The 72,089-nt window shown below is 38.1% G+C and overlaps 2 protein-coding genes across 5 annotated transcripts; one reads left to right on the top strand and one right to left on the bottom strand.

Moving 5' to 3' along the window:
* Window positions 1-20,704: 20,704 nt before the first annotated feature.
* LACC1 (laccase domain containing 1) lies at window positions 20,705-34,768 on the bottom strand. Of its 3 annotated transcripts, none has more exons than XM_019971222.2 (7): window positions 34,633-34,768; window positions 32,242-32,846; window positions 31,413-31,591; window positions 28,039-28,204; window positions 25,517-25,742; window positions 24,934-25,094; window positions 20,705-24,022 (listed from the first exon to the last, which is right to left on the bottom strand). In XM_019971222.2, exons 2-6 carry the CDS (start codon window positions 32,789-32,791, stop codon window positions 24,935-24,937), a joined length of 1,281 nt encoding a protein of 426 aa, XP_019826781.2. In that variant the 5' UTR covers window positions 32,792-32,846; window positions 34,633-34,768; the 3' UTR covers window positions 20,705-24,022; window position 24,934. The 3 variants fall into 3 exon arrangements, with proteins under 3 accessions (XP_019826781.2, XP_019826783.2, XP_070656132.1); XM_019971224.2 differs by lacking the exon at window positions 34,633-34,768 and adding an exon at window positions 34,540-34,558; XM_070800031.1 differs by lacking the exon at window positions 34,633-34,768 and adding an exon at window positions 34,242-34,386.
* Window positions 34,769-35,077: 309 nt separating this feature from the next.
* Window positions 35,078-69,452, top strand: CCDC122 (coiled-coil domain containing 122). 2 transcript variants are annotated; one of them, XM_070800032.1, is made up of 6 exons: window positions 35,078-35,182; window positions 42,636-42,783; window positions 43,293-43,408; window positions 50,407-50,805; window positions 51,546-51,662; window positions 68,227-69,452. In XM_070800032.1, the coding sequence occupies exons 2-6, from the start codon at window positions 42,741-42,743 to the stop codon at window positions 68,374-68,376; spliced, it is 825 nt and encodes a 274-aa protein (XP_070656133.1). In that variant the 5' UTR covers window positions 35,078-35,182; window positions 42,636-42,740; the 3' UTR covers window positions 68,377-69,452. The 2 variants fall into 2 exon arrangements, with proteins under 2 accessions (XP_070656133.1, XP_019827427.1); XM_019971868.2 differs by lacking the exon at window positions 35,078-35,182 and having other exon boundaries at window positions 40,237-42,783.
* The last annotated feature ends 2,637 nt before the right edge of the window (window positions 69,453-72,089 follow it).

Below are 72,089 nucleotides of genomic sequence, written 5' to 3'. Positions count from 1 at the left end.
CTGAAAAAAATCTTATAATGTTCAAAGCTTGCACCACAGACCAGGGGTAGGAAAGTACACAATATTTAGATGGTGATAGGAGTTCTACTTGGTAAATGCTTTGTATGAAGGGCTGGTAAAAGACAAAAACTAAAGAGATGTCTGAAAATCAGATCACGCAGGGCCTTACATGCTAAGCAAAAAAAGAAAATGTTATTTTTGTCCTAAAAGTTAAAGGACTACATAACATGTGTTTAAGAAAGGGAGCATTTTTATTACTGAAATGTCACTCCACAGAGAGGTGTAAAAATCAAAAGGAGCAACGTAGAATCAGGATGAAATCAGTTAGGCTGTTGCAGAGAGAAGTGATGAAAACCAAAGTGGCAGCAGTGTTGGAAAGAAAGAGAAAAAAATATATATATAAGAGATTAAATCACTATTACTGGCGTTTGATTGAAATATAGTGGTGAAACTTCTGTTCAACATAGTATGGAAAGTCTTAAAGCAATTAGGCAAGGAAAAACAAAAGGCATCCAAATCAGAAAGGAAAAAGTAAAAGCATCTCTGTTTACAGATAATTGCTCCTGCTGCTGCTGCTGCTAAGTCGCCTCAGTCGTGTCCGACTCTGTGTGACCCCATAGACGGCAGCCCACCAGGCTCCCCTGTCCCTGGGATTCTCCAGGCAAGAACACTGGAGTGGGTTGCCATTTCCTTCTCCAATGCATGAAAGTGAAAAGTGAAAGTGAAGTTGCTTAGTTGTGCCCGACTCTTAGCGACCCCATGGACTGGAGCCTACCAGGCTCCTCCACCCATGGGATTTTCCAGGCAAGAGTAATGGAGTGGGGTGCCATTGCCTTCTCTGAATTTGCTCCTATACACAGCAAATTCTAAAGATTTCACACACACACAAAAGTCTTAGAACTAATTATGAATTCAGGAAACTTCAGGATAGAAAATCAACAGACAAAAACAAATTCCATATGGCCAAAATCACTACAATATTGTAAAGTAATTAGCCTCCAATTAAAATTAGTTAATTAATTTAAAAAACAAGGTCCATTTCTATATATTAACTATGAAATATCCAAAAAGAAAATCAAGAAAACAGTCCCGTTTTCAGTAACATCAAAAGCATAAAATACTTAGGAATAAACTTAACCAAATAGTTGGAAAAACTTGTACACTGAAAACGGAACTACATTGAAGAAAGAAAGAAGGAAATAAAAATACAAATAAATGGAAAACACCCCATGTTTAGACTCAATATTGTTAAGATATCCATATTATCCAAAGCAATCTACAGGTTCAATACTATTTCCATCAAAATCCCAATGGTATCTTATTATAGAAAAAAAATCCTAAAATTCATATGAAGTCACAAAAGATCTTGAATAACCAAAGCTATTTTGATCCTGAGATCTTGAGAAAGAAGAATAAAGTGGAGGTATCCTAGTTTCAAAATATATTACAAAGCTACAGTGATTAAAATAGTATGATACTAGAAGAGCAAAACTATCTGAATAATGAGTAGGAAAAAAGTACAGAAAGGGAAAAGTCACAGAATAGATGCTGGTCCAAAGGAAAGAAAAGTCTAACCATCATAAAATAATCAAATTATTGGGTTTGCCAAAAAGCTCATCAGGTTTTTCCATAAGTTTATGGAAAACTAGCCTTTTGGCCAACCCAATATATCTAAAGATGTCTAAGTAAATTAGGAACACTCACCATAAGAAGAAGTTTCCTTCATAGGAAATTAATTTTAATTGGACAATTGGCTAAGCAGTTTGGTTTTACCAAAAGAAAGAAAAAAAATAGAAATGATCTTGGAAACTTTGGCCATTTCAACATTTTTTATAATGAGCCAAACAAATTACCTTCTAGCTAGAAGCAAATATATGAAATTCAGATGGAGAAAAGTCAAGTTGGTGTCATGGAAATGCTTAAATTGATCAATTCCAGCCCTTAAAAACAGGCTGAGGAAAATTTCAAACATAGTCATGAGGTAATATCCATTATTGGCAAAGAAACAGGCTGAGTGTTCCCATCTCAAATTGTTCTAACTTTTTAATTTACTCTTTCCCAAATAATTTGCTCCATGATAAGAGAATGTTTACCTTCTGATCCAAAGGAAGAGGGCCATATGTTTTTCCATCTACTTCTCTTTTAAAAAATAAGACAAAAGAAAAAATAAAACCAATAAAAAGAGAATAGACCCTAGTTGCTAGATAGTAATAATAAATAGATCCTAATAGATCTAGTTCCTTATACCAGGGGCTTGCTCACACAGGTTCATAGACAAACCATTCTAACCTTGCCTTTCTTTTATGTAAATAAATATCCTCTCCAGAGAGAGAAACATCTGAGATTCTGTTTCTATATCAAACACACACGTGGGAAGGGCTCCTAAAACTGTAAGGATATTTGCCCACTGTAAATAAAATATTCTGAATATCTAGACCTGCATTGGGTGATTTTTTTTTTTTCCTTGTCATTATTTTTTAGATTCCACCAGAGGTCTATTGAAAGTGTGTTCCAGCAGATTCAAGAGTGAAGGCTACCTGAACAACAGGCTCAACTTGGTTCCAATGCTAAGTCATCAAGGTGGGGAAGGCACACCTGCAGATTTGCCAGGGCCTTTGTTAACGAAGGGACTTCCAAGGTGGTTCTAGTGGTAAACAACCTGACTGCTGTTGCAGGAGATACAAGAGACGTGGGTTCGATCCCTGGGTCGGGAAAATCCCCTGGAGGAGGGCATGGCAACCCACTCCTGAGACAGACTTTTAATACTGAGTTTCCATGGAAGGGCTTGGGAATTCGGAAAGGAGGGGAGAATTGAAGTAACAGAATCCTGGCATTCAGCATTATGCTAACTAGAACTGAAGTAAAACAAAATCCAGACCTCAAAGAGACAATACAAAACTCACTATAAGAAATGGACAAAATGCAAACATCTCCAGTGTAAAACAATGGCACAGAAACGTTGTCCTGATTGGTCAAGTTTTCCCGTCCTTCCTAGTTTTCATAATTATCCCAGTTCTTGCCGGAGCATTAAATGTGCTCATTAACTTTCTCTCGGATAGTCCACACAAAATTAAGTCTTAGTGGTCAGGTTTGTTTTTGTGCCCTTCATATTCCCCAAAAGTTTGTTTTAAAAACTAAAGTTCTATTAATCCAGGCTAGTAGTCACTAGAATTTTGTCCTACTTTGGACTTTTCCAATGATTTATTACTGTACCCAAGTGAAGTGCATATTTTGTTTTAAATTTACTATATATTTATTTTAAATAAACACTGATAATTGGTCTGTGCTTTTCATTCAGTTTATTTTTTTTTTTTGGATTTTTATTATTTTTATTTTTTATTTTTTAACTTTACAATATTGTACTGGTTTTGCCATATATCAACATGAATCCGCCACAGGTATACACGTGTTCCCCATCCTGAACCCTCCTCCCTCCTCCCTCCCCGTACCATCCCTCTGGGTCGTCCCAGTGCACCAGCCCCAAGCATCCAGTATCGTGCATCAAACCTGGACCGGCGACTCGTTTCATATATGATATTATACATGTTTCAATGCCATTCTCCCAAATCATCCCACCCTCTCCCTCTCCCTCTCCCACAGAGTCCAAAAGACTGTTCTATACATGAAGTGCATATTTTTATTTCCTCCTCTAGTTGGATTTCTCTTTCTTAACACAGGAACAATAGTATGGTACCTATAATTTACCTTAACAGAGTTATGGTAAATGTTCTGCAAACATTTAGCTCATGGACATTTTTCTGAATGAATATGAAGAGCCATTTCATATTAAACTGTTATGGCACACTTACTAAATACTGATATAGGACATTATAGTAATAGCTCCACAGTGGCTCACAGAGCTGAAAGTTGTAATTGTACATACACTCTAGCTCTCAGGATACCATATGACTGCCCACAAGACTTCTTACTTCTCAGGAATGGAAGACCTAATGATCCATTCAGTTTTCCCTTTATCATCAAAATACTATCATCATTATATTAACAAAAATCCAACTCACTAAAAGGCTATGACCTATGACTCAGATATTTTGAAAACTGACCAACGTACCCTCCAGGGGACACCTCATATTTCTACTAGCCCAGGATAGGTATGCAAATCTAGCTCTCTACTTAATATTACAAATGCTAGTTTGATGGACAACCTGTCAATGGGTAAAAAGAATAGACTTATAAACCAAGACAAAGCATATGTAATCCTCCGTTTTACTTTCATCATCTATGACCAAATTCACCAAGACGTTGACTTTGTGCTGAAGGATGCAAGGATTCCAGCATCCAGAGAGGCACTGGGCTGGATCCCCTCTGCTCTCGCTTTCTGAGAAAGGTTGTATGGAACGACAGGTAGGGTTTAGGTGTTAACTCCCTATCTCCATGCTGGATTTCAGTTTTGTCTGTTGTACAACACTGAACAAATCATTTAATCCTGAGTCTTGGTGTCTCATGTATAAAGTGGGAACGAGCAGCAAGCTTGGAGAGTTGTAAATGCTTTTGTTGCATTCATTCCCTGACATTTTGATTTGTTCACAGTTCTGTCCTGGGGCTTCTTGAAGTCAAGGCCCGTGTTTTATCCATCTCTAAATTTTGAATGCCCAACAAATACCCAACAAATGGAAGACACTCAATAAATGACCTGTGATCTCTCAGTAACATTTGTCACAATAATAATAGTGACTTCCTGTTCAGGGGCAATACCTCTCTCTTTTTTTCATTTTTAACTTTTTGAGAAACCTCCACACTGTTTTACAAAGTGCCTGCACCAATTTACAGTTTCATCTGCAGTACACAAGAGTTCCCTTTTCCCACACTGTCGCCGATACCTGTTGTATCTTGTCTTTTTGATAATAGCCCTTCTGACAGTGTGGGTGATACCTCACTGAGGTTTTGATTTGTGTTTCTCTGATGATTAGAGATGTTGATTAGTGACGTCATTTTCCATTCCCTTCTCCTGCTTCTTGTTTTTTCACAGCACTTAACTCTTAAGCAGTGACTTTATATTATATATCTGTTAATTTATTTGTTTGTGCCCTTCCTGCTAGAATGTAAACTCCAGGAGGGCAGAAACTTGATCTTGTTTTTGGTTGTGTCTCCAGCACCTGGAAAAGGATCTGGTATCGTATGTATCAGGCTGTTGTTGTTGTTGTTGCTAATTTCAGTGAAAGTCACTGAGTCGTGTCCGACTCTTTGTGAGCCCATGGACTATACAGTCCATGCAATTTTCCAGGCCAGAATACTGGAGTGGGTAGCCTTTCCCTTCTCCAGGGGTTCTTCCTAACCCAGGGATCGAACCCAGGTCTCCTGCACTGCAGGCAGATTCTTTACCATCTGAGCCACTGTTGTTGCTAAGTTGTGTCCAGCTCTTTGTGACCTCATGGACTGTCGCATGCCAGGCTCCTCTGTCCTCCACTATCTCCCAGAGTTTGCTCAAATTCATGTCCACTGAGTTGGTGATGCTATCTAACCACCTCATCCTCTGCTGCCCTCTTGTCCTTTAGCCTTCAATCTTTCCCTGCATCAGGGTCTTTTCCAGTAAGTCAGCTCTGCGCCTCAGGTAGCCAGAGTATTAGAGCTTTAGCAACAGTCCTTCCAATGAATATTTAGGGTTGATTTCCTTTAGGATTGACTGGTTTGATCTACTTGCAGTCCAAGGGACTCTCAAGAAGATCACCACAATTTGAAAACATCAATTCTTCAGTGCTCAGCCTTCTTTATGGTCCTCCACTCACATCTGTACATGACTACTGGAAAAACCATAGTTTTGACTGTATGGACCTTTGTCAGCAAAATGATGTCTCTGCTATTTGCTACACTGTATAATATATTAGGTACTCAATAAATACTAGTTGAGTGAATAATATCCACATTCACTCTTTCAAATTATTCAACACCCATTTATTTTATGTAACAGTGCCAGGCAAGCAATAGCTTTAGATCTCAGGGTGGGATTACACGGGCTGCTGTGTTATTTACTACTCAGGTTGCCTGAATGGATGAGATTGAGCTGAGGGGCACCATTAAAAGAGGGCTGGTGAGTGGCAACAATTCTAAATTGTATCCAAACCAGAGAAAGGCAAACCCAGTGCAGTGCCCTGCAATTGTTGGTGTTAGGGTGGGGAAACAATGGGATGGGATAGCCCTATCATAAGGGCAGAGCTTCCCACTATCAGGAGAAGAGTAAAGACCACAGCACTCCAAACAGCACACAAGGTTAACTGGGAAAGCTGTCAGGTGTACTGGAGCAGAAGATTTGCAAAGCTCCCAAGAAATCTATCAGCTGATTGTGTGTTTCCTTAATTTCAGTGCAGGATCATGGCTGCCTGTTGGCTTGACTGATGCTCGGTCCAGTACCAGACATGGGGAGGGACTGGGCAAAGATAAATGAAGATTGTAAAAAGATAAAATCTATCTTCAAAGTGGTTGGAGACTTACAGGAAGAGAAGACACAGCTAATAGGACTAAGAGCATTACATAACATGTATGTGCTCAGTGGAGCCATGGAATCATAGCAAATTACATCTGTAAAGGAGGCTATTTCTGGACTGTGTTTAAATATAGAGCTAGTCTCTTGGGTACAAGAAGTACAATTTACCAGGCACAGATCTCTTCATCTGCTAAACTGTAAGCTTTAAATAGAATTCATTTTTCTGTGTCCCTTCAGTTCTAAATTGCTATCCTTATTGATTTACATACATGTAACCCTATATACATACACATGCATATGTGGATAATAAAACCTCATTAATTGGACTTTGCCAATTTTGGATTTATGATCAACCATCAGAGTACGGCTAGCTGAATTTTAATTTTGGTCTATCACATATATTAGTAGCTTGTCCAACACAAAGTGTCAGCAAATTATAAAAGGAATGTTCATCAACCTTAAAGAATGGACTGTTTTCAGAGTGTTCAGAACTCCCATTAGAGCACTGTAGCTGAAGTGGAGCCAGCCGCTTGGACTAATGTTTTGATATACAGATCTTCTAACAGATCCCTGAGCTAGGGACCCTGGAAAGAAGGGGGTTGACACACAAGGCCTCTGACCCACACCTGCTCTCACAGCCTCGGGAGTCGGAGCTTGACTTAAGGAGAAGCCAGAGGAATCGTCTCAGAAGAAGTATGACCTCACCATGTATCTCTGGAGCCTCTACTGTATTTGTTGTTGTTCTGATGGTAAAAAGTGCTTTTGAAAAGTATATAACATGGGACTTCCCTGGTTCTCCAGTGGTTAAGAATCCACCTTCCAATGCAGAGGATGTGGGTTTGATCCCTGGTCAGGAAACAGATCCCACATGCCATGGGGCAACTATGCTGTATGTGGCATGCTGCAATGAAATAGGTAAATTTTTTTTAAGGTGTAGAACAGAAAAGACGTATTCTTTTTTTAAATAGGTTATTACATAAGATTAATTCATTTACAAAAACTTATCAGATGCCTCTGTGCAGGAGTCACTATTACGTGTCTTCCTTACATTATGGATTTTTCAGTACCACACATTTATCTATCCATTATGCTAGAAGAATACCTCATTGTTATACAGTTAACTCTAATGGGAATTCCAGTAACACTGCCTCAAAAGACTGTGTGTATACCTCACAGGAAAACAGGAATCTTACCCAAAATAGAGACTAAGGTGACTAGGGAATCCTACAATCTAGCAAAAGCTTTTAGCACTCAGGTCAGAAAAGCTAAAATTCAAAATGAGATGCAAATGGGAAAAAGCCAGAAAGGGGATGACAAAAAGAAATCCTGGAATCCACACAACTAGAAATTTTCATTCTATCATAGAAAAATGATCACATATGAATCCTGCTGAGGAGATGGATATAGGAAGGCAGAAATAGGCGTCACAGCACCCAGCAGCCTCTCCTTGTGGCTGAGCCAAAAGACAAATCAAGAAAGGTCATGGTCCTCCATCTCCCTCGGACACGGTGAGGTCATTTCCAGTTTGGCTCCTTTCCTAAGGCGACTGTCCTCACTCAGGGTCAGACTTTCAGATACTGCTCAGCCTTCAGAGTTTTGCTGCAGTTCCAGCTTCTCCTCGGTTCAGCCCTCTCTGCCCCAAAAAACAGATGCTTTCTGTACACTACAGTTGATCACTAAATGGTTTCCCACTGGGTGTTGAATTCTTCCTCTGGACTAGGCTACAGATTCCTAACTAACAGGACTCAGATCTTAAACCTTTTAATTATTTATGGACTTACTTATGAGAACAGAACTTTTATCTCTTTACAAGAGATAAAAAGTTAAATCATATTAATTATACATTTAATGACCTGTGTTTATTAAAAAGAATAAAACTGTAGGAAGTAAAACTGTCTTGGAAAGTTTGGGATGTACGGTCCACAATATCCATTCTACTTAACCCCTAAAATACTTTTGACAGCATATTGATTGATTGATGAATGGCAGCAGGAGATTTTTCTCTATGGAATCTTTCATTCTAACCTGTGTATTAATAATGTATGAAGCTGATTAGTGCAAATAATTGGATAATATGTCCTCAAGTAGACTCAAGACGTTCATCATCACTACCTCCTAAAAATTGCTCAGCCTCCTGTATCCCCTACCCTGATTAATAACATCATCACTCACCCAGTGACCTAAATCAGGAAACTGGTCACAAAACACTCTCTTTACTCTCAAGTCTGATTCCTCATCAAATTCTGTTGAATCTCTCAGATTCATCCCTGATCTCCTTCAGACAGCTTCTGGCTTCTACCCTGGCTCAGGCCTTCACTTCTCCACCCAGGCTCTATGCCCTTTTCCTAGCTGGTTGCCTCGTATCTGATCTCACCTCTCTCTAATATACGCCACACACAGTTGCAGATGACATTTCTAAAGTGAAAGTCTGTGTCATCCCCCCTTCTAAATATTTCAGTGACTCCAAGTGTCTAAAGCATAACATTCTCCCAACATAGGAGTGCCCAGTATGTAAGTCGTAACACTTCTTTGCGTGTAATTCAAAGGCCCTCAAAATCTCGTCCCTGTCTTTCTTCTTCACACCCAATTGGCCATTTGCCTATATACCTCCTACATTCTATCCATTGTCAGACTTTGAAATACCATGCCTTTTCATCTCACTGTGTAAAACTATATTTAACTCTGTATCCAGTCCTAACCCAAGGACCATCTCTACAAGGCCAGTAATTTGGCCACCATAGTTTCTGGCAAATGCTTTCAATCTATTTGTTTATAAAACCATTTTATCAACAAGATATTCTCTACCCTCAGAAGGGTAGGGAGGGACATAACAGTGTGAGGAGAGAGTATGTAGTTTAGGACTTTTTTATATTAGCATCACCTTAATGCCTACTTAAATGTTTGTTCAACATTGGTGAGTCAGTAATGAAAGAGTTTAGAGGGGGAATTTCAGGGAAAGAGAAAAGCAGAAGCAAGGTCCAGAAATGGCAGTGAAATGGCAGTAGGCTGAGACCAGCCCAGGTGTTTTTCCCCTGACACGGCCAAATTGGAGGCTTTTATGAACTACCTTGCCTGGAAAATCCCATGGACAGAGGAGCCTGGTAGGCTGCAATCCATGGGGTCACTGAGGGTCGGACACGACTGAGCGACTTCACTTTCACTTTTCACCTTCATTCATTGGAGAAGGAAATGGCAACCCATTCTAGTGTTCTTGCCTGGAGACTCCCAGGGATGGGGGAGCCTGGTGGGCTGCCGTCTATGGGGTCGCACAGAGTCGGACACGACTGAAGTGACTTAGCAGCAGCAGCAGCAGCGTGAACTACCTACAGGTGAGGGAAGGAGCCAATTTGAACAAGCAGTGACTCCATAAGTAAAATGTGAAGTGAAACAGAAAAGTAACTCAAAGATTTTGCTGGAAGGCTGGAAGATGCGTAGCACCTTCACAGAAAATGATGAACCTGGATAACACATTCAGACCAATTCTCACTGTCTGAATTTGAAAAAAAAAAAAAAAGTCTGAAAGAAAAAGCTGAACTGGTTACCTATAAAATACTTCCAAATGTTCTTGCCAGTCTGAGGGTTTGTGCCACCTGGTGGAAGTTTATCTACTTTTAGATTCAATTCTTTTAAAGTGGTATAAACTCTCCAAAAATTTAAATACCTGCAAATCCTAGCAGAGTGACAAGTAAGGAGCAGTTACGCAGGTTATTTTTTGTTGTCGTTGTAGAACAAATGAATGAGTTGAATGCATAAGTCAGTTATTAAATGAGGCAAAGCTCTGTGGTGAAAAGAGCTCTGATCCGAAGGTCAAGAGAGTAGGCATCCAGTTCCATACTGCTGACTAGGGGGTGACCTAAGGAAGTCGCCGGATCTCTGGGCCTCAGTGTTGGCGTGTGTAGAATCGCTAATAGGGCCAGAAGAGAAGCTACATATCAGTCCTGAAAATACAAAAAGATTCATTGGGATGACTGAATTTTCTTTTTAATCAAAGTATAATTGATTTATAATATGATATTTGTTTCAAGGGCACAACACAGTAATTCAAAATTTTTATAGTTTTTACTCCCATTTAAAGTTATTATAAAAGATTGGCTATATTCCCTGTGTTGTATGATATATCCTGTAGCCTATTTACTTTACACATAGTGGTTTATTTCTTAGTCCCCTACGTACATCTTGCCCCTCCTCCCTGCCCCTTCCCCACTGGTAACACTAGTTTGTTCTGTTTATCTGTGAGTCTGTTTCTGTTTTGTTATATTCATTCATACATTTTATTTTTTTAGTTTCACATGTGAGTAATATCATATATTTGTCTTTCTCTGCTTGACTTACTTCACTTAGTATGATAATCTCTGAGTCCATTCATGTTGCTGCAAATGGCAATTATTTCATTCTTGTTAATGGCTGAGTAGTATTCCATTGTATATATGTGCCATACCTTCTTCATCCATTCATCTGTCAATGGACATTTAGGTTGCTTCCATATTTCGGCTTGTAACTAGTGCTATGTGAACATTGGGCTGCATGTTTCTTTTCAAATTAGTGTTTCTCTTTTCTTTTAATATAAATAATTGAATAGATAATAAAAGGAGAAGAGTAGACAAATCTCCTCTGCATAAATCTTCAAATAATTTATGTAGATTCTCTGCCTTCACAGAGGTGGAACATAACTCCCTACTCAGTAAGCATCAGTTCAGTTCAGTTCAGTTGCTCAGTCGTGTCTGACTTTTTGCGACCCCATGAACCGCAGCACGCCAGGCCTCCCTATCCATCACCAACTCCTGGAGTTTACTCAAACTCATGTCCATCGAGTCAGTGATGCCATCCAGCCATCTCATCCTCTGTTGTCCCCTTCTTCTCCTGCCCCCAATCCCTCCCAGGATCAGGGTCTTTTCCAATGAGTCAACTCTTTGCATGAGGTGGCCAAAGTACTGGAGTTTCAGCTTCAACATAAGTCCTTCCAATGAACACCCAGGACTAATCTCCTTTAGGATGGACTGGTTGGATCTCCTTGCAGTCCAAGGGACTCTCAAGAGTCTTCTCCAACACCACATTTCAAAAGCATCAACTCTTCAGCGCTCAGCTTTCTTCACAGTCCAACTTTCACATCCATACAAGACCACTGGAAAAACCATAGCCTTGACTAGATGGATCTTTATTGGCAAAGTAATGTCTCTGCTTTTCAATATGCTATCTAGGTTGGTCATAACTTTCCTTCCAAGGAGTAAGCGTCTTTTAATTTCATGGCTGCAATCACCATCTGCAGTGATTTTGGAGCCCCCCAAAATAAAGCCTGACACTGTTGCCACTGTTTCCCCATCTATTTCCTATGAAGTGATGGGACCAGATGCCATGATCTTCGTTTTCTGAATGTTGAGCTTTAAGCCAACTTTTTCACTCTCCTCTTTCACTTTCATCAAGAGGCTTTTTAGTTCCTCTTTACTTTCTGCCATCAAGGTGTTATCATCTGCATATCTGAGGTTATTGATATTTCTCCCGGCAATCTTGATTCCAGCTTGTGCTTCTTCCAGCCCAGCGTTTCTCATGATGTACTCTGCATAGAAGTTAAATAAGCAGGGTGACAATATACAGCCTTGACGTACTCCTTTTCCTGTTTGGAACCAGCATAACTGTGCTCAGACCACCAAAGAGTAAAGCATGAACTGCAAAGAGTGACTTTACAATGGAGAAATCTAACAAACACTACCTCAGCCAGGTGACCAATGGTGCTAAGTCATGGGGATAGCACTTACCCATGAAATGACTTCACCTCTGTGGTCTTCTTCCCCCAAATCCATAATCTAAGTTTAATTAATAGAAAAACATCAGAGAAATACCAGTTGAGGGGCATTCTATAAAATACCTGACCAGTATTCCTCAAAGCTGCCAAAGTCATGAAAAATAAGGAAAGCCTAAGAAATTTTTGTAGCCAAGAGGAGCCTAAGGAGATATGACAACTAAATGCAATGGAGTGTCATAGATGAGATCCTGAAACAGAAAAAGGACATGAAAACAAAGGACATCTGAATAAGGTTTGAACTTCAGTTAAAAATACTGTATCAGTATTGGTTCAGTAATTGCAATAAGTGTACCAAACTAATGTAAGATGTTAGTAATAGGGAAAAGTGGTTATGTTTTGGTTTGTCTTGTTTTTTACAATTCTCTGTAAGTCTAAAAGCTATTCTAAAATAAATCTTTAACAGGAAAAAAAAAAAAAAAAAAAAAAAGCCTGAGCCAAGGTTTTCAATCCAGGGCAGAGAAATAAATATGTTTTAGACACAGTTACATATAATTTTTTTCTTTTGAAAAAAGTATGTGCTTAGTTGCTCAGTAGTGTCTGACTGTTTGCGAGCCCATGGACTGTAGCCCGCCAGGCTCCTCTTTCCATGGGGGTTCTCCAGGCAAGAACACTGGAGTGGGTTGCCACTTCCTCCTCCAGGAAAAAAGTATAGTTCGTTAAAATAAATAGAAAATATTAAAAAGATACAGAAAAACGGAAAGGAGAAATGAGTTTCCATAATTTCACCATCTAATGCAGCTACTATTACTATGATTTTATTTTCAATCATATATATACATATATATAAATTTTTGTGAGTTTTCTCATATTGCAATCAGACTTGACAAAAAATTTAATTTCTTGGAAGTTTTTCCCTTTCTTTTTTTTTTTTTTTTTTTGAAAGTTTTAGAAACAGTAGAGACAAGGATGGCTTTATTTCAAAAATAAAACACTTTATAACAAAGTTGTCCCTTGCGTATCAGGATGGTAGTAGTGGTTGCTAATACATTCTTGAATTGTTTTCTATGGTGAAGGCTCATATCTCGTCTCTTTCTCTCTTGAGAGAAGACATCACTGACAGTGTTTTCCACTATGAATGTCAGAGTCTCATATTTTGCAGAAGAGTTTCTCTCATTGTAAAACTGGCCCATATGAATCCATAAGCTATAAACCTGACCTTAGTTAGGCCTGATTTGTGGAACTAAATTACAGTAGTATATAAAAATTACATTCTAAATCATATTGAGAAAGCTGCTTATGAGGTTTCCCTTTCTTATATTGAAAATAAATCTTACACGTTGTTGTTTAGTCACTAAGTCATGTCTGACTCTCTTGCAGCCCCATGAACTATATAGCCCACCAGGTTCCTCTGTCCATGGGATTCTCCAGGCAAGAATACTGGAGAGGGTTGCCTTTTCCTTCTCCAGGGGATCTTTCTGACCCAGGGATCAAACTCAGGTCTCCTCCTTTGCAGGCGGATTCTTTTACGTCTGAGCACCAATATCTAAATCCATGAGGCAAATATTAACAGACATAAAGGGTGAAATTGACAGTAACTTACAGAAATTGACTTTAACAGCCCACTTACTTCAGTGGACAGGTCATCCAGACAGAAAGCCAATAAAGAAACACAGGCCTTAAATGACACATTAAACAAAATGGCTTAATATTAATAGAACACTCTATACAAAAGCAGCAGAATATACAATCTTTTCAAATATACATGGCACATTCTCCAGGATAGATCACATACTAGGCCAAGTGCTCGTCAATAGATGAATGGATAAGGAAGATGATATGTACATGTATAATGGAATATTGTTGTTTAGTCACTGATTTGTGTCCTACTCTTTTTGTGACCCCATGGGCTGTAGCCAGCCAGGCTCCTCTTTCCATGGGATTTCCCAGGCAAGAATACTGGACTTGGTTGCCATTTCCTTCTCCAGGGGATTTTCCTGACTCAGGAACTGAACCTGCATCTCCTACCTTGGCAGGCAAATTTTTTACTGCTGAGTCACCAGGGATGCCCGAAATCTTATATACAGCTAGTTAATTAGTCTCATTCTACATTTTGTACAGTTAAGTCAAGTGCAACTACATAACTTTCCAAGGCTGAATATCCTGAATCTGCTCTCCTTATCTAGGATGTAGTAAAGAACCAGAGTGGATATCTGTCAAGTTATATAGGAGCTTAATGATGTGTCTGTTGATTTCACTATGAAGGAGATGTGATATTTAAGAAACAAATTGGAAAAGAGGAAAATCCATTGTCAGGCACAAGCCACAGAAATGAGAGGTAGGGAACTAAGAGTGTTGGGGCTGGAAAACAGTTTAGGGGAATACAGAAAGGGCATATGTGTGTTTAAGGAGTGAGGTATGAATAATTATAGAATGGCATGGACTGAGAAGAGCATGAGGGATCATCTGTTTTGCAAATGTGTGGTCTGTGAATATATTGGGAGGAGCATGTGGTTGAGAACAAATGGTCAGGTCAGTTCAGTCGCTGGGAGGAAGTATTAAAATTATTAAAGTCTCTGTAGGTAGAAGCTTGAATTCAGGTAATATTGTTTCATAAGGTTTGATACAAGGCCAGTTTTCCAAATAAAAACATCTGATGTCAAATTCAGTTAGATTGAGGGAATGAGAAACAGTAAATATCCCTGAGTACACATCGCCACCCAGCGGATGAATGTGTGTGATGCACAAATCATATGCAAAGAAGAAGACAAAGAATGTGAGCTTACCACAGGAAGCTTGTGTTAAAACTTTGTGTTCAGGGATATCATATGTGATGCAAACCTGAATCACACCACTCATGCAAAAGCCAGACTAGATTTTAATACATATTTTTCAAAGTATTCTGATAAATGAGAGGCTTTTAGCAGTGAAAGAAAAATATTATGAGTGTGCTTACCACATTACATACTAGAGTTTCACTAAGGCTAATAAAACTGAAGTTCATGAATTTCCAATAAGACAAATAAGAGACATTTAGCTTCTTATATGGCAGAAAGAGGGCTGCCAAGGCAGAGATTCGAGATTCAAGTCTTGACTCCTCAGGGTACCAAAAGCTTTGACGAAAAGTCAGGGATGAATTAAATTTTGGCTCAATACTTTTTGAGTTTTCCTTCATCTGCTAGCAAATAAAGATTTATGAGATTAGGGATATGTAGGGACAGTGGGTGGAAGTTGGGTATTTAAAGATGCATTGAATCATGTTTATACAGGGATTTCCTAATGGTTCATCTTGGAGGGATACAGCAATATTCTCTTGGGATAACTCAATAAAAGTCTTCTGGTATTCTACAGAGAAGTCTAAACCTATATACTGTGTTCCCTAAAAAGAAAATTTACTCAAATGGAATGACATTAAAAGTCTAAGGAAAATTAGTGTGGGGCTTTAGTTTTTGCTATGTCTATGCAGTATTCTAACATAAAGGTTTGTGCATCCACTTTTGAACACCTTTCAACAGGGAACCCACTAACTAATGTGTTTTTCCTTTGTTGGGTCTGGTATTTATTTATCTAATCCTACTTATGAACTAATAAATTAGTCTATTACTGTTTCACCAGTGTTGGCAGAAGATGTGAGATGTCTGAGTCAGAGACAAAATTTTCCATTTTTCATAGTTAACAAGTAGGATAAACATCACATTTGAGTTAGTTTCCCTTATGGTCCAAGGTCAATGAGGGCACCAAAGAGGGGCCCAGGTATATTATATGCACACAGTAGGGTTTTGTCCTAGGTTAAGAACACTGAGCTTGGGGAATTCACTGCTTTTATAATAAGTAGTGAACAAGTCTGTCTTTTCTCCAAAGTGGGATCTCTAACTTATCCCTCAAAGGCTGCTTGCTTCAAACTACCCTGATAAATGGTCTGGCGGGGGGAGGGTGGCAGGGAGGAAACAGCAGATGGGGCCTTGCTGGGGTACTTAAGGATTATGGCAGGTTGCCTTTCTATAATTTCCACTAATTTGTTCTTTTTTCTTTCTATCCCTTCAGCATTTTGTACATCAGATACCTGTAGTGTGTTTGAATTCCATTTAGACTTCTTTTCTCCAAACTAATCATTTCTAGCCCTTTGACCATGCCTCCCATAATCTGGCTTTGAGTCCCCTCACCAGTCAGTTCACTTGCTCAGTTGTGTTCAACTCTTTGTGACCCCATGGACTGCAGCACACCAGCCTTCCCTGTCTGTCTCCAACTCCTGGAGCTTGCTCAAACTCATGTCCATTGAGTTGGTGATGCCATCCAACCATCTCATCCTCTGCTGTCCTCTTCTCTTGCCTTCAATCTTTTCCAACATCAGGGTCTTTTCTAATGAGTCAGTTCTTCACATCAGGTGGCCAAAGTATTGGAGCTTCAGCTTCAACATCAGTCCTTCCAATGAACATTCAGGACTGATTTCTTTTAGGATTGACCGGTTTGATCTCCTTGCAGTCCAAGGGACTCTCAAGAGTCTTCTCCAACACCACAGTTCAAAAGCATCAATTCTTTGGCACTCAGCTTTCTCTATGGTCCAACTCTCACATCCATACATGACTATTGGAAAAACCATAGCTTTGACTAGATGGACCTTTGTCAGCAAAGTAATGTCTCTGCTTTTTAATATGCTGGCTAGGTTGGTCATAGCTTTTCTTCCAAGGAGCAAGTGTCTTTTAATTTCATGGCCGAAGTCACCACCTGCAGTGATTTTGGAGCCAAGAAAACAGTCTCACTGTTTCCATTGTTTCCCCATCTATTTGTTATGAAGTGATGGAACAGGATGCCATGATCTTCATTTTTTGAATGTTGAGTTTTAAGACAGCGTTTTCACTCTCATCAAGAGGCTCTTTAGTTCCTCTTTGTTCTTTGCCATAAGGGTGGTGTCATCTGTATTATCTTGAGGTCCTGGCAATCATGGTTCCAGCTTGTGCTTCATCCAGCCCGGCATTTCTCATGATGTACTCTGCATATAAGTTAAATAAGCAGGATGACAATATACAGCCTTGACATACTCCTTTCCCAATTTGGAACCAGTCCATTGTTCCATGTCTGGTTCTAACTGTTGCTTCTTGACCTGCATACAGATTTCTCAGAAGGAAGGTAAGGTGTTATGGTATTCCCATCTCTTGAAGAATTTTCCACAGTTTGTTGTGATCCACACAAAGGCTTTGGCATAGTCAATAAAGCAGAAGCAGATGTTTCTCTGAACTTTCTTTCTTTTTACCCTCACCATTAGTATTGCTTTTCTTTGACCTTATACAAGGATTATTTCCCAAAATATAATGTTCCAAATATTGTCTAATCAATTTATTAGAAGAAAAAGACATTGCTTTGCATATTCTAGAAGTATACTTCTATATGGCAACCTGGGATCCCATGAGCTTTTTTGGCAGTCCCATTAATTCTCATTGGAAAACACTGACTTTTATCATAAACTCCTATTAAGCCATACATTTTTATTCTGTCCTAGTCTATTTTTATGCTAGAGGATAGACTCTTCATGTAGTTTTTCATTAAAGTAATCATTGTATCAACCAGATTCCATTTCATATAATAGAAAAGATGAAAGTAAGCTTATTATTTTAAGATAGATGTTATTTAGCAGAAAAGGCAGTTCCTTGTTGTCTGATAATTTTGTGAATTATTCCTCCTCTATATAAGAGAACAGTCATTTAATATAAATGACATACAACCCTCAAACTCTTCTTTTAAACAAGAGTTCAACCGATTTTTGCTATCTTCTTTCCACTCTCCACACCATGTATGTACAACGAGTTGACATTGTTCATCTTCTGCTTTAAAAAAAAGAAAACTGAAACATGTACATATTTTTTGAAACAGAAATGTTACTTTAAATATTACTAGCAGGGCAAGAAATTATGGCTCAATTGAAAACATTCAGGAAAGCAGAGTAAATAGTACAATGCACCCCCAGATAACCATCATTCAGGTTCAACAATTATCAAGATACTGCCACACTTGCATCATATCCGTTTTATTATTAAAATATTTCATAGTAACTGGCATGTAACATATCAGTTTACTCCTCCATAGTTCAATAAGGATTAACAGACACTTTTAACAAGACTGCAATATCATTAACCCCTAGAAAAATTAAATGGCACCCCACTCCAGTACTCTTGCCTGGAAAATCCCATGGGCAGAGGAGCCTGGTGGGCTGCAGTCCATGGGGTCGCAAAGAGTCGGACACGACTGAGGGACTTCACTTTCACTTTTCACTTTCATGCATTGGAGAAGGAAATGGCAACCCACTCCAGTGTTCTTGCCTGGAGAGTCCCAGGGACGGGGAACCTGGTGGGCTGCCGTCTCTGGGGTTGCACAGAGTCGGACACGACTGAAGCGACTTAGCAGCAGCAGCAGAAAAATTAATAATTCCTGTCATTTAATACCTCAACCATATTTAAATTTTTCCCAATTGCCTCAAAAATGTAGGAACCGCTCATTACATGGGATTGTTAGGTCTAATAAACATACTTTTATCTAGAACAGTCTGCCTCCTTTTTTTGGTAAAATAGCCAATTTAGTTTTTAAAAAGTTTTACTGAAGTGTAGTTGACATCTTGGTTTTGGCTGTATCTCCTATCCTTTTTACAGTTCTTGACCAGTTGGAAACTGGATCACTTTTTTACTTCCTCGAATTTGTGGTATCAACTTAATCCTCTCTTCCACATATTTCTTATACACCGATAATTTAGCTTGAGAGCACTAACAGACTAAAACATGTGCTTAAGGAAAGTGAAGGAATAGGGAAGCACTGGTAAGATGTAAATGTAGTAATGAGTGATGCAGAAATAAGAAAATAAAGGATGAAAATGCAAAACTCAATTGTCACATAAATCAATCTAATTTACACTCAAATGTTTCTCATGAAATGAGTACCCTTTTTTATTGTTAGAAAGGACTGTAGTAGTTCGAGCTATTGCATCGGCTAGAAATTTTAATTGCTTAAGAAGATAGAGTAACTGGACACCCCAGCCTTCTGAGAATTAAAAAGCTTGCTCCAGATACAAAAAGTACATAGTTCACCTCAGGCCCCTGACACAAACACAGGGGGGATGTGACATAAGCATATCTTTTTCTACACAGAAAATGCATCTGTGGGGAGAGTATGAGAAGTTTGTCTCCACATAACTGACATGTGATCATTGAGTCCAAACTAAATTAAATCCAGAAAAAACAGTACTGGCAGATTTCCTCTTCCTTAGTTACAGGATGACCTAGCATGGAACAGTGCATTACTTACAGGAGCTGCCTCATCTTTGCCATCACAAGTAAAGTTTAAAACATTGCCTACAATGGAAACGGGCATGCTCTAGGCCAGAGTTCCCATAAACACTACAGTGAGCACAGGGACCACGCTTCCATCCTTTACTGCACGATTCACAAAATTTTTATACAGAGAAACCTGATCCACTGCATCCAGTGTATTTTGTGTGAATTTACACTAGCTAGGGCGAACAGGCTATGTATCTTACATGGCACATAGATATTTCTCATTTACTATTTAGCACACACACAGATCCACGTCTACACACACAAATACACAGATAACTGAGTGGACTTCTACAGATTGAAGGCATTCTCTAAAAGTTCACATAAAGAAGTAGGATGGATACATTGGAAGGATAACTTCAGGAAAACCAGGTGAAAAAAATGTAAAATCCCACTTTGAGATATAAAATGATGTAATTCATATGTCATTGTCCTCTTAGTTCCAGCTTATGAATCCATGGGTATTATCTGTTTGCCACGTGACACAGAGTAAGCTTCTCTGAATTTCCTCCCTCAAAATCTACTTACAGAAAAGCAGTTACTGGAGATTCTGTAGAAGTGAGACCCAGGGAGGTGAGGATTCCTAAATGTTTTTATCTACTTGAAAGTGTAAAGAAGTTGTATCTAAAATGAGAGCTTTACAAGTATTTTGTACAAACACATAGGTTAAGATTGGTTCAACTTTATACCAAGCAACAGAACAGAGCTACTTGTAGAAAGTAGCAGAGCTACTACCTCGTCATGGAAAGACCATTTTTTTGCATTGCTTTGTAAAGCAATGGAGTATAGCATAATTAGTCACTATGCTACCCCTTGGGATTTCAAATTACAATTAGATAAATTTTAGTTTGATAATTAGTACCTCTAAAAAATGATCTCCTGAACTCTGATTTAAAAAATTAATTTATCGTCTCACTAAAATGATAACTTGTATTTCCTATGTGCAGTTAGAAGCAGTACCGAGATTGAAAACAGAACAAAACTTACTAAAAGTCATCATTGTAGTTACACCCTGAAAGTCCCAGAAACCTACATACAAATGCTTAAACGTGAGAGAGACTCTTGTAGAGGCAATAAGATATGACCATTTAACAGTAACAGTCTGTTTCTGAGTTATTGAATCAATACTTCTCACTCAGTAAAATTGCAAGGAGACAACTTCTCTTTATATGCTTTGACACAGATAATCCAGTCATAAATAATCAAATGTAATTTTTTTCAAAAATAATTTTTTATTTGGCTTTGGAATATTTTGGTACATAAAGTAAAACATGGCTACCTAATACTCTGCATTCAACAGATTAATATAGAGCGACAAATTGGAAAATTACCCATTTTTCTCAGTGGAATTATTCTTTAATCTTATAATCGTGAAACAAAAGAGTATTTTGCATGAGTTTGAAATTGCTCTTATAATTTGTATTTAATGCCTTCCCTGAATTGGAAGACATGAGGTATTTTAAAAAATGTATTTATTTTTTAACTGAAGTATAATTGTTTTACAAAATGTTTTCTGCCAAATATCAACATGAATTAACCAGAGGTATACATATGTTCCCTCCGTCTTGAACCTTCTTCCCATCTCCCTCCCCACCCCACCCCTCTAGGTTGTTACAGAGCCCCTGTTTGAGTTTCCTGAGACATACAGAAAATCCCCATTGGCTATCCATTTTACATATGGTAATGTAAGTTTCCATGTTACTCTCTCCATACATCTCACCCTCTCCTTCCTCCCCCAATCTGTCCATAAGTCTGTTCTTTATGTCTGTTTCTCCACTGCTGCCCTGCAAATAATTTCATCAGCACCATCTCTCTAGATTCCATATATATGCGTTGAAAGTCAAAGTGAAGTCGTTCAGTCGTGTCCACCTCTTTGCGATCCCATGGACTGTAGCCTACCAAGCTCCTCTGTCCATGGGTTTTTCCAGGCAATAGCACTGGAGTGGACTGCCATTTCCTTCTCCAGATATATGTGTTAGTACCCGACATTTATCTTGTCTTTCTTACTTTGAAATGAGATATTTTATATAAATTTCTCATGAGTTTCATAAAAGAATTAAACAAACAAGGTATCAGGTTGTCACAACCATACAACACATATCACAGTATTGAAATTGTTGTATTGACTGTCACCTTTCACTGGATATTAAAAAAATATGGGCTACAACTGTATTTTTTAATCTACCCTAGCACCTCAACAAAATTTTGACTGAGTATAAGAATACTGACATTAACAAAAAGTCGTAAAATTTTAATTTAGATAGCTTTGATTAACTGTAAAATCTGAAATGAGATATGGGGTCACAAGACATATAGGTTCAAATCTTACTTTATCACAATTTATGTGATTTCAGTCTCTAACTCATCGGGGGTCATCTGAACAAAAGGAATAGCACCTGACTTATGTACTTTAGAGTACCTGTAGGGTAAAATGAGGTAATGGATGAGAAGTACCAAACAAACGTAATTTTCTGCATATTCAGGTAAGAAATACATGTACGAAATAAGAAATCCTTTTAAGGTTCACTGTGACAAAATTCATGGTAAAAATAGGTACCATACCATTTCCCCAAGTGAAAACACCTTTTCTCTTCAGCCTACACATACGCTTAAAACTACTCACCCCCGCCCCTCCACACACACAGTATACATATACACCCCTTGTGTCAAAATACAGCCCCCAGTGTTTTATGTCCTCTGGACTTCCCTGGTAGCTCAGATGGTAAAGCATCTGCCTACAGTGCGGGAGACCCGGGTTCAATCCCTGGGTCGGGAAGATCTCCTGGAGAAGGAAATGGCAACTCACTCCAGTATTCTTGCCTGGAAAATCTCATGGGCAGAGGAGCCTGCTGGGCTACAGTCCATGGGGTCGAAAAGTCAGACACACCTGAGCAACTTCACTTACTTCAATAAATACTAGCAAAGTAGTGTTGACACTGGTGCATCCTCTTCCTCAAAGCACTGAAATCCATCACCACAATGACCCATAGAACAGCCTCAACACAGTAATCTACTAGCTTCTTATTTATTTTTGTGTTTTGGCTGCAACCAGCGGCATGCAGGATGATCCCTCCCACCCCTGGCCAGGGATCAAATTCAGGCCTCCGTGGTGGAAACACCAAATCCTAACCACTATGCCACCAGGAACTCCCTGAAGATTTCTTTTTGAGTACTTCTCATATTTATGCTGGCTTCTCTCCCCAAAATGACTGTATATATATATTTTTTTCTAGATTAATCTTTTTTACTGGTTCAGTTTCTGGCTCTTCAAATGCAGGTGTGTAAGGTTTCATCCTTGGACCTCCTTTTTTCTCACTCTGTGTTTCTGTGAAGATGACTCAGCCTATTCTAGTAGACCCAGGCACTATCTCTGCACAGCCAACTCCCAAATCTCTCTTTATTCATGGCTCCTTCCCAGGTTCCAGGTCTCTATATCTAATTGTTGATCACATATTTCCATCTGGAAGCCCTTCAGTCTATGTGTCAAATTCATTATTCCTCCCGTGTCCCAAACCTCTTCCCCATCTTGGCTGCCCCTCCAGATAGTCATCAAGCAGAGACTGGGGAGTTATCAGGGATTTCCCCACTGGTCCTCACCTCTCACCTCCATGCTCTAGGAATAGGATCTGCAGATTCCGTCTCTGAAATGTCATACTATTTCATTTACTCTCAATTTTAATTTCCACTGCATTCGGGCTTCATTATTTTTTAAAGTATTCTGATTGTCTCTTAACTAATCTCTCTGCTTTAGTCTCTCACAAATCCATCATGTTAATATAATGCCAAGGACATAAAAACACTCTCCTACTTTCTATACCTACTCTTTGCCTGGAAAATAAACTCCAAAATTCTTTGACATAGCAGTCAAGACCCTAATTTGTTTCTAACCTGTTTTTCCAGTAACTCCTACCCACACCCTCCTCTTTCTAGAACACTTTCAGTTTCATGCCCTAGTTTATGGTATTCCCTTAACCTGTTATGGTTGTTCTTTTTTTGTCAAAAGTCTGTATGTCTTTCAGATCCATGTGACAAGTCATTTTCTCTGCAATACCTTCTCCAGTCTGTGTTCCAGATAGAATTAATCCTCCTTCTCCTGTACTCTTCTGCTGTTAAAATTAAACTTAAGTGTTAGAAGTGTTTATCTCTTTCACTACATTAGACTCAAAGGGAAAAAGTATTACTCATCTTGATTTCATCTATGATTCACGGAATGCTTGACAAATAGAGGCTACCCAATAAATACTAAACTGAATAGACTTATTCCTGATGTATGTAACAAATACAGAGGACAAACTTTAAGAATAATTCTTATCTGTATAACATACAAACTGTATCATATTGATTTTGTGTCAGTTATTGTTAAAATCAATAAATCATTTGGCTTTGGATAATAATGAAAGTATATATGAAAGTTGAATTATTCATTGTAATCCTTTTGGTTTTAAGTATATTAAACAGCTACATTTCTTTCTTACAGTTGGTTTGGAAGGAAGCAGGAAATAGTTATGCAAAAATCCAGTCAAGTATCTGTAAAAATACATAGAAATCAAATATGAGACCGTTAGTAGTGCTATTAAAGGAATCACTAAATTTATTAAAGTCTTTTGTATATTAAAGAGTTAAAGACATTGTAAAGACTAAAAACAATATTCAGTTAAAATAACCTTAAAGAAAATCAGATATATGCTAAAGAGTTAGTGCCATATCACTGTCACAAAATTTTGTATAACCAAAAAAATCCATCTCTAAGAAATACTAATTTAATGAAATTACACTCAATCCTGTTCTATGATTGTAGCTCAAGTGTCAGCAAACTATACCCTGTGGACCAAATCTGGCCCCTCACCTGTTTTTTTGTCAACAGAATTTTACTGAAGTACAGACATATTCATTCATTTCTGCTTCTGTCTGCTTTTGCTCTACAAAAGCAGACTTGTATAGCTGAACAGAGACGATGTGTCCCACAACACCTAAAATGTGTACTATCTAGATCTTTAAAAAAATTGACCAACTCCTGCTACAGATAACCAGTTGGAAGTTTGGTTTTAAAACTAGGCTGGTCTGTGTATGTATTATTACTCTAGAATTTAGGTTTTTAAGCAAGGATTTCTTCTTAAAACTCAAAAGAATTTAAAAAATTATAAAGATGTTATGATAAAAATAGAAGATGTTGAGCATATAGGAGAGTTAAATGGCATACAAAAAGGATTTAATGAAAAATTGTTTTACTTTTATACTCTTATATATACTTATACTTTCCTTTTATATTAGAGTACATCACTGAAAATGAACTGTTCTACCATTATTGTTTCACTAAAAAGTAGAAAATTAATTCTTCCTACAGGAATAAAGGAGTGAAGTTAAGTACAATTATTTTTCAAAATGAGGGGAGGGAAAGGTGGAAGCAGGGAGGAGAAGGGAGAGAGAAGCTACTGTACCTCATTCTCTAACTGAGATGAAGCCAATCTGTGTACCAAAGTTAGGGCCATCGCGGACATGGGAAAAATACTTGTCAGGATGACAAGATGTACAGAGGTTGAGATCCTGGTTCTGGTCCTGAATATTCTGTGGTAGAATTCCTCCCTGTTCTAGAAGAATCCTTAGGATAAAGATTTTTCGAAAAACAGAAACTTTACCAACAGACAAAGCAGCATGGAAAAAGCATTGATATTAGTGTAAAAGAACTCTGGAAAAGATCTGCTTGGAATAATGCAAGTTGTCATTCAGTTACAGAACAGGGACACAACAGGAAATGGTAGATTTCACCATTACAATTCTGGACTGAAATCAGTCGTTATTGTTGTTTAATCGCTAAGTCCTGTCTGACTCTTTTGTGATCCCATGGACTACAGCCTGCCAGGTTCCTCTGTCCATGATGTTTCCCAGGCAAAAAAACTGGAGTGGGTTACCATTTCCTTCTCCAGGGAATCTTCCCAACCCAGCGATCAAACCCACATCTCCTGCATTGGTAGGCGAGTTCTTTACCACTAAACCAACAGGGTAGCCTGAAATCAAACATACCTAGTGGCTTTACGGATGTCAACATAGGGATTTGGTGAGTCCAACAGCCGTACACATCCGGGATCAAGATTATGAAATGCCTTTGCTGATTCCCTTGGAAGAGTAAAACAGCACGGTCCGACTGAAGGCCCCAATACAACAATAATGTCTTCCAAACTGCAGCCATATTCTGCTCTCATAGCGTTCACTGTAGCCATAGCAACACCTAACATGGTACCTCTCCAACCTAGTAAATAGGAAGAAAGAGAGCTAAGCAAAGTCCTAACATAACAAAATTCATCTTAATTTATATCTAAGTTAAAAATGAGCAGGGTCAGTTTATGTATTTTTCCTAAGGGTCCTTTCACCTCTTAGTTATTGTGAATAATTTATGTTTTGAGCATAGGTGTTTAAATATCCTATTGACATCCTGCTTTAAATTCTTTGGATATATGTTCAGAAGTGGAACTGTTGGATAATATGAATTCTATTTAAAACTTTTTGAGGAATCATCACAGTTTTTCATGGCAGCTGCATCATTTTATACTCCCACCAATAGTGCATCATGGTTTCCATTTCTCTTCAACAAAACTTATTTTCATTTTTAAAAAAATATCAGCCATTCTAACGGATGTGAGGTGATATCCTGTGGTTTTTATTTGCTTTTTCCAAATTAGTGATGTTGGGCGTCTTTTCACATTTTTACTGACCATTTGTATATCATCTTTGGAGAAAGATCTACTAACGTCCTTTACCCATTTTTCAATCAAATCTTTTAGTTTTTGTTGTTGTTGAACTGTAGGTATTCTTTTTGTATTTTGAATATTAACTCCTTATTAGATGTATGAACTGCAAATATTTACTCTCAATCTGTTGGGCTGACTTTTTACTTTGTTGATTGTGTTCTTTGATGCACAGAAATTTGTTTTTGATAAAATCCAACTTATCTATTTTTACTTCTGTTGCTTGTGCTTTTGGTATCATATCTAAGAAACCATTGCCTAATCCAAGATCACAAGGATTTACACTTAATCTTTCATTTTTAGAGTTTTAGCTCTTACATTTAGATCTTTGATCCACTTTGAGTTAGTTTTTATATATGACGTAAGGGTCCAATGTTGTTCTTTTGCATATGCCTATCCAGTTTCCCCAGTACCATTTGTTAAAGAAATTGTCCTTTCCCCATTGTATAGTCTAGGTACCTTGTCAAAAATCATCTGACCCTATTGCAAGGGTTTGTTTCTGGAATGTCTATTCCATTCCATTGCTCTATTGTCTTTATGCCAGTACTATACATACTGTTTTGATTACTGTAGCTTTATAATAAGTTTTGAAATTAAGAAGTATGAGACATCTAACTTTGTTCCTTTTCAAGACTGTTTCATTTATCTTTCATAATTTTAAATTTAATGTTTCAAAACCCAGGAAGTAACAAATAATATTCACGTTTTATATCCAGGAACTAAGACTCATATTTTAAATAACTTTTGACAATGTTAAATAGTAAACCTGACTTCTAGTCATTCAATTCCATTACTTTAGTTAGATCAAAACAAACAAAAAACCACTTTATTTGTCTATAGTCTAAAATGCAAACAAAGTAGCCATAGATTTACAAGCACTCCTCATTTTACATAGACTCATTACCACTGGATAATCTAAATAGTATTTTTAAAAAACTTCCAACAAACAAAATTCCAAAACCTTAACAAACATAGCACCTAAAAATTCTTTGTTCTTATTTTCAGAGAATAGTTAAAGCTAATCAACTATAACATATTAAACTACATGCAATTTTCCAAACATATCTTGTTTTTTACCTTTACACTTGCTGCTGCATTTCAAAAACACCTTCTATGACATGTCTAACCTTCCTATTCCCTATTACCTAGACTTCAAGGGTAGACTTCTCAAACCAGAGACAATACAACTCAGTACAACTCCCCTGGGAATGTTTTGAAAAGCATAAAGGCTTTTCTTTTTGGTTATTACAACAAGTACAACTGGCATTAAGAATTTTGAAAGCCAAGCAAACTTAAGTCTGCAATGTAAGACTATCTTGCCCCAAATGTTAATAACACTCCTGCTGAGAAACATTGGTACCTAGCCAAATCCTACAAATCTCCCAGGAATCAGCCTAGGTAACTGCTTTCTTTAGGGATTATACTCTGAGTCACATAATTTGACGTAAGTACTCCTTGTATTTGCTCCTGACCTAAGAGTCTACTAGCCCTCTTCTATCTTTACTTATCACCATGGGTAGTAATTAACTATTTAAATGCTGGGAAAGACTGAGGGCAGGAAGAGAAGGGAATGACAGAGGATGAGATGGTTGAATGGCATCGTCGATTTAATGGCCATGAGTTTGAGCAAGCTCTGGGAGATGGTGAAGGACAGGGAAGCCTGGAGTGCTGCAGCCCATGAGGTCACAGAGAGTCAGACCATTACTTACAGAATGAACAAAAACAATGTCCATCAGAGAAAAATTATAACTTTCCCCCCAAATTGGTAAAAATCCTAGGTGCTTAACTAAGTACACTTACCAGAGTGAGCAACCCCACATGCTTTTTTGACAGGATCTGCAAAAACTATCGGAATACAGTCAGCACCAAGAGCTGCTATTGTGACTCCTCTTTGATTTGTGGTGATTCCATCATAAGATTCAGGCTCCTTCCTTCCCATAATCCAGACATCATTGGCATGATCAGTCTAATACCAAAGATGTGAAATAAAAATGTTTTTAAAATAGAATTTCTCATACCATAAGCTTTTCTGAAAGTATGTATTTTGTACAAAATTATATAACCAGTTTAAGGTTACTAGCATTCCTTAAATACATCAGGTCCATATATATATAATAACAAATTTATTTAACTCTATGATATGATAATCTCTATGTATTTTCCTCAAAGGAAAACAGACTTCAACATTTAAAAAAAATCAAAATAGTACTGATGAACCTATTTGTAGTGCAGGAATAGACACGCATACAAGTGTAGTATTCACAAGTGTTCACAAGTGTAGTGAACAGACTTGTGGTCACAGCAGGAGGGCAGGGAAGAGAGGGTGGGATCAGTTGAGAGTAGTATTGACATATATACACTTCCATATGTAAAACAGATAGCCAATGGGAGGTTCAAAAGGGAGGAGATATATACATACTTGTGGCTGATTCACATTGTGGTACGGCAGAAACTAACACAACATTGTAAAGCAATTCAGTTCAGTTCAGTTCAGTTCAGTCGCTCAGTCGTGTCCGACTCTTTGCGACTCCATGAATCACAGCACGCCAGGCCTCCCTGTTCATCACCAACACCCGGAATTCACCCAAACTCATGTGCATCGAGTTGGTGATGCCATCCAGCCATCTCATCCTCTGTCATCCCCTTCTCCTCCTGCCCCCAATCCCTCCCAGCATCAGCTGACTTTTCCAATGAATCAACTCTTCACATGAAGTGGCCAAAGTATTGGAGTTTAAGCCTCAGCATGAGTCCTTCCAATGAACACCCAGGACTGGTCTCCTTTAGGATGGACTGGCTGGATCTCCTTGCAGTCCAAGGGACTCTCAAGAGTCTTCTCCAACACCACAGTTCAAAAGCATCAATTCTTCGGCACTCAGCCTTCTTCACAGTCCAACTCTCACATCCATACATGACCACTGGAAAAACCATAGTCTTGACTAGACGGACCTTTGTTGGCAAAGTAATGTCTCTGCTTCTTAATACGCTATCTAGGCTGGTCATAACTTTCCTCCCAAGGAGTAAGCGTCTTTTAATTTCATGGCTGCAATCACCATCTGCAGTGATTTTGGAACCCCCCAAAATAAAGTCTGACACTGTTTCCACCATTTCCCCATCTATTTCCCATGAAGTGATGGGACCAGATGCCATGATCCTAGTTTTCTGAATCTTGAGCTTTAAGCCAACTTTTTCACTCTCCTCTTTCACTTTCATCAAGAGGCCCTTCAGTTCCTCTTCACTTTCTGCCTTAAGGATGTTGTCATCTGCATATCTGAGGTTATTGATATTTCTCCCAGCAATCTTGATTCCAGCTTGTACTTCTTCCAGCCCAGCATTTCTCATGATGTACTCTGCATAGAAGTTAAATAAGGAGGGTGACAATATACAGCCTTGACGTACTCCTTTTCCTATTTGGAACCAGTCTGTTGTTCCATGTCCAGTTCTAACTGTTGCTTCCTGATCTGCATATAGGTTTCTCAAGAGGCAGGTCAGGTGGTCTGGTATGCCCATCTCTTTCAGAATTTTCCACAGTTTCTTGTGATCCACACAGTCAAAGGGTTTGGCATAGTCAATAAAGCAGATATAGATGTTTTCTGGAACTCTCTTGCTTTTTTGATGATCCAGCAGATGTTGGCAATTTGGTCTCTGGTTCCTCTGCCTTTTCTAAAATCAGCTTGAACATCTGGAAGTTCACAGTTCACGTATTGCTGAAGCCTGGCTTGGAGAATTTTGAGCATTACTTTACTAGCGTGTGAGATGAGTGCAATTGTGCAGTTGTTTGAGCATTCTTTGGCACTGCCTTTCTTTGGGACTGGAATGAAAACTGATGTTTTCCAGTCCTGTGGCCATTGCTGAGTTTTCCAAATTTGCTGGCATATTGAGTGCAGCACTTTCACAGCATCATCTTTCAGGATTTTAAATAGCTCAACTGGAATTCCACCACCTCCACTAGCTTTGTTCGTAGTGATGCTTTCTAAGGTCCACTTGACTTCACATTCCAGGATGTCTGGCTCTAGGTGAGTGATCACACCATCACGATTATCTGGGTCTTGAAGATCTTTTTTGTACAGTTCTTCTGTGTATTCTTGCCATCTCTTAATATCTTCTGCTTCTGTTAGGTCCATACCATTTCTGTCATTTATTGAACCCATCTTTGCATGAAATTTTCCCTTGGTATCTCTAATTTTCCTGAAGAGATCTCCCCCAATTAAAAATAAATTAAAAAAATTCAAAATAGTCCATCCATCACGAACAGCCCTCACTAGAGATCGGTAAATCTCTAACTGCAGTAGTTGTTTAGTCACTCAGTTGTGTCCGACTCTCTTTGATTTAATTGACGGCAGCACACCAGTCTTCTCTGTCCTTCATTATCTTGTGGAATTTGCCCAAACTCATGTCCATTGAGTTGATGATGTCATCCAACCATCTCATCCTCTGTCACCCTCTTCTCCTCCTGCCCTCAATCTTTGCCAGCATTAGGGTCTAAACCTAATAGCAGTACCTTCCACGAAGTACTAATTGACTGAAAGAAATTAAATTTCCAAGTCAATAATATCTTTACTTTTCCTGGAGTCAGAGAAATCTAGAATCCTGTAAGAAACAATTATCAGTTTTACCCTAGTTCCTCCTAGTGTTGATATAGAAAACAATGGCTTTTCTCTCCCACCATTCAGGAAACTTACCTCTAAATCAAAAAGGCAGTGGTACTATACTCTGGGGCTTTCCTCATGGTTCAGTGGTTAAAAAACAAACAAAAAAAACTCACCTACCAATGTAGGAGACTCAGGTTTGATCCCTGGGTCAGGAAGATACCCTGGAGAAGGAAATGGCAACCCACTCCAGTATTCTTGCCTGGGAAATCCCATAGACAGAGGAGCCAGTGGGCTACAGTCCATGGGGTCACAAGAATCGGACACAACTTAGTGAGTAAAAAACAACTATACTTTTAGATGTAAGGAGTTCCAGATGTGTGTGTGTGTGTGTGTGTGTGTATTATATCACAGAATTGATCTTTAGAATATGATATGTATCTCTAAGAAAAATAATCACAAACATTATCCTAAGTTTTAGATAAAACATTAGATGTAAACATTAAATAGCTTATTTAAAGTCCATATAGTCATTGTCAGAGTCAAGAATATACTTTAAATCTTCCAAAATATGAAACAAAATTGTACCTTTATTTGGTAAAATTTATTCACATTAAATCCTGCAGCCTTCCCCAACCTACGCAGATTTTCTTGAACAACAGCCTTGGGATCTCTCCGTTTGGAACTACTGAAGAGATTGAATGAGCTAAGAGTTGGTATGTAAGATATCCCACCTGTTCTTGTAGTAAATCCATGTATGAAAGTATCTGTTGAGGATAAACAATGAAGATTAAAACCAGGCTGTACAAAAGACTATAAAGCCTTACAAAAACCCAGTCTCTCATTAAGACTTTCCCTAATAACCTCACCCTGCATTAGTTTATCCAGTTTCTAATTTCTACAGCTCTTTATAGCTTCATCTGTTCTTATGACACAATGTTTTGAGTTTGTTTTACCTTCTCCATGGGATTACTGCTCTTCAAAGGGTATCTTTTCCCCATTAGTTTTTGTTATCCCAATAGCATATAGCTCACAGTAAATATCCTTTTACTAATAAGTGAGATTGACTGTTTTAAATTTCACTCTTCTGTGAAGGCACTACGGAGTTAAGGTTTCAGAATTTCTAAGTAGGAAATGCTTAGGGTCATAAATCTCACCTAAAACCAAGGCTGGGGGACTTGTCTTAAAGCTGAATTTGCATAAAGCAAATTTATTTAGAGTGGCTTTGAAGGGACTATCCCTTCACACTCGTGACTCTATAAGGCTGTCCATGACACTCCCATGTTGTAACTGATGCTAAGGAACACATAATCTCACACCAGTCTACAAAAGAAGCAAGGTTAAAAGCGATGAACAACCTGTAAAGAAAGACTCGCTTTTCATATTCAAGTAAAACAACTGATAGTGTTTAACATACCTGGGATCAAAGGAGATGTGATAATGGTTAATTCTCCCTTCAGTGCCGGCAAACTTCTCAAATATGTTTCTATTTCATTCTGGATTGCTTCTAGTTCTTGAGATGTGATTATGTTTACTTCAGTAGACTGTTTCAAAAGACCTCCCTTCAAAGTCATCTGTAGATCTTCAAACTCAAAATTGTAAACATCAGTAAAGAGTTGATCAATGAAAGCCTTCATTAATGTCTTCCGGTGCACAGGCACAATTACCTTAATGCAACTCAAATTCCTTTCATCAACTTTTTGTTTAATTGTATACAAAGAGGCAGCCATGCTGGGATTGCTAACAATCTCAAATTCTCTCAAGAGAGCTGATAATCCATTGCCTGTTTCTAATTCACAGTTATCATGGTCACAGCTGATGTTACTACAACACATTATGCAAAAGAACTTGGCCTTGGCACCATGGTGATATCGGACTGCATTCAATATCTTTAATAATGTCTGATGACAGTTTTTCTGAGAGTTCAGTTTCAAACCAAAGAGATCAATCAACACTGCTTCTGCCATCCTTCAATTCTGTACAAAGTTCTTGAATGAAGTTTGTGTGTCCCCCAAAATTCACCTGTAAAGAAAAATTAGCATAAGTAAGAATGCAAAATTATATCAATATAGTTATAGTTACAACGGAAACTTGTGGATGGGTAAAAAGAAGAATTGCATTGATTTAAAAATGTAACCAGAATAGCGAGCCTGTACTCCTCCCAGAAAAGCTAATCCACTGTTTATCAGAAGAAAACCATGACAATGAAAGCAAAACCAGCTCTTAATTCATTTTGTGAGTGTACTTTACCTCTTTCCAGTAGAACAACAGGTTTTGTTTTGTTTTCAGATAATAAATTTTAAGCGAGGAATTACTTATTGACTTGGAGGAAGTCCTGTTTTTTAATTACAGGGTGTCAATGTATCATTGATATATCATTAATCCTGACATGATAGGCTTGTTAGGTCACATCCCTTCCTAAGAGATACCTGGGCCTTCAGTTCAGTTACTCAGTCATGTCTGACTCTTTGCAACCCCATGAATTGCAGCATGCCAGCCCTCCCTTTCCATCACCAAATCCCGGAGTTCACCCAAACTCATGTGCATTGAGTTGGTGATGCTATCCAGCCATTTCATCCTCCGTCATCCCCTTCTCCTCCTGCCCCCAATCCCTCCCAGCATCAGGGTCTTTTCCAATGAGTCAAGTCTTTGCATGAGGTGGCCAAAGTACTGGAGTTTCAGCTTTAGCATCAGTCCTTCCAATGAACACCCAGGACTGATCTCCTTTAGGAAGGACTGGTTTGGTTGGACCTCCTTGCAGTCCAAGGGACTCTCAAGAGTCTTCTCCAACACCACAGTTCAAAAGCATCAAGTCTTCGGCGCTCAGATTTCTTCACACTCCAGCTTTCACATCCATACAAGACCACTGGAAAAACCATAGCCTTGACTAGATGGACCTTTGTTGGCAAAGATATGTCTCTGCTTCTTAACATGCTATCTAGGTTGGTCATAATTTTCCTTCCAAGGAGTAAGCGTCTTTTAATTTCATGGCTGCAATCACCATCTGCAGTGATTTTGGAGCCCCCCAAAATAAAGTCTGACACTGTTTCCACTGTTTCCCCATCTATTTCCCATTAAGTGATAGGGCCAGATGCCATGTCTTAATACCTTGGCCTTAAGTTCAATAAAATTAAATGGAGTTGCATTTAAAATTAAAAAAGTTTTTTTTTTTTTTTTCAGAAAAATTGTATTTCTGCCCACCCCCCGCCCCCCCCCCAAACAGACTCACAGGTATGAGCGGTTACCAGCAGGTTGAGGGAAGGCAGAGAGGGGCAAGATAGGGGTAAGGGGATTAAGATACAAACTACTATTTATAAAATAAATAAGCTACACGGGTATATTGTACCCCACAAAGAATACAGCCAGTATTTGCGAATAACCTTAAATGGCGTATAATTTATAAAAACGTTGACTCACCATGTTGAACCCAAAATTAATATTGTAAATTAACTGTACTTCAATTAAAAAAAAAAAAATCCGTTTTGAAGGTTAAGAGCAGAGATGACCGAGAGGTTTGCCTCCAGCATTCACGGGTATGGCAGCACCTCGTTACATTAGCACTTGGCACTCGGTCCCTTCCTAAGTCCAACGGTCACGCAAGCAACTGCCATTTGGATCACGTGCGCACCCCCCACCCCGCCCGGCTCTCCTCACCCCTGCCCCCGCCCCAGCCCGGCTCTCCTCACTCCCCGACTACACGCACACGGTTTCTCACCCCAGCCCCTGCCGGCCCCTCCGGGCTGCCGCTCTGTCTCTGGTGACCCCTCCGGTGTCAGCCTCTGCCCCTCCTAACCCCCGCCCTCCGCACCGAGTAAAGCCGCACGACAGACGCCTCGGCCACCGCCCGGTAGACGCTCGGCCCCGTGGGTCGGCCGCTGCCCACATGCCGGGCCCTCGCCCCGACTCCTGCAGCCCCTGCGGGCCTTTCTGACGGTCGGGCGCACACTCGAGGCCGTCCTCCGTCACTTTCGGTTGCACGCTCGGCGGCGAGCTCGAGCTCTGAGGCGTCTGCCGGCCCCGGTCCTGAGCCTGAATGAGACCCAGAGGCCGCGAGCGTGCGCCCCCGCAGTCTTCAGCCGGGTGCCCGCCGCTGTGAGGGCGGCGCCCGTCCCGCCTCAGCCGCTGCACCAGTTCGACTGCGGACGGCGCACCCGCCCCGCTTCCACCCGACGGCTGCGGAGGCCGGGCCGGGGGGCCGGGGGACGGGGAGCGGGAGCGACCCGGGGGGCGGACGCGCTGGAGCGCCGGGAACCGTCAGCAGTTCCGGGTTCGGCGGCCGCCAGCCCGCACCCGCCGCGCGGCTCCTGGAGGAGGAACGGGAACCGAGCAGCGGCCGGGCCGAGGGGAGCTATAGGCAGGTCCGCGGGCGGGAGGCGGGGCGGGTGAGGGGCGGGCGGGCCGTGAGGCAGCGGGCCGGCCTCCTGACGGGGCGCGCGGCGGAGGGGGCGCGGCCGCCTTCCTCCCCGGGCGAGGACGCCCTCTCCTGAGGCCGCGCTCTGCGCGCTCGGGACCCCCAGTTTCATCCTCAGAGCCCTGGCCCAAGAACCTCCTTATGTTAGCACTTGGCACTGTGTCTCGTCCAAGTTCACTTACTGCGCCTCCTGAGGCAGATTTTTTTTCTTTCATCTTTACTGTTTGGCTTTGTTTCCAGAAACAAGTTGGCGGAACCCTCCTTTGCCTTTTTTGCTGATCCCGGCTAACTTTCTGACTAGACTTCATAGCTCCTTCACGTGTGTGGATAAACCGATGTCCTTATAAAAATATGGGCCAAGCATAGAAAATTAGAAGGCACTGACCTTAAGAGTTGTGATAAAAATGTAAATTAGCACCCCTTTCTCCCCTCAAAGAGCGTAACATTTGTTTATTTTAAAATACTGAACAGCTCCTACCTATGTAGACGGTAGATGCTATGGCCAAAGGGAAACTATCTCCAACTGTCAAAGCGCAGGAGACAAGGTGCTTCCTGTGGCACTGGTTATGATGGAAGGAGGGGTCCCTTTTTTCTGACAGTTGCTCACATGAGAAGTTCTGAAGAATGTTTCCCTGAAAGAATCTCAGCAATCTGGGAGTTTAGAAGAGCACTGGGAACTGAGACTGCTGCTATTCTGTTTGAGTAGAGAATATGGTCCCCAATCCACCCACCAGTTAACCCACTCTTCAGTATCTGGCAGATTTTTTTTTTTCTGAAAACTGTATTTTCATTATTTTTCTGGACATTAAGAGCACTGAGTGGTAGGTGTAGCAGCGGATCCCCTCTGCCCCAAGCTTGTTTTATGTTGAATATCACTGTAAACAAAATGGAGGTCTTTAGTTACAAAGCTGGGTTAAAACATTTATGTCTGGTTTTATAGACGATGGTGGGCATTTATGTCCTGTCATGCAACAGTAAACAAGTTAAAAAGAAATATTTCAAAATAGAGAAGCCGTCAGGGAAGAGAAAGTTTGTCATTATACTGTATTTACAAACCATTTCCTTTCACCATCCGGTCCAGGACTATGGCCTGATCTGACACTCATCTCATCCCCATTCCTCCACTCCAGTGGTTCTCAATCCTGGTGGCCCATCAGAACTACAAGTAGAACTTTAAAAAGCAGAAATGCAGGGACCACCCCCCTCTACCACCTCCAGATACACATTTGAATCTGAAACTCAAGGAGTCAAGTCTCAGCCTGTTTTGCTTTGCTTTTTGTTTTGTTTTAATCTCTACAGATGATTCAGATGCATAATTAGATTTGAAAAAATGACTTCCCTATTACCAAACCACTCAAACTAAAGGTTGTTTCTTGGAACACCATATGATTTCATCCTTTATTTATTTATTTTTTTGATTTCATTTTTTACATAAACTATTTCTTCTACTTAGAACACTGTTCTCTATATATACTTTTTTTAAAAACAGCTACTTGTTCAAGACCCTCCAAGCTCAAATATAACCTTCCTTGAAGCCCCATCCCCTCACCAAGCACAATCAACTACTTTGAGCATTTTGTTTGTACAGGAGAAGCTCATTCATAGATGCAGTCTGGATCCATAACCAAGCAATACATTGAAAAAGTCAATTAAAGATTAAATTGTATACTTCATAAATATGAACACGGTAGTATATAAATTATATCTAAATAAAACTGTTTCAAAGGAAAGTTAAACCAGTCATGAAAAAGTATAAAAAATATACCATAATACCTTAAAGTTTCTTTTTTTAACCTGAAACAGCTACATGCTTGTTTGCCAGTCTGTTGAGGGCACAGCCTTTTGCCACAGCCTGTACATGGCCTCCAGATTAGAGTTCTGCATCATATTGCTACCGTAAAGTACACTTCCCAACCATCAGCTAAGCTTTCTCAAAATTTCATTCTTTTAAGAGGAAAATGAGGCTTCCTGAGTGGTGCTAGCGGTAGAGAACCTACCTGCCAATACAGGAGAGACATAGGTTCTATGAATCCTTGGGCCAGGAAGATGCCCTGGTGAAAGGAATGGCAACCCACTCCAGTATTCTTGCCTGGAGAATCCCATGGACAGAGGAGTCTGGCGGGCTACAGTCCATGGGATCGCAAGGAGTTGGACACAACTGAAGCGACTTATCATGCACGCAAGAGACACTTGTGAAGCTATGGGAGTGCAAATTGCTTCTTTATAATCTTTTTATAGTTATCTCACTCATTCAAGCAACTCACCTTAATTGGGTCTTGAAAAATGTAAATGTAGCTTTTAAAGAACAAACTTTTTTTCCCACACTATTACATTGGTTTACTTAAGACTTAATTAAATTGTGAAAGCACAGTGACAGGTTCAACTGGCATAAACAGGTTTGAGAACAAACAAGTGACATTGTCAGATGTACAGTTTTCACTGGTAGCAGCAGGAGTGGGCAGACTCATTGGAGAATGGCTTTCTAACCCTTCAGCATTCAGCATGCACATTGAGCATGATGTGGAGATTTGCAGCTTATGATTTAAAAGGAAATAGAATGAGTTAATTGGTGAGAGGTTAAGTGTGGGTAGACTTAGAAAACACACACTGTACCTCTACATTTTCATTATTTGACTTTGCATCTACTTCACCCATAGAGACTTAAAAAGTCTTTGGGGGACAGAGATAGTGCCTGGCTGTTAAGGGGAACCATTGGGAAAATCACCAGGAGTTGTTACATCACCATGTAAATCCTTATCTTGATAATTTTAAAACTGGTAACAGTTGTCTTTAAACCATTTACACTAGAGTTTATGAGTCCTTCCAGAAATGGACATAAAACATGCAAACTTCCTTGTGAAAAACTTATTAGTTTCCATAACAAATGACCAAACTGGATGGCTTAAAACAACAAAATGTGTTCTCTTGTAATTATGGAGGCAGAAATCTTTTTTAAAAATATTTATTTATGTATTTTAATTGGAGGATAATTGCTTTACAGTATTTTGATGGTTTTTGCCATACATCAGTATGAATCCATCATAGGACCTCTCCATGCTGAAGCCCCCTCCCACCTCCCTCTCCACCCTGTTCCTTCCTCCAGGTTATCACAGAGCATGGCTTTCTGTGCCCTGCTTCCTACACCAAACTCGCTCAGAGAAATCCCACCTTCGACTGAAAGCTATAAACAATGAATAATATATAAATATTCTCTACATTCTCTCTGAAAGGAACTTAAGGAACAGTACCAATCCTCTGGTTACTTTCTGTTTTCAGCAACCTGAAACTTTAATCTCATCGCCTAGCCACAGAAGAGAATAATCCCTAGTTTCAGTAGATTCTAAGACTCTGCCATATAATAAGTATGATATTATAATAATTTTTTTAATTTTAATGATTCAATTAATTTATTCTTTTGGGATGACTCTGATGTTCTAGCTTCTCTTGAAAACCTGTGGTAGAAATAGTCTTTTTTACCTGAATTGTGTATTATTGATACTTACTAATATGTGCAGTATGTTATATTTTTTCCATGATGCCTCTTTAGTTTTTTGTTGGAACTGAGCCATCCAGAACTGATTTCATTTTTTTTTTTTAGGTCTCAGTTTCCTGGAAAACTTTTATCTTTCCCCAGGTTAGTTTTCTAGCTTTCCCAGTCGAAATCAACTTGAGGTATTAAACTTCCTCTCCCACTTGGAAAACAAAACCAAAGGCAATTTCATAGCCATTTGAAAATTATCTACACAATTTTTCTCTCCTTGTTTTCTCATAAAATATTTGCTCTAAAAGAGGTGGGAGGAAATTATAAACTTAACTAAAACTACCTGGCAAGTCCACATAGCAGTATTTTCCATTCTGGATGAAAAATGATGTTTATGTGACATGGATGCACATGGATGGCTGCCTCTTAATTCTTTTAAGCCGGAAGCTCTCAAAACTCTGGGGTTGGGAGGGTGGGGGGAAGGATTTGACAGCCTTGCTTTATTTTGTTCATTAACTTAGAGGGAGGTACTAGATGATGAATTTCCAAAAGCTGGAAACATGGCCTTTTAAAAATCTCCTCCCAAGGGCCAATTATAGGCACTTGCCTCTTGAATTCAAATGAGATGGTGCACAAATGTTGTTTATTACAATGCCTAAGTACATACTGAATACCTAATGTTAATTTGGATCCTAATTCAAATTTCATGCTTCCTACTTGGATGAAATTAGGCAAATTTCCTAATTTCTCCAAATTTTAGTTTCCTTATTTTCAAAATATAGGTAAAAATAATGTCTAGACTGTAGGACTGCTCTGAAGGATAAAATAGATAATCTATGTGAAAGTTGTTGCTTAGTCACTAAGTCATGTCTGGCTCTTTGCAACCCCATGGACTGTAGCCTGCCAGGCTCCTCTATCCATGGAATTTCCCAGGCAAGAAGACTGGAGCAGGTTGCCGTTTCCTCCTCCAGAGGATCTTCCCAACCCAGGAATCAAACCCATGTCTCCTGCATTGGCCAGTGGATTCTTTACCACTGAGCCACCAGGAATGACCCCACTATGTGGAAATACTTACAGGTAATTAATAAATATTGGCTGTAGTTAATATTTGAAGGCAAAAGGAGAAGAGGGCAGAAGAGGATGAGATGGTAAGATGGCATCATCGACTCAATGGATGTGAATTTGAGCAAACTCTGGGAGATAGAGAAGGACAGGGAAGCCTGGTGTGCTGTAGTCCATGGGGTTTTAAAGAGTCAGACATGACTTAACGACTAAACAACAGTAGTTAATATAGGACATGGTGGTTTATTATAGTATTTCCATTGCATTGTTTTCTGTAAAGCTAGTTATTTAGTTGAAAGTGTTTTTCCTAAATGATTTTTTACATGTAATACTTGTCTATTATCAAATACTGTAGATATTATAAGGTTTTTATTTTTAAAATCAGAGTCACTTAATTCATATTTATATTTCCCACAATGTTTTGTATATATATATATGTACCCATATGTGGCTTGAATGAAAGAATAACTGATATTGTCTAATCTCTAAACTCTTGTTTTCATTGATTTATGCAATTTTAAGGAATTATCAGTAGATGGCAGTAGTTTATTTTCATTTTTATTTTTTGTCCATTTTAGGGAGATCTGGAAAAAAAACAATTACTTTCTCAATTTTAAACTAGATATTCTTTCATGAATAGCTTGTTTAAAGAAACATCACCCAATAGTTCTTCAGTGTATGCTGCTTCAGGAGTAGAGATCCAAAAGTACCAATTACTTTATTTTTACTGTAAAAATCTAATTTTCTATTTTTTTTTTGGTTTCTTCATCAAATACTTTGTAGAGAATATGAAAATGAATAAGACACTGTATTTACTTTCCTGGAGCTTATAGTATAATAAGGAAATACAGTATAAAATACTGTAAATTCAGTAATAGGAATAGAAATAGTTGAGTGGCAGAAATTTGCTAAATACATTCATTATTTCACTTCATCCTCACAGTAATCTAATGAGGCTGCTACTATTATCGATAAGGAATCTGAGTCTCAGGTTGGAAAGAATTTACCTAGTAAACTAGCAGTTGCTCAACCTTGGTTCAAGATTAGCCCTTACTCCAAGACCTAGTAGTATCTACCTCATAGGGCTAAATAAGTTAATATTTATAAATCGAATATTTATAGAGTTCCCACACATAGCACAGAATCAGCAGTATATAATGTTCATTTTTTAGAAATCTAAAACATTTAGAACAGTGGGGCAAAAAACTAAAGCACTATTTAGTTGTTTATCTTTATAATCAATTGAGAGAACTCACTGAAAGTGTAAATGTAGACGGTATGCATTTTCAACATAGGTAACACTAAGAATAACATCTGTAACCATGAAACCCATACAAAAAAGCTAAAGAGCTTGGATTCATTGGCATATATCTGGGGGCAGAAAAGACAGAGTAATGGCATGAGTGAATGGACTCAGTATCAGGGAAGACTTCGTGGAGGAGGCAGATCAGAAGTGAGGTTTGAAGAAAGGAAGTAATGTGAATAAACAGGAAAGAATCATATATTCTCAGAGGTGATTATGACACTGTTGAGTATTTCTCTCAGGACTTCTTTAGCTTAATAAGATATTTCTGGATAGATTTGAGTTTCCTGACTTAGGAAGTGATTTAACTTTGTTGTTTTTATCAGATTGCAATCTTTTAAAATTTTGTTTTTTAAAAACACTTATAACTAGTATACAAGTACTCTGTATCAATATTTAACCAATCTTTAGAAAGATATTTAGTGATTTTGCACACTCCCTTGTGGAAGCTTCCTTATATACATGCCTTACTGTTATGATAATATTTTACTTCTTTTGGCTGGCAAAGTCTATCATGACTTTAGTATGATTTGGAAAGATTCACAAGTTCTATAAAAAATCAACTAAGATTTTTTTTAAAAGATGTCACCTAAAAAGAAAAATCCATATGTTCAAATGTTAAGCAGAAACATTACATTCCTTTTATTAATCATGCATAATTGTGTGATTTCTTCTGTACAGGAATGGACAGGTAAAATCAGATATGCTTTTTCCAAAAACTGGTAATGTCTTTAATTCTGCCAACTCAGCATTCATTCATTGCATTCATTCCCTGGTAGAGGAAAGAACTCTTTCTTTTCACCTTTCAAGATAGAAAAATATCTCCCCCTTCATCTCATCAGTTTCTCCTAAGTATAGAAGAGGTTGGTGATTTTAAACCTGTATGAGGCTTACCCTGGCTGGCACTGGACAGGAATGCCATTGCTAATCCATCTTGTTACTGTTTTTCACATATTCTGGTTGTAGTTTTAGAATACACTTCACAATAGTACTGGAGATAATTATTTACTTAAGATATATGTCGGATACTGTGCTGAGTGTGTTACATACATTCATTATAGTGGGGCGCCATTGCCTTCTCTGATTGTGTGATCAGTCATGTCCAATTCATTGTGGCCCCATGGACAGTAGTCCACCAGGCTCCTCTGACCAGGAAATTTTCCAAACAAGAATACTAGAATAGGTTGCCAGTTACTACTCCAAGGGATCTTCCCGACCCACTTCTGGGAACCCACATTCCCAGGTCTCTGGGAACCTCCGTCTCTTGTGGTTCCTGCATTGGCAGGTGAATTCTTTAGCACTAGCGCCACCTGGGGAAGCCCACATTCATTATTACACTAGCCCTGCGAAGTTTTACAGACGAGGACATTGATGATAAATAAATTAAGAAACTTCTGAGGGTCATAACAGCTAAAAAGCAGGACAAGCAAGTTCCATAGAAAGTTCTACTTTCTTCCCCCATCTCTCACTCAATCATTGTATTTTAATTCTTGGAACTGATGATGAATGTCATTGCCATCCCTGTGACACATTTGACAGTTAATTTACTTTCAGGATCACTAATACATAACAACAACAAAAAATAAAAGTGAAAGATTATCAGCACTGATTATTTTGTATGAGAAAAGGTGAACTGAAAAGGTGGAAAGAGACACAAGAATGTCAGAAAACGAAAGGAAGAGTCAAGGAGTTCCCAAAGAAGGTAATGAAGCACTTTTCATAAATATAGAGCTGAAAGATGAGCAGTAACAGAAAAAGTAGTGTGATAGGAAAATTGGGTTAAAATTAGTAGCAAATTAGAGGAAAGCTGCCAGGAGGAAGCTTCTAGAGTGTTTAGAAAAGACAACAACCTGAAAATGCAGGCCTATAATGAAAATTCATCAACTGTAATTGAGAAATAGTTGTTATGGTAGCACTATAATTATAGTATATGTGCAGACGGTCTGGATAGAAAATTTTAGGACAATCAAAATATTTATAATGTTCCATAAAGGAACAGGTGTAGTATTGCAGTAGGTGACTTTGAATTGTCTATTATCATGGCCTTTGATTTTAGTTTTGTTTATAGTCAGAAAGGGAAGAATATCAACCCTAAATTTAGTTTATTAATGAGAAAACATCACAATTTTCATGATTTGGGGTGATGAAACATAAGTTTCTTACAATGTTTGTGTTTAGATTTTTATTATGTACTTTATTCTTTTTGTCTAGCTCTGGCTAAACAAGACACATCGTCATTAACCGATGCTGTAGAACAAGTTGCAAAGCAACAACAATCACAAACATCAGAAATAGAAAGAAACAGAAAAGTTCTGTTCCATTTGCAGGTAACCTGTTTCACAAAGTCTTGTAAATGAGTTTTTGTGTTCTTCAAAACTATATTAAATTAGTAAGAGGGAAGTTATTAAGCAAACTTAATAACTTCTGAGGAAGCAATATAACATTTCTAATGTTCATATTTATACCTTCTAAATTATTCTTGTGTCCTTAAGTAAGGGCTTCACTGGTGTCTTAGATGGTAAATAATCCACCTGCAATGCAGGAGACCTGGGTTCGATCCCTGGGTTGGGAAGATCCCCTGGAGGAGGGCATAGCAATCCACTCCAGTATTCTTCACTGGAGAATTCCCATGGACAGAGGAGCCTGGTGGGCTATATCCATGGGGTCACAAAGAGTCGGACATGACTGAGTGACTAAGCACACATAACATCCTTAAGTAAAATCTACATGAATATTCCAGTTTTGAGGAACATTTTACCTATTCATTGTGCAGAGATTCAACAGTGTCATCATACTATAGATAAGCATATAGAACACAGTGGTCACATAGAATTATTTTAACTTTATTTGATAGTTTTTCCTAAAATGCTGAATTGAAGGAAGGTTAAGTTTTTAAGCCAGTATTTTTAAAGATGTGGCTTAGAAATTACTAGTTGCCAATGAACATTTCAGATAGATAAGGAACATTTCTGTGTTCCTTAAATTTTTCCTGGAGAAGGAAATGGCAGCCCACTTCCGTATTCTCGCCTGGAGAATCCCATGGACAGGGGAGCCTGGCAGGCTATAGTCCATGGGGTAACAAAGAGTCGGACACGACTGAGCGACTAACACCTAAATTTCAAAATATGTTCATAATTCCATCGCAGGAATCTGAAAGCCATACATGTTTTTGTATTCAGCATAGACATAATTATTCTGTTAATAAAGCGGAAGAAGGAAAAATGAAAACAGTGTTTTTACTTTTTAAAGATTTTTTAAATTAAATGTATCATTGATATGAAAAGAATATACTCTAGATCTGAATTGCCAGGAGATGATTTGCTACTTCTAGCTCCTTGATTTAATCTTTCCATGCTTCTGTTTTCTCATTTGTAAAATGGAGATAATAATAGGACCTATCTGTAAGGTTTTCATGATAATTAAATGAGAGAATACTTGTAAACATTACTTAAGGTATCCTTGCTGGGACGCTGGTGGGCAGTGTAGGACTAGATTTTGAATATGGTTTTAGGCATTAATGCATCAACAGATATGATAATAATTACACTATGTGGTAGTATAGATTTCTTGTAAATATTTGCATTGCATGAAATTAAAAAACACTTGCTCCTTGGAAGAAAAGTGATGACCAATCTTAACAGCATATTAAAAAGCAGAGACATTGCTTTGCTGACAAAGGTCTGTCTAGTGAAAACTATAGTTTTTCCAGTAGTCATGTATGGATGTGAGAGTTGGACTATAAAGAAAGCTGAGGGTGGAAGAATTGATGCTTTTGAACTGTGGTGTTGGAGGAGACTGTTAAGAGTCCCTTGGACTGCAAGGAAACCCAACCAGTCCATCCTAAAGGAGATCAGTCCTAAAGGAGATCAGTCCTAAAGGTGTTCATTGGAAGGACTGATGTTGAAGCTGAAACTCCAATTTGGCCACCTGATGTGAGGAACTGATGCACTGGAAAGGACCCTGATACTGTGAAAGATTGAAGGCAGGAGGAGAAGGGGATGACAGAGGATGAGATGGTTGGATGGCATCACTGACTCAATGGACATGAGTTTGAGCAAGCTCCAGGAGTTGGAGATGGACAGGGAGGCCTGGTGTGCTGCAGTCCATGGGGTGGCACAGAGTCAGACACAACTGAGCCACTGAACTGAACTAAGTCACTTTAGGAAAGAACACAAGTTGACAGTAGGATATAATATAAAAATAATAATGTCTTAGATTTCTATAAAGAATCATTCCATAAAACTTGTCAATCTTCAAGGAGTTTTAGAGATGTTATTTCATTTATATTGAGAACCTAATTTCTGTTAAACATTTTGCTGAACATTGTCCTCACTCTTAAGCTACTCACCATCTGTTGAAAATGAAAGTGAAAGTGTTAGTCAGTCATATCAGACTCTTTGTGACCCCATGAACTTTAGCCCACCAGGCTCCCCTGTCCATGGAATTCTCCAGGCAAGAATACTGGAGTCGGTTGCCATTCTCTTCTCCAGGGGATCTTCCTGACCCAGAGATGGAACCTGGGTCTCCTGCATTGCAAGTGTTTTCTTTTGCCATCTGAGCCACCAGAGAAGTCCTCACCATCTGTTGAAGAGGGAGACAAATAACTAAACAAATAATTACGTGCAGGGAAGTATGTCAACAATAGAGACATAAACACAGATTTAACATTGAAAAAGGAATGATCAGTTGAGTTTTAAAGATTAGCTGGAGTTCACTAGAATGATTGGGTGTATGGGATTGGTTTGAGGATTAAAGGGAAACGAGGATGTGATATTCTAGGCAAAAAAAAAAAAAACAGAAAATTCAGAGGCCTGAAATAGCATTGGTACATTCATAGAGCTATAAGTAGTTTGGTAGTGGAATAACATAGAGTGTATTTTGAGAAGCAATAAGAGATGTATAGCATGAAAAGAAGCTTAAATTTTATTTTAGAGTTGATGAGAGGGTTTTGATAGACTTCAAAAGAGTAAATGATTAAACTTATGTTTTAGAAAGAGAATTCTAGATGCATGAAAGATACTTGTTATAATCCAACATCAATTTAAGATAAAAACTACCAGCAAATTAGGAATAGAAGAAAGTTCTAGCCAACTAAAAGGGGCATCTACATAAATCCTACAGGCAACATACGTAATAGTGGAAGACTGAATATTTTTCTCCTAAGATCAGAGATAAGGCAAGCATATGTCTTCTTATCACATCTGCTCATTCTGTGGTACTGATAATTCAAGCCACTCCTTCACAGAAAAAGAAATAAAAGGTATCCCGATTGGAAAGGAGGGAGTAAAACTGTTTTTATTCACATACAGCATGATTTTTTTGAGTAAATCCTAAGGAATCTATTATTTTAAAATCTATTAGGACTAATAAGAATCCACCTGCAATGTGGGAGACCTGGGTTCAATCCCTGGGTTGGGAAGATCCCCTGGAGAAGGGAAAGGCTACCCACTCCAGTATTCTGGCCTGGAGAATTCCATGGATTTTATAGTCCATGGGGTCGCAAAGAGTCGGACATGACTGAGTGACTTTCACTTTCACTTTTTCAGGACTAATAAGGGAGTTTAGAAAGGTTGCAAGATAAGATTAATTATAAAAACCAGTTGTATTTCTACATTTTAAAAGAAACAATCAGAAATTGAAATTTAAAATGCATTGTTATTTACAGTGGCATCAAAATTATGAAATAGGGGTAAATTTAACAAAAGTATTGTATTATAGACTGAATGTTTGTATCACCCCCAAAATGCATATGCTGAAGCCATAAAAACCCATGTGATTGTGGTTGGAGATGAGGTTTTTGTCAGGTAATTAGGCTTAGATGATGTCATGAGGGTGGGATCCTGGTGGTAGGGTTAGTGCCCTTAGAAGAAAAGATACCAGAGAGCTTGCTCTTTGTTATGTAACAACACAGTGAGAAGTTGGCCCTCTGCAAGCCAGGAAGAATTCTGACCAGAACCTGACTATGCTAACACTCTGACCAACCTACAGAACTGTGAGAGATAAATTTGTGTTGTTTTAGCCACTAAGTCTATGATATTTTGTTATGGCTGTGCTATAGCAAACTAAGACAAGATGTAAGACCTGTGTACTAAAAACTGCAACACACTGTTGAGAGAAATTAAAGACCAAAACAGAGAGATACACCATTTTCATGAATCATAAGATTCAGTATTGTTAACACATCAGGTCTTTCTCTTCTATCTATTGTTTAAAAGCAGTTCTACCCAAAATTCCATCAGGCTTTTTTAGAGAACTTGACAGACTGATTCTAAAAGACCTATGGAAATGCAAAGAACCTATATAACCGGAACAACTTTGAAGAACAGTGTTGGAAGTTCTAGTTGAGGGAGAGGAAGAAGCATGGAAACAGGGAGATGGGTTAAGAGCTGGGCCATGCTACAAAGACTGGTCAGAAGTGAGTTGGGATTTTATTTTAGAGGCCCAGGCATCAAGGTTTGCTGTTAAATAGGTTGTGATGATAAGATAAAGGGAAGAATCAAGAATGGCTTCTAGGTCTTTTAGTATCCAAGGTGGAAAGTGTATTGAAATCAGAAAGTCTGAAAGAGGAACATATTGGGCTTGCAAATTAAAAGCTCTTTTAGGAGCACCGAAGTTTGATGCTTTTGAACTGTGGTGTTGGAGAAGACTCTTGAGAGTCCCTTGGACTGCAAGGAGATCCAACCAGTCCATTCTAAAGGAGATTAGTCCTGGGTGTTCCTTGGAAGGAATGATGCTAAAGCTGAAACTCCAGTACTTTGGCCACCTCATGCGAAGAGTTGGCTCATTGGAAAAGACTCTGATGCTGGGAGGGGTTGGGGGAAGGAGGAGAAGGGGACGACAGAGGATGAGATGGCTGGATGGCATCACTGACTCGATGGACGTGAGTCTGAGTGAACTCCGGGAGTTGGTGATGGACAGGGATGCTTGGCGTGCTGCGATTCATGGGGTCACAAAGAGTCGGACACGACTGAGCAACTGAAATGAACTGAACTGAACTGAACTTCTGAACATGTATATTGAGATGTCTGTTAGATATCCAAATAGAATGTCAGATGGGCATTTTAAAAATCAAAACTGGAGATAAAGATTGAAGTTCATCAGCATGTTGTATCTTTCAGTGTACTTCCCTCTCCTGTCTCTGTTAAGAAAAGGATAGGCTGGGTCTGCCTTCTTAGTGAAGTGCTTCCCTCCCATAATTATACATTTATTTAAAGAGGATGACCATACTGGATAGAAGAAAAAGAATAAAGGCCTATAGTTATACTGGTGGGAAAATCTACAGAATTTGATGAATAGTTAAATATAAAGAGGGCTTCCATGATCGCTCAGACAGTGAAGAATGTGCCTGCAATGCGGGAGACTCAGGTTTGATCCCTGGGTCAGGAAGATCCCCTGGAGAAGGGAACAGCTACCCACTCCAGTATTCTGGCCTGGAGAATTCCATGGACAGAGGAGCTTAGCGGGCTACGGGGTTGCAAAGAGTCGAACACGACTGAGCAACTAATGCTAAATATAAACGGAAGTGAGAAATTAAATATGGCTCCCAAAAGAATACCATTAACTAAGTTTGGGAATATAGAGGTGTGGTGATTTGCATTTTTGGTCCCAAATATTCATCCTTGTGTATATCCACACCCTTTACTATTTATCATTATAATGACCTCCCATAGTGGGTGGACACACTTTCTACCCCTCCACTGAGAAGTTTGATCACGTGACCAGATGAATGTTAGCAGATGTTATTCTAACAGAAGTTTGAAAAATTTTTTACATAATTGGGCTTCCATTATTTACATCTACTATAATCATGAGAAGGACATACCTGATCTGGCCCACTGGAGGAAAAGATATACGTGAAGCAAAGCCAAGACACCCAGGTCAGCCCAGTTGAAGCCAACCTAAACCATTTTATAGACTGCCGATCTCCAGACATTTGAACAAAACCACCTGAAGTTAACAGAACAAACTAGTTGGTAGCAATAAACACTAGTGTGTTACAGAGTTTTTGTGGTTCTGACAATTGGCAACTGATACAAGGGAGAACAGGATGGGCCACGGGAGGGGAGGTGTCGTCTGTTTTTTGGACAGTGAATTTGAGATGCCCAGTGGTAGCTGGGCCTAGGACTTAATAGCCACTTACATTCTGTGAATCATCAGTATACATGTATCTCAAGATCTAAGTATGTGTAAGATTATCCAAGGAGTATAGATAGAATGAGAGAAGAAAATTATGACGACTGCACCCTGAGGAAAATCTATATTTTAAGGAACCAATGAGACAGAGAAGGAATGCTCAGAGGTATCTGAGAAACAGAGATGTGTGTTGGGTAGGTTCTAAAAAGCAGGTGCTGGTTAGAAATGTCAAATGCCCCAGAGAGGTAAGAGTTATGTGTGCTCTGTCATGTCCGACTCTTTGCAACCCTGTGGACTGTAGCCCACCAGGCTCCTCTATCCATGGGATTGTCCAGACAAGATCGTGGAAGTGGGTTGCCATTTCCCTCTCCAGGAGATCTCCTGACCCAGGAATCGAACCCACGTTTCCTGAACCTCCTACGTTGGCAGGCAGATTCTTTACCACTGTACCACATGGGAGGCAAAGATAAATATACCTTCATACTTATCTTACAAGTGAAGCAAGTGAGGCTTGAATAGGATAATTAAGTTTGCTAGTTGATCATGGGCTTCCCTGGTGGCTCAGATGGTTAAGAACCTGCCTGCAGTGCAGGAGACCTGGGTTTGATCCCTAGGTTGGGAAGATCCCTGGGAGGAGGGCATGGCAACACACTCCAGTACTCTTGCCTGGAGAATCTCCATGGACAGAGGAGCCTGGTAGGCTACAATCCATGGGGTCACAAAGAGTCTGACATGACTGAGCAACTGAGCACAGCAAGTATAATCACCCCAACTAGTAAACAGCAGTAAGGGCACTAGAACTTAGATCTTTTGTTCTTTTAACTCAGAGTTTTATCATTTTTATCATAAATTTTTCTTTAGTTTGTACTTCTGATGCCCATAAATATATTGTTAAAATTACTGTAAAGTATTTTTTATATATAAAATGTCAAGACAAATGATAAAATTTTAATAATGAGAATTAGATGAACATTAAAAAATAAGAAATATGTAACCCTGGGCTCTCTCTGATTATATGATAATTTCATTACTTTATTACTTGTCTCCTACTATGCATCAATTTTTCTATATTTGATAAAAAATATTTTTTATGTTAAGTGATTTTTCTACACACACTGTGGATCAAAACAATGGCTTTTCTTTCATGTTGAATATCATGAATTAATAACAATAATGTTGAAATATCTTACAGAATGAACTTCATGAGCTTGAAACACAAATAGCATCTGTCTCTGCAGAAACTAAAGAAACAGAAAGGCAAATTTATCAGCAAGATGCTGCCATACAGAATACCAGACTTCAGTGTGGAGACCTGGAAAATCAAATCAAATCTTTACATGCGGAAAATGTGAAGCTTAAATCTGACATAGAAACAGCCCAAGAAAATTTTGAGGAACAAATGATAAAATATAATGAATACTATGCCAAGATAAAAGCACATAAAGATAGTTTGAGAGAGGTAGAGAACAAATGGTCATTCATGACTGAACTCAATGAGAAACGAGACCTTGTTAAAAAACTAAAGACAATGAAAGAGGAACTTAAGCTGGATCTCCAAAATCCAGAGGGAAACCTGATGAGACAAGCACAGGTTTGAAATGTCACTTATTAAAACATTTTCTAGTATTCCTTTTTTTGTGAGTACACTTACTCAGTGATAAATTATCATTAACTTGGTAAAATACCCATGAGTGCTCTAACTGGATTCACAGCTTTTAAAACCTTGTTTAGTGCATGAGTTATGTAACAACTTTGTCAAAAGTACAAATGCATAAAGGAAACATCCCCAAATCCCTTGTGGCCTAATAAAAATATGTGGTCCAACAAAATCAGATGAACAATTAATCCATTTGTTACAGAAAGTGTGACTCACAAAAATGTTAACTAGCTTCTAGTCTGATGGATCCAAACCAATTAAAATCTATTTAGTGTGCTTAATGCTGTTACACAAACAATGTGAATTAATAATTGTACCCTAAGGATCTTAATATTCTTTGAAGACTTTGGGAGATAAAAACTTAAAATATCTATTATTTCTTCCTAAGAATTAAAAAAATATCCATACAGCATTGCCAAACAGTTGCCGCTATGACTTCCGCTTTCCTTTGTGTCTTATTTTCATTTGGTTTTTACTTTTGTATCTTCAAATCTAAGGTTTGCTTGTTTGAATAATGCTTTCTCGTTCCTTATACCTATAGAAGTAACATTCTAATCGTATTAATCAAAATTAAATGTCATGGTTAATCTTAAATTATAGAAACACTGAAATCTTGGATTTATATTGGCGATTCATTGTTTGACATGTATATTTTAAATTTTATAAACATACAGGAAGATATTACAAAACTGAAGGATGAAATTACAAGTGTAGAAGAATCCATCAGTGAACAAACTTGTTTTCTTGAGGAAGAAATAAAGACACATGAAAAGTTAAGAAAAGAAATAGAGGTAAGTCTTAAATATCTGGATTTCAATGTTTTATGGGATCATTTTTAAACTTTTATTAATACTGTAGTCATAATTTGTGTAGTTTACTGTCAGTTCCCAAAACAGAGAACCAAAAAGAACTACGAAAAACAGTTGATACATCCAAACTATTAATAGATAAGTATAGATAACTCCCAAATATTCAGATATTTGAATGTATTCAAGAAAATTAAGTACTTGGTCTTACTTCAGTCTGGCCTAGAGTTCTTCCAGGTCTCATTCCATCAGGTGGTGGTGGTGGTCTAGTCACTAAGTCATGTTCAACTCTTGCAACCCCGAGGACTGTAGCTCACCAGGCTCCTCTGGCCTTTGGATTACCCAGGCAAGAATACTGGAGTGGGTTGCCATTTCCTTCTCCACATTCCATCAGCTTTGTAACCAATTAATATGGATAGACAGCAGAGGCTATCCAGTCAAAAAGGACCATTCATAGACAGAAATTAAAGACTCTTCAAAGTAAAGACAATGGAAGTGTTGGTATTCTAAACCTCTGACTTCCTATCTGTAATTTTCAATAATCCAATTAGAAAGCAAACTGAATGATAAACTAAAAGTGAGACTAAATTTGAGATGCCACTGGTAGGCCTTACAGTCATTGTTTAGATAAGTGGAGAACAAAAAGGGAAAAGTGTATGTTGTTAAGGGCAAACAATTTTCACCCTTTAAAATTACTTTGGAAAATAAAAAGATGCATATTTTCAACTTGCTTGTGACTAATTTGACACAATGAAAAAGCAACAGGAATTTGAAGACAAAAGCCCTCACCTTTACAAAACATTCTCTTTAAGAAACACCATGATTTTATCTTCTATTTTACTAGCAATGTAAATAAATGGATATTTTTACCCTTCTAAATATCAAGATTTATTATAAATCTATATATGTGGCATAGAAATAGAAAAAATGATTAATGAAGCAGAAAAAAGGAATCTAGAAATAATCCATCATAAATGGAACAAACAAAATGTTAGTCATGTGAAAAAATTACAACCGTTTTGCAGTAAAATTAGATTCCTACCTCTGAACATGTACATACATAGACTTCCACAAGGATTAAAGATAATATGAGACAAAATTACTTTGCATTTGCATTACAGAAGTATTTATTTTAAAAGACACAGACATATATCCAAACTGCATGATTAAATACTACTTTTGGCTATATCATAAATTTCTAGATTATTGAGATGCAGCATAACAATAAAGAAGACTAGACTCGTTTTGAGAGGATGTATTTGTAACATACATAAGTGACTAAGTGATAAGAAAATTTTGAACAAGCCATAGAACCTTGGGAATATGGTTTGAAAAGTCTTACTTTTTAAAACATAAATATATATATAAAAAAAGATAAAACCCAATGGAAATTATGACCAACCTCATTAACAGTAGATCAGATCAGATCAGATCAGTCTCTCAGTCCTGTCCGACTCTTTGGGACCCCATGAATCGCAGCACGCCAGGCCTCCCTGTCCATCACCAACTCCCAGAGTTCACTCAGACTCACATCCATCGAGTCCGTGATGCCATCCAGCCATCTCATCCTCTGTCGTCCCCTTCTCCTCTTGCCCCCAATCCCTCCCAGCATCAGAGTCTTTTCCAATGAGTCAGCTCTTCGCATGAGGTGGCCAAAGTACTGGAGTTTCAGCTTTAGCATCATTCCTTCCAAAGAAATCCCAGGGCTGATCTCCTTCAGAATGGACTGGTTGGATCTCCTTGCAGTCCAAGGGACTCTCAAGAGTCTTCTCCAACACCACAGTTCAAAAGCATCAATTCTTCGGCACTCAGCCTTCTTCACAGTCCAACTCTCACATCCATACACGACCACAGGAAAAACCATAGCCTTGACTAGATGAAACTTTGTTGGCAAAGTAATGTCTCTGCTTTTGAATATGCTATCTAGGTTGGTCATAACTTTCCTTCCAAGGAGTAAGCGTCTTTTAATTTCATGGCTGCAGCCACCATCTTCAGTGATTTTGGAGCCCCCAAAAATAAAGTCTGACACTGTTTCCACTGTTTCCCCATCTATTTCCCATGAAGTGATGGGACCGGATGCCATGATCTTCGTTTTCTGAATGTTGAGCTTTAAGCCAACTTTTTCACTTTCACTTTCATCAAGAGGCTTTTGAGTTCCTCTTCACTTTCTGCCATAAGGGTGGTATCATCTGCGTATGTGAGGTTATTGATATTTCTCCCAGCAATCTTGATTCCAGCTTGTGTTTCTTCCAGTCCAGTGTTTCTCATGATGTACTCTGCATGTAAGTTAAATAAGGGATTGATAAATCAAGCCCCAAAATAAGGCCCCAAATTTGGCCTGTCAATTATCAATATTAACAGTTTGTAAGATGTGGACCACCTGAATTCTAAAATACTATTGGTATGAGTATAAACTGGTAAAAGCATTTTGGAAAGAAATTTGAGATTCTTAATAATTTTTATTAAAGTATAGCTGTCATAAGAGTAGGTACATTATTTGTAAGGCTTTAGCTTGTTTCGGAGAAGGCACTGGTGACCCACTCTAGTACTCTTGCCTGGAAACTCCCATGGATGGAGGAGCCTGGTGGGCTGCAGTCTATGGGATCTCTAAGAGTCGGACACAACTGAGTGACTTCACTTTCACTTTTCACTTTCATGCATTGGAGAAGGAAATGGCAACCCACTCCAGTGTTCTTGCCTGGAGAATCCCAGGGGTGGAGGAGCCTGGTGGGCTGCTGTCTATGGGGTCGCACGGAGTCGGACAGGACTGATGTGACTTAGCAGCAGCAGCAGCTTGTTTAATTTTGACAATTTATACCTGTGTTACAATGACAGAACAAGATATAAAACTTCTGCATCATGCCTAGAAAGGTCTCTTGTCCCTTTTTCTCAGGCTACCATGATTCTGATTTTTAAAACAGCTTTACTGAGTAATAAATCACATAACATATAATTCACTCATTTAAAATGCATAATTAAATAGTTTTTTAATATGAATACAGGTATTGAACCCACGTCTCATGTATCTCCTGCACTGCAGGCAGACTCTTTACCACCGAGCCACCAAGGAAGCCCTTGTAACCATTACCATAGTCAATTTTTAAAATTTTCATCACTTCAAAAGAAACCTGATACCCTTTAGCTATGCCCTTTCCATCTGTCTATTGTATTTATCTGTATTTTTGCTCCACCATATTCTTTCTTCCTCCCTGATGTTCTAAGATTTCCTCCTTTATTGTTTTATTTCTCTTTCAAGCTTCTAAATTCATTCTTTTAGGAGAGGTCAGCTGGTGCCAGTCTTGGGATTTTTTTTCTTTTTTTTCATCTGAAAATGTCTTCATTCCCCTTTCATCTTTGAAAGATGTTTTTGCTGGATATATATTTCTGGGTTAACTGTTCTTTTTAGTTGAAAAATGCTGTCCCACTTCTTTCTGGTCTCCGTAATTTCTAATGGGAAATTCACTGTCATTTGAATTGAATTGTTTTCCTCTCAGACATTTGTTTCTCGATGCTTTCAAGCTTTGCTGTCTTTGAGTGAAGTCTGACTCTCAGTGACCCCATGGACTGTAGCCTACCAGGCTTCTCCATCCATGGGATTTTCCAGGCAAGAGTACTGGAGTGGGTTTTTTTCTGGAATTAATTTCTTTGGATTTAATCTGATTTTGAAAATTCTTAACTTCTCAGTTCTGTAGGCTTATGTCTTTTGCTAAATTTTGGAAATTTTCAGTTCGAGTTTATTTGAAACTTTTGCAGGTCTGCCCTCTTTCTCCTATTCTTCCAGAACTCTCATGGCAGAAATTATAGGTCTTTTTTTGATGGAGTCCCACGGGTCCCTGAGGCTCTCTTCATTTCTTTTTTTTAAGTCTTTTGTCTCTCTGTTTGGTCATATTGCATACACCTTAGTGTTCTATCTTACATTCACTGATTCTGTCCTTTATCCCCTCCATTCTGCTATTGAACCATCCCACTAAGTTTTTTATTTCAGTTATTGTGTCGTTTCCATTTGGTTTTCTGAATATTTTATTCCTTTTCTGAGACTTTTAATATTTTTATTTGTTTCAGGCACATTCCTTAATTACTCATTGAAACATTTTTATGAGGATGGCTTTAAAATGCCCGCCAGATAATTCTAACCTCTGCATTTTCTCGGTGTTGGCACATGTTGATTGTTATTTCTTATTTAGTTTGAGAGTTTCCTGGTTCTTGCTTTGGTGAGTGATTTTCTGTTGAACTCTGGACATGTTGGGTATTATGTTGTAAGAGTCTGTTTCATTGTTACTTCCACATAGTAGTGGAAGTTCAGAGACTCCATGAACACTGGTGGAGGGAATAAGGACTTCTGTTACTGCTGGTCAGAAATGGGAGTCCTGGCTGCCTGCTAGGCTTCTGCTGATAAGCCCCTGGCTGGGCGGTGCAGGAGCACCTCATTACTGCTCCCACAAAGATGCGGCCTTGCTACTGCTGAATGATGGTAAAAAACCTCGACTCTCCACTAGGCCTCCTCTGACACTCTCCCAGTGGGAAGGGGGAGAGTGCCTTGTTAGCCACTAGATGGAGCAGAAGTCTAGCCTCCCCAAAGGGGCTCCCCTCACACCAGAGGATGTGGTTGTTACTTTCCAGAGGGAGTGAAGAGTCCTGTCTCCCCACTCAGCCTTCTCGGACAGCAGCCCAGCAGGAGGACTGGGGCCCTGTTATAGCCCAGCAAAGGTGAAAGTTTAGGCTTTCACTCAGTGTTTGCTGGTGTGGGTGGTGGCGGAGCCATTGATGTTTTTTCCGTGGTGTTTGTCTTCAGTAGAGTAGCTGCTACCTCAAAATTTTCAGTCTTAGGCTGCCCTTTTCCTGGTCCTTTGATTAGAGAGCAGGCTTTTCCTGGATTTGTTTTGTTTTGTTGTTGTCTGCATCTGTTGGCATTTTGAGCTTTCTTTCTTCCTTCCTCTTATCTGTGATATATGAGGCCAAATGAAAACCCAGGGAGCTATTACCAAGTCGTTCCTTGAATCCTAAGGCCTCCAGTCAGTTTGCCTTCTTCTCTCCACCTTTCAGAACTTCTTATGTTAATATTATATCCAATGTCCAGGGTTTTTAGTTGTACTTGGCATGAGGAGTAGTTATATGAAATACTTATACTTTATTTTGACAGAAGCAGAAGTGTACATGGGTATATTTAGTGGTAAAGGGTGATGTAAGTGACTACTAATGTTAGATTTAGATGGAATGTCACTGAGCTTGATATTCAGTTTTTAATGTTTTCATCATTATACTTATTATGCTGAAATTTAATAAACTCTTTTTAAGCTTTCATAATAGGGTTACTAATTTTAAGCTTTCATAATAGGGTTACTAAAGACTCTTTTAGACTTTTTAATCTTGGTTTTATTAACTCTAATGTATTAAAAATAGTCCTCAATTCTATTACTATATTATGGTTGAAAAATGAAATGAAAAAATGAAAATCTAAGAAATCTGAGATTATCTATAATAAACTATCACATCGAAGGACAAATGCCACAGCATTGCCTTGAAACACTGCATGTTTTTTTTTTCCCCAACAATTTCTCTTATTGCTTGATGAGAATTTATCATTGATCCAAGTAACCTCTTTCTCAAAACAAGCAGTTTTTTGAGAGGATAAATTTGAACAGATTTTTATTACTTTTTTCTTTTTCGATTCTTTTTTTTTTTCTTCCCCTTCTGGATGTATTTGGCTGTGGCCTTGGTGCAGTTCTTGGTCATCTTTTACCTAGGTCATAGCATTCTTTTGTTCTAATGTTTAACTCTTTCAAACATTTTGTGCTTTGCATGTTTAATCTTCATATTAATGCTACTCTTCACATTTTTGATTAAGAAAAAATGAAAATGGTTTTTGGATTTTACATTTTTTTAAATAAAGTAAATGTGTTTGGTTGTTTTAGGCCATGTCTGAGTGAAGGAAGTATTTCAAATACTTACCCCCAAATGCCTTTTTTCCCCTGTCTATTGTCTGTCTTTAAATACATTGTAGAAGAAAGGAACTAGAGATAAGAGAGAGAAAACAAAGATAAGTTATGAGTCACTGACGAAAAAATTAGGAAGCAAAATTCAAAGCATACAAACACAAAGCTTCTAATACAAAGCATTAGGCAACGATCAGTAATTTTTAGTTCAAGGTTTAAGAACATGTTATTTGCCAAATCTAAGCATTTTCAGGAAGGAGAAACTAGAGCATTTAAGACGTTCTTAGCAAATGATGAGTGCTGCAAGTAACATTTTATGATAATAGGTATTATGTAAAGCACCTTAAGATTCATTGCTGGTTACTCTTGCCTAAATTTTGTTCAATTTGAGCTCCAAATTTAAAGTACAGGAAAAATTTAAGAGTGCTTTCGGAGCTACTAGGGAGCAGGAACAAAACACATTTAACTTGTTACAGTACAGCATACAACTTACACAATTAACTAATCCATTCACTTACTGAGGTCAGCCACAGAAATGACTGCACTACTAGAAAGCCTGTCCTAGGTGAAAACCCCAAAGAAACAAAGGTAGAAAGGTAAACTAAAGGCAAGGTAAGAATGATTCAGATAGCTAGATGACATAGTAACAAAAATACGGGGAGAAATGTTCAGTATTATTAAATCAGTTGTTGTTTATTGATTGCCTGGTATTTTTCAAGTACTTTTTGTTTATTTATTTATTTTTTTAACTTTACAATATTGTATTGGTTTTGCCATACATCAACATGCATCCGCCACAGGTGTACACGTGTTCCCCATCCTGAACCCCCCTCCCACCTCCCTCCCCATACCATCACTCTGGGTCATCCCAGTGCACCAGCCCCAAGCTTCCTGTATTCTGCATTGAACCTGGACTAGCGATTCGTTTCTTACATGATATTATACATGTTTCAATGCCATTCTCCCAAATCATCTCTCCCCTCCCTCTCCCACAGAGTCCAAAAGACTGTTCTATACATCTGTGTCTCTTTTGCTGTCTCGCATACAGGGTTATTGTTATCATCTTTCTAAATTCCATATATATGCGTTAGTACACTGTATTGGTGTTTTTCTTTCTGGCTTACTTCACTCTGTATAATAGGCTCCAGTTTCATCCACCTCATTAGAACTGATTCAAATGTATTCTTTTTAATGGCTGAGTAATACTCCGTTGTGTATATGTACCACTACTTTCTTATCCATTCATCTGCTGATGGACATCTAGGTTGCTTCCATGTCTTGGCTATTATAAACAGTGCTGCAATGAACATTGGGGTACACGTGTCTCTTTCACTTCTGGTTTCCTCAGTGTGTATGCCCAGCAGTGGGATTGCTGGGTCATAAGGCAGTTCTATTTCCAGTTTTTTAAGGAATCTCCACACTGTTCTCCATAGTGGCTGTACTAGTTTGCATTCCCACCAACAGTGTAAGAGGGTTCCCTTTTCTCACACCCTCTCCAGCATTTACTGCTTATAGACTTTTGGATAGCAGCCATTCTGACTGGCGTGAGATGGTACCTCATTGTGGTTTTGATTTGCATTTCTCTGATAATGAGTGATGTTGAGCATCTTTTCATGTGTTTGTTAGCCATCTGTATGTTTTCTTTGGAAAAATGTCTATTTAGTTCTTTGGCCTATTTTTTGATTGGGTCGTTTATTTTTCTGGAATTGAGCTGCAGGAGTTGCTTGTATATTTTTGAGATTAGTTGTTTGTCAGTTGCTTCATTTGCTATTATTTTCTCCCATTCTGAAGGCTGTCTTTTCACCTTGCTTATAGTTTCTTTTGTTGTGCAGAAGCTTTTAATTTTAATTAGGTCCCATTTTTTTATTTTTGCTTTTATTTCCAATATTCTGGGAGGTGGGTCATAGGGGATCCTGCTGTGATGTATGTGGGAGAGTGTTTTGCTTATGTTCTCCTCTAAGAGTTTTATAGTTTCTGGTCTTATGTTTAGATCTTTAATCCATTTTGAGTTTATTTTTGTGTATGGTGTTAGAAAGTGTTCTAGTTTCATTCTTTTACAAGTGGTTGACCAGTTTTCCCAGCACCACTTGTTAAAGAGATTGTCTTTTCTCCACTGTATATTCTTGCCTCCTTTGTCAAATATAAGGTGTCCGTAGGTGCGTGGGTTTATCTGTGGGCTTTCTATTTTGTTCCATTGATCTATATTTCTGTCTTTGTGCCAGTACCATACTGTCTTGATGACTGTGGCTTTGTAGTAGAGCCTGAAGTCAGGCAGGTTGATTCCTCCACTTCCATTCTTCTTTCTCAAGATTGCTTTGGCTATTCGAGGTTTTTTGTATTTCCATACAAATTGTGAAAGTATTTGTTATAGCTCTGTGAAAAATACCGTTGGTAGCTCGATAGGGATTGCATTGAATCTATAGATTGCTTTGGGTAGTATACTCATTTTCACTATATTGATTCTTCCAATCCATGAACATGGTATATTTCTCCATCTATTAGTGTCCTCTTTGATTTCTTTCACCAGTGTTTTATAGTTTTCTATATATAGGTCTTTAGTTTCTTTAGGTAGATATATTCCTAAGTATTTTATTCTTTTCGTTGCAATGGTGAATGGAATTGTTTCCTTAATTTCTCTTTCTATTTTCTCATTATTAGTGTATAGGAATGCAAGGGATTTCTGTGTGTTGATTTTATATCCTGCCACTTTACTATACTCATTGATTAGCTCTAGTAATTTTCTGGTGGAGTCTTTAGGGTTTTCTATGTAGAGAATCATGTCATCTGCAAACAGTGAGAGTTTTACTTCTTCTTTTCCAATCTGGATTCCTTTTATTTCTTTTTCTGCTCTGATTGCTGTGGCCAAAACTTCCAAAACTATGTTGAATAGTAGTGGTGAGAGTGGGCACCCTTGTCTTATTCCTGACTTTAGGGGAAATGCTTTCAATTTTTCACCATTGAGGATAATGTTTGCTGTGTGTTTGTCATATATAGCTTTTATTATATTGAGGTATGTTCCTTCTATTCCTGCTTTCTGGAGAGTTTTTATTATAAATGGATGTTGAATTTTGTCAAAGGCTTTCTCTGCATCTATTGAGATAATCATATGGCTTTTATTTTTCAATTTGTTAATGTGGTGTATTACATTGATTGATTTGTGGATATTGAAGAATCCTTGCATCCCTGGGATAAAGCCCACTTGGTCATGGTGTATGATCTTTTTAATGTATTGTTGGATTCTGATTTCTAGAATTTTATTAAGGATTTTTTCATCTATGTTCATTAGTGATATTGGCCTGTAGTTTTCTTTTTTTGTGGCATCTTTGTCAGGTTTTGGTATTGGGGTGATGGTGGCCTCGTAGAATGAGTTTGGATCAAGTACTTTTTAAAAGCTATCCCATTTAAATTCTCATAGTAACATATTTTACAGAATTTCAGAAAATTTAAATAACTTGTATAATTTTATATAGCTAGTGATAAGAGACAGAATAGAATATAAGTCTACGTCTTTTGGACTCTACTCCCAATCTTTTTACCTTCTGAGCAACCAGGGAAGCCCTGAAAGTCTCTCAGTTGTGTCCAGCTCTTTGTGACCCCGTGGACTGTAGCCTGCCAGGCTTCTCTGTACATGGAATTTCCCAGGCAAGAATACTGGAGTGGGCTGCCAGTCCCTTCTCCAGGGAATCTTCCCAACCCAGGGATTGAACCCAGGTCTCCTGCATTGCAGGCTGATTCTTTACATCTGAGCCACCAGGAAAGCCCAATCTTTTCTAAAAATGGTTCTACTGTCTCCATGATTTTACCTTTTCCAGACTGTCATATAGTTAGAATCATATACTTTGTGGGCTTTTCAGATTGGCTTCTTTCACTTAGTAATTGCATTTGAAGTTCCTTGTGTCATTTCATGGCTTGATAGCTCATTTTTTTCTTTTATTTATTTATCTTTTTATTGCTAAATAATATTCCATTGTCTGGATATCAATTCAGTTCAGTTCAGTGGCTCAGTCGTGTCTGACTCTGCGACCCCATGGACTGCAGCACGCTTCCCTGACCATCACCAACTCCCGGAGTTTGCTCAAACTCATGTCCATTGAGTTGGTGATGCCATCCAACCATCTCATCCTCTGTCATCCCCTTCTCCTCCTGCCTTCAATCTTCCCAAGCATCAGGGTCTTTTCCAATGAATTAGTTCTTCGCATCAGGTGGCCAAAGTATTGGAGTTTCAGCTTCAGCATCAGTCCTTCCAATGAATAGTCAGTACTGATTTCCTTTAGGATTGACTGGTTTGATCTCCTTGCAGTCCAAGGGACTCTCAAGAGTCTTATCCAGTACCACAGTTTAAAAGCATCAATTCTTCAGCAGTCAGCTTTCTTTAGGGTCCAAATCTCACATCCATACATGACTACTGGAAAAACCATAGTTTTGACTAGATGGACATTTGTCAGCAAAGTAATGTCTCTGCTTTTTAATATGCTGTCGAGATTGGTCATTGCTTTTCTTCCAAGGAGCAAGCGTCTTTTGATTTCATGGCTGCAGTCACCATCTGCAGTGATTTTGGAGCCTCCCAAAATAAAGTCTGTTACTGTTTATATTGTTTCCCTGTCTATTTGCCATGAAATGATGGGACCGAATGCCAAGATCTTAGTTTTCTGAATGTTGAATTTTTAGCCAACTTTTTCACTCCTCTTTCACTTTCATCAAGAGGCTCTTTAGTTACTCTTTACTTTCACCAGTGTGGTGTCATCTGTGTATCTGAGGTTATTGATATTTCTCCTGGCAATCTTGATTCCAGCTTGTGCTTCATCCAGCCTGGCATTTCTAATGATGTATTCTGCATATAAGTTAAATAAGCAGGGTGACAATATACAGCCTTGACATACTCCTTTCCCAATTTGGAACCAGCCTGTCTGGATATACAACAGTTTATTTTTCACCTACTGAAGGGCATCTTGGTTGCTTCCAAGTTTGAGAAATTATGAATAAAGCTGCTATAAACATCTGTTTTTGTGTAAACATCAGTTTTCAACTTGCTTGAATTGAATTGGTTTAGTCGATCAGTTGTATCCAGCTCTTTGTGAACCTATGGACTGTACTGCTAGGCTCATCTGTCCATGGGATTTTCCAGGCAAGACTACTGGAGTGGGTTGCCATTTCCTTCTCCAGAGGAACTTCCTGACCCAGGGATCAAATTGGTCTCCTGTATTGCAGGCAGTCTCCTACATTTGCAGGCAGATTCTTTACCACTGAGACACCAGGGAAGCACTTTGGGTAAATGCCAAAGATTATGATTGCTAGATCATGTGGTAGAACATGGTTAGTTTTGTAGGAAATTGCCAAATTGTCTCCCAAAGTGGCTTGACCATTTCTCATGCCCACTAGCAATGAAGGAGAGAGTTCCCATTGCTCACAATCCTCACTAGCATTTGATGTTGTCGGTGTTCCAGATTTTGGCCTTTCCAATAGATGTGTAGTGATATCTTGTTTTGATTTTCATTTCCCTAATGACATTTCTTGTTGGGCATATTTTCATATACTTATTTACCATTTGTTTGTCTTCTTTGATATGGTGTTTGTTCAGGTTTCTGGCCTATTTTTTAATCTGGTTATTTTTTTTCTTATTGTTGTGTTTTAAGAATTTGTTGTGCATTTTGAATAGCAGTTATCAGATGCGTCTTTTAGAAATATTTTCTCCCAGTCTGTGTCTTGTTTTATTCTCTTGACAGTATCTTTTATAGAGCAGAAGGCTTAATGAGGTCCAGCTTATCAATTATTTCTTTCATGAATTATGTCTTCAGTGTTGTATGTAAAAAAACATCACCAAACCCAAGGTCATCTAGGTTTCTCCTGTGTTATATCCTAGGAGATCTGTGGTTTTGCATTCTGTATTTAAGCCTGTGATCCACTCTGAAGAGAGAAAATAAGTAAGAAATAAAAAAGGCAAAAGAGACTAATAGAACACAGATATTGAAATGGTAGACTTAAATCCAAGCATACCATTAGTTACATCAAATGTAAATGGACTAAAAAATCCAATTAAAAGGGGAAAATTTTCAGATTGGATTGAAAAAACAGTTTGGTAACGTAACTTTTTCATAAGAGATACATTTTGAATATAAACACATGATTTGAAAGATGGAAAAAGATAAACTATGAAGACATCAATCTTAAGAAAGCTGGTCATGACTATATTAATATCAAGTAGATTCTAAGGTATGGACTACCCCCAAAGTTGAAGAGAGCCAGTCAGTTTGTCAGAAATGAATAATAATAATGAACTGAACTGAACTGAATAAATATAAATTTACCTAATCACAGTGCTTCAAAATACAGAAGTAGAAATGGACAAAATTAAAAAGAAAAAGACACCACAAGTCTACAGTCATACTAGAGAGCTTAACTTTTTTGAGTAATTGATAGAACAATATACAAAATCAATAAGCAAGCATATAGAAAATTTGAACAACTAATCTACCAACTAAACTTAATTACCACTTATAAAATACTCTACCTAGCAACTATTGATTATACTTTGTTTTCAAATGTACATGAAACTTTCACCAAGATAGACAGTATACTGGATGATAAATTTCAAAGAATTATATGTTCTTTAATCACAACAGAATTCAGTTAGAAGTCAGTAACAGTTCCAAAGCTAGAAAATACGTCAACATTTTGAAATTAAGCATCACAATTATAAATAATCCTTGAGTCAAAGAAGAAATCACAAGAATTATTAGAAAATATTTTAAATTTAATGATAATGAAAACAGCATATAAATATTGTGAGGTACAATTAAAGCAGTATTTAGAGGAAAACTTACAGCTTTAAATGTGTATATTAGAAACGAAAAAGGTTTAGAAACAATTGTCTAAGCTTCTATCATAGGGGACTAGAAAAATAAGCCAATAGCAAATAGGGAGAAATGACATAATAAATAGTAGAAATGAAAGAAACAGAAAATGGAAAAACAGAAAAATTGACAAAGCCAAAAGACTGATAAAATCGATAAACCGTAACAATACTGATCAGAAAAAGGAGGATAGTGGGGCTACTACTTTAGGTCCTATAGACTTAAAAAGGTGATAAAAGCCTCTTTTAAACAACTTCATGTCAATAAATTTGACAGCTTAGATGAGATGGGCAAATTCCTTGAAAAATACACATATCATCAACACAGGAAGAAGTTACTTTTATGTTTAGCTCTATGATCCATTTCAAATTAGGCTATATAAATGGTATGAATTAGAAATCAATGAAATTGAGCTCATAATTAAAACCCTTCCCATAAGGAAAGCTTAAGATTGACATAACCTCACTGGTAAATTCTACCACATATTTAAGGAAGAAATAATATCTAGATTATACAAAATCTTTCAGAAAATTGAGGTGGGAACTCTTCCAAGCTTATTTTGGGAGGCCAGCCTAACCCTGACACACAAAATGAACAGGAACATTATCAGAAAAGTAATTACAGACCAGTGTTCCTCATGAACATAGATGCAAAATATTTTCAAATTTACCATACCTGGTATATATAAAAAAGTTAATACCTCATGATCAGGCAAAGTTTATCTCAGGAATCAGAGTACGTTCAACTTTCAGAACACAATGTAAAGAAGTGATGGAGCTAGTCATGAAAGTCTGAGGAATAGTTTTTCAGGCAAAGGAAAAAAACAGGTGCAGAGGTCTTAAGATGAGAACATACCTGGACTCAGATTCTGGAAGTGAAGTATGTCTAGAGCGAAGGGAATGAAGAGGCAGTTCTTGTTACCCCTGTGTTCTGTGGGCACCACCCCTGCTTTATTATTATTCTCATTTCTGCCGCAAGGGTAACAATAAGTAAATAAGAATAGTAATGTATCCATTTCCTAGAGGCAAAAAAAAGCTATATTTTCTACAGAACCACTATATCCTTAGGTGTATAATGGTATTCAAGTTTAAGTATTGACACTTACCAAAGTCAGAATTATACCTATAGAGGCTGAACAATTGGCCGGCCTCCAAGAAAGCTCCCAATGTGACCTTCACCTTTACGAAGTCACTTCTCGGCCAAAACTGCCTTTTAGCCTTATTAGCTTAGAAACTTGACCTTGTAAGTATCCCAGGATTGGGGAGATATAAAGAAGTGTTACTAGAGTTCACAAATAGCAACTATATAAAACTCAAATGCCAGTTTATTAATTTACAAGAATGCACAAAACTCTCAAGGAAATCAGAAAACTTGTATCGGTCATTAGTGCTTCTTCTCCTTGTAAGGAAATGACACTGGAAGCCAAATAATCATAAAGCTAGTTACTGAGCATGGGAATCAAGTCCATCACTTGAGTTTGAGTGCTCTTGACCTCTGGCTCTGGACACTCAAGGAGCCAATCTCCATAACAGTGTCATTCTTATCAGAGCGTCACTGAGTGGGAACTATCTTCACTTGCCCATTTTTATGCTGTGTTCTTCACATAATCCCTTCTGATGGATTATTCTTTCTTTAGTTTATATTATAACCCACCATGCTCCTCTGCCCATGGACTTTTCCAGGCAAGAATATTGGAGTGAGGTGCCATTTCCTACTCCAGGAGATCTTCCTAACCCAGGGATCAAACCAACATCCCTTAAGTCTCCCGCATTGGCAGGTGGATTCTTTACTGCTAGCACCACCTAGGAAGCCCAACTTGATATATATCCCTTTGAATATATTTGATATATTAAAATCTTCTTTTGAATATAGTTTCATTACCTAATATGATAATGTTTCTGTTTACTAATTTATTTATAATTCTTTTAAAGTCAGTTTCTGTTTTGCCAACATATCAGGAGGCCTAGTTCACCAGTTTGAATGAACTATCTGAATTTTCAGAATTAAAAAAACTGAAAACTTCAAAAGATATATTAAGTTTTTAGTTATTTACGTGAAGACTTAGTTGATGAGTTTTTATATCAGTATTTTGGAATACCTAGAGTGTCTCTGTCCTAGTTCCCCTGATGCTCTGCAGAACTGTGTTTCCATATAATTGATTTCTTTTGTAATCCCGTGTATTATATTTTATACATTTAAAAGCATTCTAAGAAGGAGTTCGTGGTCCTTGCTATACTATCAAAATGAGCCATGGCATGATAAAGGTAAAGAAACTCTGAGCTCACTAAGGGAGGAGCTCTGAGAGAGGGGGGCGGTGCTCCTCTGACGGTCCCGGGAAGAAGGGCCCCAGTAGAAAGGAAAGCTGAGTTACAGAGAGAAGGGGAGACAGCTTGGGGCAGAGTCTTAAGGCCCCAGAAACCCAGAGTCTTGTCTCTCTACAGCCATCTTAAGCTATAAGCTTTTTTGGCAAATTAGTTACTTTGATAAATGTGGCCTGGTGTTCTGACAAATTGATTCTTTTTTGTATTGACCTAGAGGAGGAGCCTGGTAGGTTGCAGTCCATGGGGTCGCTAAGAGTAGGACACGACTGAGTGACTTCACTTTGACTTTTCACTTTCATGCACTGGAGAAGGAAATGGCAAGCCACTCCAGTGTTCTTGCCTGGGGAATCCCAGGGACGGGGGAGCCTGGTGGGCTGCCGTCTATGGGGTCGCACAGAGTTGGACACGACTGAAGCGACTTAGCAGCAGCAGCAGCACCTTCCTGATTGACTAGAGCTCTCTCTTAATCAGATATGAGAATGAAGGGGTAACTTTCGCAGTCCCGTTATTCTATTAATATTATTCTATCAGTTCATTTAAAAAGGACATTTTACCACAACACCACTGTTACACTCAAAGGAAATACCACATCATACCATCATAAGATGGCTCTGATTATGACCAGAAAGGCAGATAGTATAAAGTACTTTCAGTATGTGTAGAAATGGAACCCTCCTCCATGCTGGTGAGAATGTAAACTAGTACAACCAGAGTAGAAAACAGCATGGCAATTCCTCAAAATAGAATTATTAAACGATCCAACAGTTCTACTTCAGGGTATATGCCCCCCAAAATTGAAAACAGTCTCTCAAAGGAATATTCATACACCCACATTCATCGCAGCATTAGTCCCAATAGCCAGAAATAGGAACAACCCAAATGTCCTTAGATGGATGAACGGATAAACAAAATGTGGTATATGTACTGTGTCACGTATAAATACTGACCTACTGGCAGGAAAATGGCCTACATTATTTCCCAGATCTTTTAGATCAGTTGGGTCTATATTTCAGTGAACCACTTGATACAGGAAAAAAAAATATATCTCTTAACTGGAAACTACTTTGATAAGTAGAAGGCCTTCCATCACAAATGCTTGCCTTGGGTTCAAATCCCAAACACCATCATTTACCAGCTGTGAAACCTTGAGTGTGTGACTTAAACTCTTTGACCTTCAGTTTATACAAAAATAGGAATAATAATCTTTACCTCATAAGGAATTACGAGGGTTTAATCATATGTAAAAAGCTCTCATCACAGTATCTAACATGTAGTAAGCATTGAATAAATAGTTATAATTACTATTTATTTTTTATTAACATTATTATGTATTAAGTAATTTTTAATTGAGTGCTTCCCTATTTAGAGTAGTCAAAATATCCTTTATGGCTGCTTACTATTTTTCTTTCTCAAGCCCTGTTGATATGTGCTCTTCTTTTAATAGGTACAACATAAAAGATACGGTGCAATTCTTAAGCGTTTGCACTGTCAGGTAAATAAGCTTCACTCAAATAGAAGACAATGGCAATGGAACATCCAACAGCTGGAAAAAACCGCTGCTGAACTGAGAAAACGTATTGGAATGAAAGACTAGCATGGCTATAGGGTGTTGTAGGGCCTGGACTATGCCACAAAAATTATGGGATAGAAAGGTGAGAATATCCTTTGGGTCTTAACAACAGCATCCACTATCAAGGGGTTGTCTTAAGGACAGATATATTTTCTCCTATTTTGAATCAGTCATCTCTTTGTTAAAGTTCCTTCCAACACTATAATTGATAGCAATAGAGAGACAGTAGGAAGGCTCGCAGAATAGTGAAAGACTCTGTATGAATATTTTGAGTGTATAAGATGTCCTGAACTCATCAATGCCTATTTATAAACATGTTGCCTTCACTATTATATGAAGCAAACATTTAGAAGAAAGAAGCACTTGCATTTTCAACGATTTGAATTTTTAAGGTATTTTAAATGGTTGTCTGTTTCAGACAACCTGCTCTTTTACCTTGGCTTCAAAGAAGTCCATAAATATTGACATTTATTATAATGTTATGTATTCAAGGCTTTCGATATTTACTTAGTTTTCTCCTTTATCCAGAAGGTAACAATCATTTTTTCTTTGCTGTTGGATAAATGTATTTTAGAGCTTTGCAATGTATACAATCTTTTGTTCACTTTTCTGTCTATACATTCTTACTATTTTATAACTAAATTCAAGTTATAGCATCATGTAAGACAAACATACTACCTCTTGAAAAATGAATGTTAGCCAATGTAGAATAGCATGTATTTTTTCTCATGTATGTCCACAGCCACAAATCAATACTTAATTTGTCACTTCTAGAGTAAAAGCGTTCCTTCTTCTGGCTCCATTGAGTCAAATTTTTAGAAGCAGAAATAAATTATTAATTATTTAAGATATGATTTTAAAATGCTCTCTTTTAGGATTTAATGAGTCCAAAGCAATAACATTAAACAAGTATCTCAGGTCTATTTTGTCCTCACTTATCTATGTGCAAAGACTCAGTTAGATTATAGCTGATTTAAAACCTGATATTAATAATCTTATTATGCCTAATAATTGTAGTCCTATTAGGAATTTGCATGGCTAATCACGGCTAACACTTCAAGTGGCTTATGTTGTAACACAGTCAGCTTTGGTCCATGACTCAGAACTAGGTTTTTTTTTTTTTTTTTTTTTCTTGCTACTTTTTTAGGACTAGGGTTAATGTTACTAGATCACAGACATAACTTCAAAATGCAAGATTATTAAACTGATAGAAGATACATAGGAGAAAACCTAGATGACCATCGACATAGGGATGTCCTTCTTAGATACAACACCAAAGGCACAACTCATGAAAGAAATAATTGAAGAGCTAGACGTCATTAAAATTAAAAATGTTTGCTCTGTAATAGACACTGTCAAGAGAGTGATAAGACGAGCCATTGACTGAAAGAAAATATTTGCAAAAGACAAACCTGGTAAAGAACCATTATTTAAAATATAAAGTAAAATTTTAAAACTCAGCAATAAGAAAACAAATAACCAGATTAAAAAATGGGCCAGAGACCTTAACAGATGCCTCACCAGAGAAGATATACAGATGGCAAATAAGCACATGAAAAGATGCTCCACATGAAATGTCATCAGGGAAATGAGAAATAAATCAATGAGGTACTGCCATATACCTATTAGAATGGCCAAAAGCTGGAACACCAGCACCGCCAAATGTTGATGAGAATGCGGAGCAACAGAGACTTCGTTTATTGCTGCTGGGAAGGCAAGTCGTTTTAGAAGACTCTTTGGCAGTTTCTTACAAAACTAATCATACTCTTAAGATATGGTCCTGCAGTCACACTCTTTGGTATTTATCCAAAGGAGTATAGAAAACCAAAGTCCACACCAAATCACATGATTATGATGATTATGGCAGCTTTTTTTCATAATTGCCAAAACTTGGAAGCAGCCAAGATGACCTTCAGTAGGTGAATGAGTAAATAAGCTGTTTTACAGGCAAATAATGGAATATTATTCAGGGCTTAAGAAAGAAATATTATCAAGCAATGAAAAGATATGACAAAACTTCAGTGTATATTACTAAGTGAAAGAAGCCAATCTGAAAAGGTTACCTAAGTTCAACTATATGACATTCTGGAAAAGGCAAAACTAAGGAGACAGCAAAAAGACCAGGGGTTGCCAGGGTCACTAGGGGGTGAGGGGTTAGAGGAGAGATGATTAGGCAGAACATAAAGAATTTTGGGGAGGCGTTGAAAATATTTTGTATGATACCATAATGATGGATATATGTCATTATACATTTGTCCAAATGCATAGAATGTACAATACCAAGGGTGAATCCTAAGGTAAACTGTGGCCTTTGGGTGATTTTGAGGTAGGTTTACCCTTGGTTTAAAAAAATGTGCCATTCTGGTGAGTAATGTTAATAAATGGGGGGCCTACACATGTGTGGGAACAGGAAGTATATGGGAAACCTCTTTCTCTCAATTTTGTTGTAAACCTACAACTGTTATAAAAATGTCTTTTTTTTTAAAGCACTTAGATCCATAGATAACAGTGCATGCAAGTTAGTATTAGTAAAGCATTTTGCAAGGGAAGTGAAATTCTACTTATAAAGGTTGTTTTGGAACCTTGTACAGTTCACAAGAAAAGTGTTAGTTGCTCAGTCGTGTTGCCCACCAGGCTCCTCTGTCCTTGGAATTCTCTAGGCAAGAGTACTGGAGTGGGTAGCTGTTTCCTTCTGCAGGGTATCTTCCCAACCCAGGGATTGAACCCGAGTCTCCTGCATTGCAGAGAGATTGTTTACTGTGTGAGCCATATAGGGTATAGCAGTTAACATGCAAAGTTCCTATATCATTTTCATTGATTGAACTTGGAATCTTTTATTCATCCATAAAAATAATTAAGGCCTCCATCAATACTGTGGAAATTTAGGACTATTTTTTGGTAGGGAGAGTCAGTAGATTAAGAAAAACTTGTGGTTTTTCAACTAAAAACTATCTGATTTATTAGTTGCTCATGTTTTCAGTACTATAAATATTTTATTTTTCAAAAATTAAGCTAATGATTAGTAAAGCTAATGATCAGAAAAAGTTATATGCCTGTCATAAATAACTTATCCTGTATTCGTTTACCTAAATTTATAATGTATTTCTAAGGGAAGGATTTTTTCTTTTACTTTTCTGATAAATTTGGCAGGTAAGTAATGCGTCTTCTATATCACATTAGCTTACCATATAGCACTTTCTCCTGAACGTTACTGAACTATGACCGAAACAAGGAAAAATAAACTGAAATAGATACTAAAATAGCAGAATAGATTTATTCAATACATAGCTAAGAATGGGATGTTTCAAATTGCTTTTTCTCCCCTGTAATGTTCTATTTAAATGATGACTGTGAGGTCTAGATCTTGAGAAACATAAAAATAGCATATGATTTAGTAATGACAGAGTTGCTGCTGACATAACCCAGTAAAGACAGACATGAAGTAATGAAACTTCAATCTCTTAATTAATTAGATGATGTATTCCAAAAGCAAAACCAGAGTTAACGTGATAAATAGTTTTAAAAAGCTCTCTGGCATAACAACCATGTAAGAATCAGAATAAAACACTTAAATTACAGATATTTGCAGTATTGCTCAGTCACGTAGCACAGGGTAATTTAGAGGCAATGATGATGCGCTGCCCATCTAAGATACATTTTCAAATTTCTCTTGTCCAAAACATTTACGTCGAGACATACCATCCCCCTCATCTACTTATTACTCTCTGTGACATTGT

This window comes from Bos indicus, chromosome 12 (assembly GCF_029378745.1).
Source record: "Bos indicus isolate NIAB-ARS_2022 breed Sahiwal x Tharparkar chromosome 12, NIAB-ARS_B.indTharparkar_mat_pri_1.0, whole genome shotgun sequence".
NCBI classification, from domain to species: Eukaryota; Metazoa; Chordata; class Mammalia; order Artiodactyla; family Bovidae; genus Bos; species Bos indicus.
This window is presented reverse-complemented; position numbering and strand designations above follow the sequence as displayed.

Excerpts from the sequence above, each read along its gene's own strand:
- LACC1 (XM_019971222.2), bottom strand. The coding sequence starts at position 32,791 with ATGGCAGAAGCAGTGTTGATTGATCTCTTTGGTTTGAAACTGAACTCT. Across the intron at positions 31,592-32,241 it reads CACATCTCCTTTGATCCCAG|ATACTTTCATACATGGATTT; the intron begins GTATGTTAAACA and ends TATCCTCAACAG. Across the intron at positions 25,095-25,516 it reads GACATCCGTAAAGCCACTAG|GATTCTTCTAGAACAGGGAG; the intron begins GTATGTTTGATT and ends CTTTATCCTAAG.
- CCDC122 (XM_070800032.1), top strand. The coding sequence starts at position 42,741 with ATGTCAGAAAACGAAAGGAAGAGTCAAGGAGTTCCCAAAGAAG. Across the intron at positions 43,409-50,406 it reads AAGTTCTGTTCCATTTGCAG|AATGAACTTCATGAGCTTGA; the intron begins GTAACCTGTTTC and ends AATATCTTACAG. Across the intron at positions 51,663-68,226 it reads AGTTAAGAAAAGAAATAGAG|GTACAACATAAAAGATACGG; the intron begins GTAAGTCTTAAA and ends TTCTTTTAATAG.